The sequence below is a fragment of the Archocentrus centrarchus genome, chromosome 20, assembly GCF_007364275.1.
Source record: "Archocentrus centrarchus isolate MPI-CPG fArcCen1 chromosome 20, fArcCen1, whole genome shotgun sequence".
NCBI lineage: Eukaryota > Metazoa > Chordata > Actinopteri > Cichliformes > Cichlidae > Archocentrus > Archocentrus centrarchus.
Genome location: NC_044365.1, coordinates 1,991,136 through 2,061,293, shown reverse-complemented (window position 1 = coordinate 2,061,293; position 70,158 = coordinate 1,991,136). Strand labels below are relative to the sequence as shown.

Genomic DNA, 70,158 nt, shown 5'->3' with positions numbered 1-70,158 from the left:
TCACTGAATGCAATTAAGTTCAACTCCTCCTCACTGTTCTTCAAACTCAGTTCATAGTCACTTGTCCCTTTCAGATATCTCAGTGCATGTTTAGCAGCCACTCAGTTTTCTGCTTTTGGCTTTGCCAGTGTCTGTGAGAGCCTGCTCACAATCCAACTGATATCTGGTCTGGTGCAAGTCATGGCATAAATAAGGCTGCCTATTATCTCACGGTACTCTTTTGAGTTGACAACCTCCTCTGTGTCCTCCTGCTCATTTTTAAGGTCATCCAGTTTTTGCTCACATGGTGTAGACCTGGCTTTACACTCAGACATCTTAAATCTTTCAAGCATTTTTAGGATGTATTCTTTCTGACTCATTTTGATTTCTCCTTCTTTTTGTTCAAATTGTATGCCCAGAAAACATATTTTCCCATATCTTTCATGTTAAACTTGGTCTTCATGGCTCCCTTAAAACTGTCAAGTAGGTCATTATTGCTGGCTGCTATGATTAAATCATCCACCCAAATGAGTACAATAATGATATCATCTTTGACCTGCTTGCGATACACACAGTGGTCAGACAGGTTTCGCACGAAGTTGTCCTGTTCAAGGTGATCATTTAGAAGCTTGTACCAGTTTCTCCCAGACTGTTTTAAACCATAGAGGGATTTCTTTAATTTGTACACTAACTTCTCTCCTGTTTCTGACGTTTCTTCAAATCCTTCTGGTTGCTCCAAGAAAATTTCTTCATCTATTGGAGCATGTAGATATGCTGTCTTAACATCCATTTGATGAATGGTAAGATTGTTTTGTACTGCTACCTGCATCAGCACCCTTACAGATGTAATGTTTGCTGTTGGGGCAAAAGTCTCGTGATAGTCTATACCTTCTGTTTGGCTGTAGCCCTTTGCTACGTATCTGGCCTTAAAGATCTGCCCCTTTTCTGGGTTTTCTTTGAGTGCATACACCAGGCCTATTCAATTACTTTTTCTTCTGGGCCAGATTTGAAAATTTTGAGATGCCACTGGGCCGAAGACCCCTACTTACATTATTTCTTGAGACTTAACTCTAAATATGCTACCAATTGAACTAAATCATAAAAATAAATAAAGGAATTCACAATAAAGGCTTTATACTTCATCATTTATTGATGAGCAAAATAATTCAAGTGCATTGCAAATTTTAACATTTGGTCCAAACCTTGACTAGAATATTTTTAACAAGGCAAATTTCACCACACATATGTTTAATTAAAAAAACAAAACAATGTAACAATAACAACCTTTTGCAACAGTAAAGTCTTCTGTAACATTTTAGATGTATTTGCAAAAGTGCATTTGTTGAACTAGAACGGCCAACTGAGGCAGTGCATTAAATATTTCAACAAAAGAAACTGCACCAAGTGAACATTTAATAACTGTAAAATTAAAGCTTCTTCTGCATATTCAAAGTAATGCTGACTTAATGCGTTCAGTCTTTGGGGTAAAATAAACACATTTATCAGTCCAAGCAGGGTTAAAACAGCGATTTTCATTGTCAATTTTAAGTTTTTGACCTGTCAGTGACATATTTTGGCGGTTGTTGTACTTGGAGAGAGTATTCTGGGCTGGCGTTGCTATGATACCGGAAGCGGTGCGTTCAAGTACAAGAGAAAGGGCGGGAATTTTTAAAACTCTCACAGCAAATATGATTTAATTGCGTTTTTGCAGCTTACGTTGGGTCAGTCGGGGGGTGGGCCAGTCAAAGGGGGTCCGCGGGCCAGATGTGGCCCCCGGGCCGCTAATTGAATAGCCCTGGCATACACCCACTTTCCTCCTACTGTGTTTTTACCTTCTGGTAGAAGGTTCAGTTCAAAAGTGTCATTTTCTTTAAGCGAGCTGATCTCTTCTCTCATGGCCTGTTCCCATCTGTGTGCATCGGGTGACATCTTGGCTTCACTATAAGTTTGGGGGATTCCACACACTGCCTTGTAGCAACAGTCTACAGTGGTTTGAGTTACATCATTATTTTCAAAAGCTGGTAGATAGTCCTTCAAGTGTTTTGGAGGCTTCCTTTCTCTTCGTGGGTAATGATGATTCTGATTTTGTTCACTTTTTGCATCTGTACTTTGTCCATCTAGATAAGATATAAGATAAGATAGTGTTTATTTGTCACATGCACAGTTATACACAGTACAATGCACAGTGAAATGTATTTTGTACCTGCAACCATATATACACACACATATAAATAAGAAGAATAAAAAAAAAAAAAAAAGTAATTCACACTATACACTATACTCTATATACTATACACTATACACACTTTTTAAATTATAATATTTACATTGTGCAATAATGGTCCAGTTAGGGCTCAGAGTTGAGCAGACGGATGGCTTGTGGGTAAAAACTCTTCTTCAACCTTTCAGTCTTAGTCCTCAGGCAGCGGTAACGCCGGCCTGATGGAAGCAGGGAGAAGAGAGAGTGTCCGGGGTGGCTGGGCTGTTTTAGGATCTTCATGGCCCTCAGCCTGCACTGCTTGGTGTAAATGTCCTGCAGGTTGGGGAGGGTGGTTCTGATGGTCCGTTCAGCTGAACGAACCACCCTTTTTAGGGCCATGAAGTCCTGCTTGGTGCAGTTTCCCATCCAGGTGGTGATGCTCCCACGCATGATGCTCTCGATGGTGCAGGTGTAAAAGTTCCTGAGCACCTTGAGTGGGAGCTTGAAGTCTCTCAGCCGCCTGAGGAGGTAGAGACGCTGTCTGGCCTTCTTCACAGTGATGTTAATGTGATGAGTCCAGGACAGGTCCTGTGAGATGGTCACTCCCAGGTATTTGAAAGTGTCCACTCTTTCCACCTCAGCACCACTGATGACAAGTGGATGGTAGTCCCTCTGCTGCTTCCTGCTGAAGTCCACGATCAGTTCCTTTGTTTTGCTGACGTTGAGCAGGAGGTGGTTCTCCTCGCACCAGTTCTCCAGGCGGGAGACCTCTCTCCTGTAGGCTGTCTCCTCATTGTGAGAGATCAGTCCCACAACAGCAGTGTCGTCAGCAAACTTGATGATGACGTTGGACTCTGACGTGGCCTCGCAGTCATGGGTGTACAGTGAGTACAGCAGAGGGCTGAGTACACAGCCTTGGGGGGATCCAGTGTTGAGGGTGAGGGAGGATGAGGTGAGGTGACCCACTCGTACCACCTGTGGTCTGCTGGTCAGGAAGCTGTGAACCCACCTGCACAGGGATGGGCCCAGGCCCAGGTCCAGCAGCTTAGAGACCAGCCTGGAGGGAACTATGGTGTTGAATGCTGAGCTGTAATCTACAAACAGCACTCTCACATAGTTCCCCTTACCAGTGTCTATGTGTGAAAGGGTCTTGTGGAGGAGGAAGGATATGGCGTCATCTGTGGATCTGTCTGGCCGGTATGCAAACTGTAGTGGGTCGAGGGTGGTGGGCAGTGAGGAGGTGATGAATGTCTTGATGAGTCTCTCAAAACACTTCATCACCACAGAGGTGAGTGCTATGGGCCTGAAGTCATTGGGGCTGCTGGGGTGTGGTTTCTTTGGGACAGGGACTATGATGGACTTTTTAAAGCAGGTGGGAATCACACACAGTTTCAGTGAGAGGTTGAATATCAGTGTAAACACAGGTGCCAGCTGGTCAGCGCAGGTCTTAAGGACACGTCCACTAATACCCTCTGGTCCAGCCGCTTTCCTGGTGTTTACACGTCTAAACACCCTCCTCACGTCGCGCTCCGTCACAGTGAGTGTCTCCGCCCCTCCGGCCGGGAGCGCAGCGGGCTGTTGGCTTCCCGACTCAAAGCGCGCAAAGAAGATGTTGAGTTCATCAGCCAGAGAAGCGTCGGCACTCACCGGGTGTGTGTGTGGTGCTTCGTAGTCCGTGATGGTGCGTAGTCCCTGCCACAGTCCCCTGGGGTCAGACTGTTGTAGTTGCTGTTCCAGTCTGCGGCCGTAGCGATGTTTAGCCTCTTTCACCGCTCTGCGGACGTTGTATGATGCAACCTTGTAGTCCTCCATGTTCCCAGAGGCGAGGCCGGAGTTGTAGGCAACGGTGCGGGACCTCAGGGCGTCGCGGACAGATTTATCCACCCACGGCTTCTGGTTGGGAAAAGTCCTGATGGTCCTCCTAAGTGAAGTGTCTTCAACAACTTTCCCAATAAATCCCACAACAGTTTCCGTAAACTCCTCGATGTCTCCGCCCGCGCTGCTGCGAAACATGTCCCAGTCGGTTGAATCCAACGCACCCTGCAGAGCGGCCTCTGTTTGATCAGACCACCGTGTCACTTCTCTCACAGCAGGGGGTTCCTGCCTGAGCCGTTGTTTGTATTTCGGCATGAGAAGCACAGAGGTGTGGTCAGACTTCCCAAAAGGCGGAAGAGGCTTTGCTTTGTAGCCATCTTTGAATGGAGAGTAGCAGTGGTCTAGGGTCCTCTCTCCTCTGGTGGGGCAGTCGATGTGTTGAATCAATTCCGGTATCACCTTTTTCAAGTTTGCACTGTTAAAGTCCCCGGCTACGATGAGAGCCGCATCACGCTGGTTAGCCTGATAGGTGGAAATAGCCTCATGTAGCTCGGATAGTGCAGTGTTTGTGTCCGCCTGAGGTGGAATATAGACGGCGCTGAAGATGACCGAAGTGAACTCGCGGGGCAGGTAGTGGGGACGGCATTTCAGGGTTAGGAGCTCCAGGTTAGGTGAACATGATTGTTTCAGAAGGACAACATTCCTACTGTCACACCAGTTGTTATTAATCATTAGGCACACACCTCCTCCTCTTGATTTTCCAGACTCACTCGTTCTGTCCGTGCGATGAACACTGAAGAACTCCGACGGCTGTACGGCGTGGTCCGGTATGAGGGGAGTCAGCCATGTCTCCGTGAGACAGATGATGTTGCAGTCCCTTATGTCCCTCTGAAACTGTATCCTGGCCCTGAGTTCGTCCAGCTTGTTATCCAGTGACTGGACATTAGCCAACAGGATGCTCGGCAGTGGCGTTTGGTGCGCTCTGTGCCTCAGCCTCTGTCTTACGCCGGCTCTTTTCCCTCGGGGCCTTGTCCGTGACCTGGGTGCTCCGCGCCGTCCTTTGTTTGAGCTGGCCCACTGGAAACGCAGGATCTCCCGAGGCCAAGTCGGGTCGGGAGAAAAAGGTGTCAGAATACAGCCAGAGTGCTGTATTCTGATATTAAAAAGAGTCTGTCTGTCATACGTGATATGACACAGAGCAGGCGGAATTATAAAGTCCAAAATTAGAGCTAAACCTAATATATACAAACAAAGCGTAGGAGCAGGTACGACGGCTGCTGACCTCACCGGCGCCATCTTGAAGAATCTTGTGCTATAATTTCTATATTTTCCTCATCTTGTAGCTGTTCTGTAACACCTGTGTTCACACTTTCATCATTCTCGCACTGAGATTGGTTTCCTGCATCAGTCTGACTCTGCTGTACATCTATGCCATTTTTGTCACTGGGGTTTCTTCTGTTATATCCCTGGATTTCTGGGTCACACTCATCTGTCTGTGTCTGTTGTTCAACACTGTTCCTTTTAATGAACCTCACCAGTCTGTGTTTTGACACTTTTTCTGTCTGTGGATTATAGACCAGATATGCTGGGCTGTTCCTACTGTACCCTACAAATATTCCTTTCTCACATCTGGGGTCCAGTTTCTTTTGATCATGTTTGTATGCATAACACTCTGATCCAAACACCCACATTTTTGAGAGATCTGGCTTTCTTCCTATTAGCATGAAGTATGGTGTGTTTTTAGTTCTGTCGCTGTAACATCTGTTACGAATGTGAGCAGCATTTTGAACAGCATAAGGCCATAATACTTTTGGTAGCCTCTTTTCTAGTAATAGACACCTTCCCATCTCAAAAAGGGTTCTCCATTGCCGTTCAGCAGTGCCATTTTGGTGAGGAGAATAAGGGGATGATGTCTCGTGTCTTATCCCTTTGTCCCTTAGCAGTGACTGAAAAGCACCGCTCATGTATTCTGTGCCATTATCTGACCTGATACATTTTACCTCACCGTATGGTGCGCTGTCTGCTAGGAACTTCTCCGTCGCTAAAGTTGCCTCACCTTTATTTTTAAGGAAGTAAACTGACACGGCACCTGAGAAATCATCTGTGAATGAAATGGCATATTTATGTCCCTCTAACCCAGTAGGCTCAATAAGGCCTGCTAAATCAGTGTGAACCAACTCTAGGGGCATCTTAGCCTTTGCATCTGGTTTCTTGTTTCTACTGTTGGTAAACTTTCCCTCTGTGCAGACATTACACTCTATCATTGAGTTACCTGTGATTTTCATGCCCTCAACCACATCTGGCAGTTTTAGTACATCATCTACATTGCAGTGTCCCAATATTTCATGCCATGTCTTGACATCGTAGGCTGCATTCACTTTGTCACCTGACATGTCATTTACCTGACCTTCAGCTTGTAGTTGTTTGCCGTTTTTAGGTAGTAGAGTCTCTCATGTTCCCTGATGTGGAAGTGTGTCCCATCTTTTGTTATGAGTTTATTCTGTCTCTCTCTGAAGGTTACTGTGGCTCCATCAGCCGTGGCTGCCTTCACTGAGAATATACTCTGTGGGTAAGTTGGGATGAGCAGGGCTCCTCTCAGTGTGACCACGACGTCTCTCCCCTCTGAATCCTTTAAAAGCACCTCTGCATCTCCTCGCTTTAGTGCCACGTTGTTCATCCTGCTTCCATCTGCTAGCTCCATGTAGTGCTCATCTGGGTCAAAAGTATCATCAAATCTCACAAACTTGTTTTCCTCTCTGATGATGTGAGATGTGGCTCCACAGTCTACCATTATTCTATTTTCTTTAAAGTTGTCTGTGTGTGTGTGTTTGTGTGTGTGTGTATATGTAGGTGCATATGGGTGTGTGTATGGATGTGTGTGTGTGTGTGTGTGTGTGTGAGTATATCAACCCCTTTTATTTTTTTTATTTTTTTTCTATCTCCTTTCTTCCTTTTCTCCCCCCCCCCCCCCCTTTTCTCCCCCCCACCTCTTGTTCTTGCCCCTTCCTTGTTGCCTGTCAGAGTTGGCATGAATAACTAAATAAAAAGATAAATAAATAAAAATAAAATTGCAAACATTAACAAGAAGAGCCTATAGGAAACATATAGAGCTGTTCTTGTCAAAGCAAATATGTTTGGTACATCAGTGCATTCGGATCATCATTCCGATTGTGAAAGATGCCAGACATGACAGGCTAAAAAAAAAAAAAAAAAAAAAAAAAAAAGATGTCTGGTAGAAAACACTGACTGACTTTGAATACAAATGTCTGTTGTTTCTCTTTGTTTTCTCGTCTCTCTGCAGTTTGCTTTGCATCATCTTTGTGCTTGATTTTGCTCCTGCATGTCTCATCGCTGTGTGTCGCGCTCCTGTGGTAGCTGCACCACTTTGGTACTCCCTTCTGTCGGCAGTCTCTCGCAATGTGGCCGCGGTTACCACAGCTGTAACACGTCACCGATGTCATGTCCACTTTCATCACGTTGTCTGATCTTGGTTTAATGTCAAACTTTTCTGTTTCTTCATAGCTTCGGAGTTTGCTTTTGAACACTGTAAATGTTAACTCCTCGCTGCTCTGCGTCGTGTGAATGGCGAAAGGTTTGTACGACTCTACACATGAACCCTGAAATGGCCAGCTTCCACCCCTGAAGGAAAGCATTTGTTAACTGCTGGGCATAAGACCCTGCATTATCATAATTTTCAGGAATGGGCACTCCACTATGTTTATCAAACACCTTCTTCAGCCTACTGAAGTAACGGTCTTGTTGGGTGCAGCGGTTTACTGCTGACCAGTCTGCTTTAGCTTTGTATTTATCTGACACCCTTTGCAGCAGCGCTGTCACACGACCATCTAACTGGTCATCCTTGTGTGACAGTGGGTGTCCATCATTACTGTTGGGGTTCCAGTTCCCACTAATTAAGCACCAATCTGGCGCTAACACGCTCCTCGCTGCTCTCTTCACTTCTTGCCCATTGGAGTGGTAGCTCCTGATGAGATTCTGGATGTCACTAATAAACTGCTGAGGGTCAGTTTTAGGGTGTGAGATGTCAGCAGTAGCTTTAATCACATCCTCAGGCGTCCAGGGTTTATACATTAACATGGTAGGAGCCTGTTGTTGCCCCCCTTGCCCAGCCTGAGTGTTAGGCACCTCTCTCTCAGGGGCTAAAAGATCTAGATCTGTCCCTGCTTCTCCTGGGCTCCAACTTCTCTTATGGACATCCTCTATTCCCCTCCTAACACTATCAGTAATGTGTCTGAGATTATACCCCCCTTTGTAATCAGGTGGTGGGAGGGGGGTGGCAGGAGCCAGTGGTCCAGGGGCTGCATTAAAGCCCACTGCAACTCCCCCAGCTAATAAAGGTTCATGGGGATACAAGTCGGGTAGATATGGAGAAAGGTCCAGATGAGGCCTATTAGGGGGGTCCAGATAATCATCCTCTGGCTTCAAAAAAGCCTGCCCTAAAAATGGGTTGTGGTGTGGATTATAAGCGTGGGCACTGTGAGGATGCTGGCCTACAGAGGGATTGTCCCGTTTTGGAAGTAGTGGATACAACATCTCTGCTTGACAGGATGGAGTGGCAGAATGGGGAAATTAAGCTCCTGATGGGGAGATGGTGCTGGGGGGGGGGCATCTAACCAAGCTAGCTCCAAAACAGAAGCAGCATCAACATCAGGATTCAGCTGAATTTGACCTTTGACTCCTTCAAAGAGTTTGTTTCTGTCAAACTCCACAGCTGTTGTTAATCTGCTGCACTGATGCTGAACTTTATTGTAGAATTTATTGAGTTTTGGAGTTCGTTTTTCTTTGTTTCTCCCTGTTGATGTTCATGTGTGTCCTTAATGTTACACACATTTAGCACATAGTGCTGCTGTCTGTGAACAGTTAGTTGTTGAATATATTTCTTTAAACGGGATCTTTAGTTTCGTTAGTTTCAGTATTAGTTTGAGTTTTTCATACTTTGTCAGGTGCAAGATTCGAGGTACAAGAGTAACTATTGTGTAACAAAAACTCAACAAAAAACTAAAACTAAGCAATAAACCAAAATTAAAAATGAGCAAAACCACTCTGAAAACTAATTAAAACTAACTGAATGAAAGAAAAAAAAAGTAAAAAAGAACTAAAACTAAGCAATAATGTAAAATCCAAAACTATTATAACCCTGCTGGATCCCGTCACCGTCCGGCTGTTTTTCCTGAACCCCGCCAGCCTCACAATCATCCCGACGTGGTTCTTAAGAACACGCTCAGGTTAGAACAGTGCACACTTTCTTAAGGCAACCAATCCTAGAAAAAACAGCTGGACAGATCTTGGACCGGTTCTTGAAGGACCAAAAAATGTTGGATAAATTCAGAAACTTCTCAAAAACCAGAGGCCACACAATTAAACATCATGACTGCTTTAAAAGCCTTAACGGAAACACCACCCTGACAGCCTGGTGGGAATTGTAAAGATAACCGAGTCCTCACTTATCCCGTGTAAACTGACACCCATTTGGAACAATCTGGATATATGTCAAAGACAGTAATGACTTTTTCAGCATGGCAGGAGAAAGGAATAAAGAATTTAGAACATGTTATTCAAGATGGAAGGGTGAGCTGTAGTCTCATCTCACTGTGGGCCTGGCAGGTGGCTGGGGGTGGGCTGATGGCTTCTTGAACTGGAGACTGTGGCTGCCATTTTGTGGTGTCTGTGTGTGGGCCCTGCTTGTTGGTGGTGGGTGCTGACTCCGGGCTGGGTGGCTTACCTCCTCTGTAGGGGTCGGGGTGCGGGGCCTGGAGCCCTGGATTGCTTGTTTCCTGGTGGGGTACCTCCCTGTGCCAGAGGGATCTGCGCCCCCTCGGGGGCACCACCATGTACGGTGAGTCGGCCCATGTTGCGATGTCTGGTCTGCATTTCCAGGATCCTGGGTTCCCCACAGTATGAATTTATGTGTGTATGTGTGTGTGTGTGAGAGAGTGAGTGTGAGTGAGCGAGCGAGCGAGCGAGCGAGTGAGTGAGGGAGTGTGTGTGTGTGTGTGTGAGAGTGAGTGAGTGAGTGAGTGAGTGAGTGAGGTTTTTGGCTGGGAGATAATGAGAGTGTAGCTATGCTGCCTGGCGGGTTTGCTGGCAGTTCCACAGAAAGGCTTGTTTCTCAGGAAACAAAACAAACATCAGTCATAACATCCTGTCTTTGATCAGAGGTGCTCACAACCCGGAGAGCTGCAGCCCTGAAGCACGTCTGAAACGAGGTGAGTGAGCAGAAACACTTTATTTCATCAGACCCTAAAGTGATCCTGAAGATTCTGTGAGCTCCTCTCACTGTCAGTGATTTAAAGACCTGTCGCTGCAGGTTTCCAGGCTACTGTCTGTTTAACCTGAGAGGAAAAACAAGTCAAAGTGGGAACTTACTTTACTAAAATCCAGGCTGAAACTACAGGAAGTGCTCTTGCTGTGGCTTTGCTGCAGCACCGCGAGGGGTCGCCTCTGAGTGGCAGGAGCAGGAAACAGCCTCAAACAGTCATTTAGTCATGCAGGGTTCTGGGGGCAGTTTCAGGTTTTCATTGTGGAGCTTTTGTAATCAATAACTGAAATGAAGTTTGATGAGGCTCTTTTTATTTGAGTGTATGTTTCTTTATTTGGAGAATGAAGACCACATCGCTGCTCTGGGCCCTCACATTACAAAGGTGGGCTGCAGGTACAGGACCCGGATCTCGATGCTGCAGTCATTACCCATGGTGCATCAGGGTCTGAGTTTGATCAGTGTTTTCTGGTGTTAGCAGGAAGCCAAGATGGAGATGGACCTCATCAACATCCTGGATGATATAACAGATGAGGAATTCAAGAGCTTCAAGTGGTTCCTGAAGAATGAGCGGTGGAACGGCATCGAGCCCATCAGAGTGAACCAGCTGAGCAAGGCGGAGAGGTGCGACGCCGTGGACCTGATGGTGCAGAAGTATGAGATTGAGGGAACGCTGCAGGTGATGCAGAGTGTTTTTAAGAAGATCAACAGGAACGACCTGGTGAGGAAGTTACCGAAGGTCCCGGATGAAGCTGCAGGTCAGTGAAGCTGTGAGCAGCTGTTTCCTTTCTGCTGCTGCTCAGCCTGAAAAATGCTCTGCATCCTCTCTGCAGGGCAAACCTTCGGCTCATGGTGGCGCTGCAGAGCTTTCAGGGTGAACAAACAGGAAGTGTGTGGCTGCTGAGTTTGTTCACCCTGAATCCCTCCCTGTGGAGTGTGTTTAGAGCAGACAGCTGATCAGTGATGAGCTTTAAGAGTGTTTCTGTAGTCTGAGCTTTTTGGACCTCCTGCTGTGTGACCTGAGTGTAAAGTGGAGAAAGTGTGGGGGGTTCCTCCATCATCTGAAGCAGCTTCCTGTCCTGTCAGAGTCTGACTGCACTCAGAGCTCAGAGAGTCGCAGTTTGCTGGAATAAAAGCAGGAAGTAAACCCTCTCACACAGAGGGGCGGCGAGGAGCTCCAGTAGATCTTTGGCTTCACGCTGCTGCAGCCTGAAGAGCTGCAGTCTGAGCTCAGCACTAATCGGTCCTCTTCTGGTCTCGCAGGTCTTCCGGATCCTGGTCCAGCAAAGACCGCCAACATCTCAGCAGAGGAGAAGCTGATGTCTGTTCGCTCTCAGTTCATTGACAGGGTGTCTGAACCGGTCCTGAGGAAGCTGCTGGATAAACTCCTGGAGCGCCGCGTGATCATCGACGACGAAATGGATTTAAGCGGAGCGAAGAGCCGGGCCGATAAAGCCCGACAGGTGATCGATATCGTGAGGGGGAAAGGATCCAGCGCCAGCTCGGCTCTGATCGCCACTCTCTGCGACGTGGATCGGTGCCTCGCAGAGCAGCTGCAGCTGATGTGAAGCATCAGGCTGAAGGTTCAGACAGCTCAGCGCTGACATCTGCAAACACCCAGAACATCTCAGAGGGTTCAAGATCAGCCCTCGCTCTGAGTTACAGAAGAGAAACTTTGCTTCATTTGCTTTTAAAGTCACAGATTTTCTTTATCGCTTTATTAGAAGAACAAAATGCCCAAAATGTTTAATTTCACCACATTTCAGGACTCAGTGCTTCCATGAATGAGGCAAACGGCTCTGTGAAAGCCTTCAGGATGATGGAGGTGAAGGTTTCTGCCTTCCACTCTGAGATCAATCAATCAGGAAGATCAGGTTCATGTGCAGAGTTAGAGAATCGCTTTGATTGGACGCTGGTGTGCAGATTTGAACAGGAAGCTTCTGTCAGAGCTGATCTGAATAAAAGTCTAACACAGACGATGTCATCGCCCTGCTGTGTGTGTGTGTGTGTCCCTGTTTGTGTTTGTATTGTGGACCTTTGCTCCTGCCTTAAACAGCACTTGCAGTTACATTTTGTTGCCACGCGTCCTACATTTGGCTCCGCCCCCTCCTGCCGCACAGCAGACACACAACAAACAGGTCGGTGTGGGTTTGGGACGTTTTCCTGCTCTGCAGTGAGATGTCAGGAGCAGAGGATCGGCTCTCTGACGTCCTCCTGTGAGCGGCTCTGTGATCACAGGACTCGATCAAAGATCTGTTTCCTGTCACGTTGCTCTGGTGCTTTGGCTTTGTTACACATCTGTTTAAAGCTTCACATCTGGATTTGTAGAAATCCACTCCAGCATATTTAGTAACCGACAGTCATCAGTATTGATTAGTGCAAGTTTAGCAGATATTCAGAGAAGGTAAAAACCCTCCCCACCCGGAGCCCTCGCTTCAGCACCTGGTTTACTGTAACCACGGCAACAGTTCATATCCAGCTGTGTGCATCTGTCTGAATGGCGGCCTGTGGGATCCGCCCACTGGTCAGGTGCATCGTTGAGATCCACACCTGTCCATAAAGAGTCCTTCTGGCAGCAGATAAAAGCTGGAGAGGACTGAAGGTCTGACTGATTTACTGAGGTTATAAGAAACAGCATATTAAAATCCACTGATTGGGATTCTCTGTGCAGCTGTTTGATGATGTGAAGGATGGAGAGTATTCACAGCGATCAGCAGCGACTGAAGCTCGATTTTATTCTGTCCTGTCAGCACTGTGGGTGGCAGACAGGTCTTCCTTTAAGGCAGGGAGGAGGACAGGTGTGTGTCTGTGGTAAACACACAGGTGTGTGTCTGTCTGCAGCAATGATCTGTGTCTCTGGGTTTCAGGACCCTGTGAATGTGTTACACTTTCTGCATCCTGTGTTTTTTCCAACTTTATTGATACTGCACAGAGTCCGTCATTAACACATCTACACATTCAAAAGAGGACTCAAACAACCCAAAAATAAAGGAGGGAAACACTCAGGTGAGGAACTGCAGGACCTCAGTCTGAGCAAAAACATTTCTGCAGGTCAAACTGAACGTTGCATCAATATGTTCATTTTCCCGTCTGCAGTTTTTTATGAAGCAGGTTTTTAGAGCACCTCATGGAGGAGCATCGACCCCACATGTCATCGGTAACGAGAAACATCACAGTGACATCACAGTGACATCACAGTGACATCAGGATGTATTCAAAGGTTGCCGAAGAGAGGAAACCTCAGGTTCTGAGTAGGGATGTGCCGATCCGATATTCAATATTGGTCCGATCCTGACCTAAATTACTGGACCAGATATCAGAAAGGTATATAAAAAAAAAAAAAAAAAAAAAAAGCAATCCAATCCATTATATAGTGTTTCACCCACATTAGCTGCGTCACAGTGCTCTGTTCTTCTTCTTGTGGGTTTGCAGTTGACCAAACCAGCTTAGAGTTGCATTAGCACCACCTACTGGATTGGAGTGGATCAGGAGTTAAAAAAAAAACCTCAGATTTTATAGAGTTTTTCAACATGAACACTGATAACACAACAGTAGCAATCAGCTGTTTTACCTGCAGTCTGTCTGCACAAGCGCAAAGAGGCGGAGCCGTTAGAGATGGTGAGCTCAGGTGGAGCGGAAGGAAATGTTTTTCTAGTGTCCAAAAGAAGCTTTTCTCCCTGTAACCTCCATTAAACCTTTACTGGGAAACAGCTGGAGGTCCTTCATCAACCACCTGATCAGTAAGTGAAGAAAAGAGAACTTTGTAGCTGCTCCATCCACCCTGTTTGTTTCACACAGGGAAAAACTGCAGTACGGAAGTTAAAATATGTAGTTTCATTACAAAAAAAAAAAAAAAAAACAAAGTTCCCAAATGGCTTAAAGATCCCCACTAGTGGATGGAGCCTTTAAATCCAACCAAAATGACACCATCTGTGTTAAAACTGGTTCACAAATAAGGAAGTTCTGACATTTTAAGTGTAAAAAAAAAAAAAAAAAAAAATAGGCAATTTTCTCCTGAAAGTCTGTGATCTCTGGAGCTAAACATCCATAACTTCCATATTTCCCAAAAGAATCTAATCAAATTTGCAACACGCCATAAGCCAATGCATCACCTTCTCACAGAGGAGCAACAGGATTCAGGTGATGGAGCAATTGTTGTTAAGGAGACTGTTGACTTATGTAAAATGCATCCATGCATTTAAAAACAATTGTTTTTAAAAAGATCAGATTTGTATCGGCAGATATCCAAAAGTAAAATATTGGTATCGGCCATAAAAAAGTGGTATCGTGCCACCCCTAGTTCTGAGTTCAGCTCAGTGCAGCTTTTAGCTGCAGTTCACAGAAACAGCCTCCTCGAGGTGTTTCATTCTGTGAGGCAAAGACCTGTGTGTTGGACCTGTGTGTCCATGCTACCGGTGCCTGTTAGGGACATGTAACACGTGCACATTTGCAGTTTTAACACTCTGAAATACAGGTGGAACGTGCTTCTCTCATGTGCTCTCAAATTGGACCAATCAGAAGAGGTGGGTACTCTCAGGGAGGATCAATGGATCGTGGACACAGGTTTGGAAAAGGCCTCATTCAATGATATAAAATGAAAACGATTCAGAAAAGACTGAATTTCTTTCTGTATCAAAAAAAAAACAACAAATAGTAAGTCAATAACACAATATGGTCTACAGTAAAACAAATGAAGATTTTTGAAAAATCGGCCCAAAATAATAAATAAACTGATCAAAGGTCAAGTCAGTGTCAAATGTCTATCAAAGTTCAGTTGTCCATCTACCCGGGTAGTACGATGTTAGTGTTTTTGTCTTATCTGAATGTTGTGATGGTCCTTTTTCCAGACGAACAGCACAACAACCCGTTGACAGCACACCCTCCACGCCTGCGGTCGGCTCCACGTTTCTCCGATCCTCGCTCCGGCTCGCCATCTTTAGAATCCACTCAAGAAAAACACATCCTGCATAGAGCAGTAATTGATGGGTTCTGCTTTAAAGAAACATATCCCTTCTTTCTACGTTCTTAATCTATCAAATCATGAACTGTAAAGTGTAACTCCTCTTTTCCATCATAAATCAATGAACATGAATTATTCAGTGACAAAATGATATAGCTGCACATCAAAAGTATCATTTACTTACCACAGCATTGTGCACTTAATGTGATGACATTAATTAAATCAAACCAATGCGCATTAAACGAGTTTACCTTGTGTAAATGACAGCTGCACACACTTCACTTTTCTCATTAATACACATGTAATATGGTAGAAAACTTGATGTTGAGACGGCAGAATCACGCCCTTCTGCCGCTTTCGTCACGCGTTCGTGGTTCGATACCAGCGAGTTTGCGGGGCCGGAGTTGAACCCGTTTTTTGGCCGAGTACCGAGTGCTTCCGCGGTGGCTCCGGAACCCTGTTGGTGGGAAAGAGGCCATGGAGTCATTTTGTTTGGATTTAAAGGCTCCATGCAGTGGTGGGAATTTTTAAGTTATTTGGGAACTCTGATTTTTGTAACATACCTACTATGAGACAGCAGTAGCCAGGCTTACATAGTAAATTTCAACAACAAATAAATATTCAACGTAACACAATAAAATAAATCTGACTCTGATTGGCTTTGTTTTTTCCTACTATCACAGAAGCCTTATGACACATAACAAAAGATATGCTTAATGAATAAAGCAGGGGTGCCCAAACTCGGCCCGCGTGCCGCTTCCGGCACCGCCCCTTACTTCCGGTCCGTGAATTGATGTCAAAAATAAAAATACAATTTCACCCTTTAAGTTACTTTTTTTGACATTTCGCTTAACCCTCTTAATTGGAAGGGAAGGCGAAATGTCAAAAAAGTAGCTTAAAGGGCCAAATTGTATGTTATTTCTGACATCAATTCACAGACCGGAAGTAGGGAGCGGTGCCGGAAGCGGCCCGCGGGCCGAGTTTGGGCACCCCTGGAACAAAGTAACAGGTAGCCAAGGTGGTGCAAACTATCATGCTAGGCTAGCACTACTAGCATTTCACTCACCTGACAAAGTAGAAATCCGACAATACGACGTGCGTCAGTGCGGCTCACTCACGGTATGAGAACAACGCTCGGTACAGCGTGAACCGGTCCACTTCACCGTTAGTCATGAACTTAACAGAACAATGGCGCAAATGAACCCTCCCTTTCTCTGTGGTGCGCATGCTCTAATCAGCTTTAATTGCATGGGGCAAGGGGAGAAGATAGAAACAGAAGAACCCAACGTCGCTGTCAGCGGTGGGGTGTGTGCGCCCCCTGCTGGCAGAAATAAGAATTGCATGCGGGTTGTATTATAGCAGTGGTTCTCAAATCCAGGCCTCGAGGGCCGGTGTCCTGCAGGTTTTAGATGTGTCCCTGATCCAACACACCTGAATCAAATGGCTGAATTACCTCCTCAGTATGCAGTCAAGTTCTCCAGAGTCCTGCTAATGACTTCTATATTTGACTCAGGTGCTGAAGCAGAGACACATCTAAAACCTGCAGGACACCACGAGGCCCACTGCATTATATAAACACTGTTGAGCAGGAAAAATCTGGGAATTACATTTTAGTGTAACTAATGGGCGTTACAGGCACACGACACATTTAAATCATCACATTTCAGAAAATCAGCACCAGGATGAAATCTGTACCAGACCATTTTGGAGTCCGCTGGTTGCTCTTGAGTTCAGCATGTGCAAAAATAAAAGAATTTCACTGTTTATAATTACTAGAAATGCTGATTATGACCCCAGAGAGCACCATCTCCACAGTGGAGGTGGAACCATGATGCTCTGGGGCTGTTTTTCTGCTAAGGGTGCAGGATGACTGAGGGGTCAGTGGACGGGGTCAGGCTGTTCTCCAGTGTAACAAGGTGCAGTGGTATGCACCTTGTTGTAGACACTGTGTGTTTCATTCATGAAGGTGTAGTCAATGACGGTGATACGCCTGCCTCCTCAGTTTTCTCAGCTCAGTTCGATGCTGTGAAATTGTTTTCTTTAACCATGGAAATAAATCCATCATCGTGCACTTTAGTTGTCTTCTGTGGGCGTGCTGTGAGTTATTCAGAGCTCCAGAGTCTGATGGCGTGGAGCGTGAAACTACTGCAGAATCTGGCTGTCCTGGTCCTGATGATTGTGAGGTAGGAAGTACCGTCTGTGATGGGGGAGGGCGGAGTCTCTGATGGGCTGCATCGGCGTTTGTGCCCAATGTCCTGGATGGAAGAAAGAGAAGTCTCGATGATGTCCTCTGCAGTCCTCACCGCCCTCTGCAGCGCCCCTCTCTGAGGCTCCGGAGCTGCCAAACCATACCTGTCCAGTTTTGTATTTAAAAACACAGGAAATTTTCTGCCGCCAAAAATAGAATTTGCTTTATGACATCATCACCTAATTTGCATAATTGGTCATTTGCAGTAGTTGCAATTGAGGTTGTAGGAGAGAGGAAAAACATCTACACAAAAAGTGTAGAAAAAAACACCATAAATATGTTTAGAACTACAAATAAACTTCATGAAATAACTTAATAACTTTAATGCTTTGCCTAGAGAGCCAGAGATTAATAATAACTAATGATTAAATAAAGAGTGGAGTCCAGCCCTAACTAAGCTTGATCATAAAGGAAAGTTTTAAGCCTAATCTTAAAAATAGAGAGGGTGTCTGTCTCCCGAATCCAAGCTGGGAGCTGGTTCCACAGAAGAGGGGCCTGAAAGCTGAAGGCTCTGCCTCCCATTCTACTCTTAAGTATCCGAGGAACCACAAGTAAGCCAGCAGTCTGAGAGCGAAGTGCTCTATTGGGGTGATATGGTACTATGAGGTCTTTGAGATAAGATGGGGCCTGATTATTCAAGACCTTGTAGGTGAGGAGAAGAATTTTAAATTTTATTCTAGATTTAACAGGGAGCCAATGAAGAGAAGCCAATATGGGAGAAATCTGCTCTCTCTTTCTAGTCCCTGTCAGTACTCTAGCTGCAGCATTTTGGATCAGCTGAAGGCTTTTCAGGGAGCTTTTAGGACAGCCTGATAATAATGAATTACAATAGTCCACCCTAGAAGTAATAAATGCATGAATTAGCTTTTCAGCATCACTCTGAGAAAGGATGTTTCTAATTTTAGAAATATTGCACAAATGCAAAAAAGCGGTCCTACATATTTGTTTCCACAGGCTGTTATGATGCTGCAGCAGTACATGAAAGCTCGGTGCGTATGAATTCAGTCTGGCTTATATGCATCTGACCTGAATCATATCTCTGGACCACAAACGCTGCACAAATCAAATCCTCAGAGTTTCAAATCTCCAAAAATGATTTCAGCCTTCGACTGATGTTTGGATCTATGCTGAAACAAAGTCATGCTGCTAAAAAACAATGCACAAAATCAACAATGTGTACAATAAGTACAGAGGTTGGACCCTTCATGCTCTTCAAACACTGCTGGAAATGAGCGCGGCCTGAATCTGCAGACACGGCTCCATCTGAGGAATCTCCAGGTTCGACTGCAACCTGATACGGCTCACCGGGAGCTCTGCAGGATTTTCCTCTTCGGCGTGGCTGCTTTAAGGAAAACTAAGTGGTCCTCTGCTCCGTCTCTTTACTCTTTCTTGTCAGACACAGTTTGTATTATGCTCAAATTTTAATACATCTCCAGAAATCTAAACATTAACTTGAGCCAGGTTCGAACTTTAGAGGATTTTACAGAAGATATTTTTATCACTTGCAGTTTTTAATACCAACACAGGCAGAATGTTTCTGTTCAGCATCTTTTCAGACTGAATGACACGCGAACAGGCACGAATCAAACTGGAGGGGCTGCTGGATGTAAATGTTACTGAAGTGAAGATCTGAGGTGCAGCGAACGAGGAAAAAACAGCCTTCAGAGACACGATCTGCAGATTTTCATACATTTTTATTGGAAAGTAATATTTACAGGTAATCTGAACAGACAGGAATCACCTTGAACGCCCCCTGCTGATTACTGACACCAACTGCTTAAATGATTTTAAATATGCAAATGAGGCTTTATCTCTTTTAACAAGCAGTCATTTGCATAAATGTCCAATAAGAAAAATAAAGAGCTTGTTGGCTGTAAAAGAAAAATCAAATCTCCAAACTCCGCCTGCCTGTCGTCTCAACTTAAAACGACTTCTGGAAGACTGAACTTTGAAACTGATCCAGGTGCAGATCACATGACTGCACCTGAACACACCTGCCCGTGGTTTGGACCTGATCCTGGATCAGTCTGATGCTTCTGAGCTCTCTCTGCATATATAAATATATATTAATGTGTTTGTCTTTATAGAGGTTTATAATATTTCTGTACAAACAGAGCCTGACCGCAGCAGACGTGAATCACATGACCACATTAAAAACGAAATCTGTGAAGGGAGACGACAAAAACAAGAAAACACAAGCAATAGAATCAGCTGCTTTGTGACACACACTTCCATGATCCAGACTTCCTCGAGAAATGAAGTTCCCACAGACGGAGCTCACACAAAATGAGTGTCGCCTCAGTCACATCACAAAATACACTTTATGTACCAACATGAATCAATTTAGTCTCGGCTTTATTTATTCGGGGGAAAGTGAGCCTGATTTCACTCACACGTTATCACCCTGAAGGCAGCACCAGTGGGCTGCTGAGGCACTGATGTTCAGACAAATGTCGCTCTGAGACTGAAACTAACTCTCTGGTTTCTGAGTGGAAGTTTTATTCTGACAGACATCAGACATGATGATGTCCTGAGCAGGAAGACGAGGTCACCCTGCATCTACAAATTCAGATTCTAATGACTTCATTTAAATGTCTTAGAGTCTGTTCCCAGGTCAGTAGTTTTCTACTTTGATTCTTCTAGAGTGGCTTTGCATGATTCACAGATCAAAATAATCCTTATTTACCTTACACGCCATTAATAGAGCTTCACGCTCTGGGTAAAATGACCCATTACAGCTCCTCTAAGTCCCTAAAATCTCACATTCTTCTGATTGGGCAGTTTCAGGAAGCCAGTATAGTAACCAGTGCAACAGTGTTTGTAGCTCATGAAGCTTGTGAAGCATTCAGAGCTTTTCCACAATGTCTGAAACATGAGTCATGTTTCATCTGAACATCAGAGACTGTGACCTTACTTACATACCAGAAAACAAGCGAAAGCAGAATCGGTCCACTTTGAGTGATTGTGATGTCACAGTGTCACAACAAATATGCAGTGTCAGCGCCCCCTGCAGGCTGCAGTGGTCAAAAAGGTCAAAACATCAGCCCATCAGCAGTTTTATATCTGTGCACAAAAACGTTATCTGTGTTGTTCTGTCCGAAATAAGCTCAGCTGGACATCTACATCAGCAACACGTTGGACCGAGGAGCATCTGAAAGACAACAAGATGGATTCTGGTACAAAGTTCAGAGCTTTTTGTTAGTTTAGAGACAACAAAGTGAGACTCAGAGTGAGCCTGAAATATTTGTTGTGTGATCAGATCGTTACAGCAGGTCCACAAACATGCAGAGTGACCGAAAACCTCTGGGTGGCGCTGTCACTGATGTTTGGATGAGAACATTCAGACCAGTACGAGGACGAAAGGTGAGCAGACTCAGTCTTTATCTGCAATCGGGACACCAGCTTCAGGATCTCCATCAGCACTGCTACGAGCTGGAAGAAGGTTGGCTAGCTATACCGTCTTCTCCTCTCAGATAAAATAACTTTTCTCTGGAGTAAATTTATCAAAGTAAAACCACTGCAAACTTTATCTTCAGTGATCGCTAACTGCCGCTGTGCTTCACATTCTCCATGTGCTTGATGACATTGAGCTAGCCCGCTAACAGGCTAGTAGCGTTATAGGTGAAAACTGAAGAGGGCAAAAAAACTAGCAGGCTAACAGGCTAACGGGTTAATGGGCTCTGAGCTGCCATCAGGACATGATGCCAAACACGGGGTTGTGTCGACAGATGCTCGGCCCAATCTCATCGTAGTCCTTCTTCGAGTGACACACCTGGAAAAACTCCGGCTGCAAACACACAAACACACAGTGTAAACACAGGGAGTGTTAGATTAGAGTTTTGGAGATGGAAACACTTTGGTGCAAAGGTTTTTTTTTATAAAGTCCTCTCTCACAAAATTTGGTTTGAGTGTTTCGACGTCTCAGACTGAATGAGTCAGCTGTCACAGCTGCCACAGAGCAGCCCCTGCTTCCTGCTCCTTCCTGACTCTAACGGGACCATAATTTACAAAATGAACTTCATGTTTCATTCACCAAGACCTGAAACCAGCAACTGAGACCATAAACTCAATCGGAAAGAGTTCACTGAGTCAGAGATCAGGCGAGCAGGGGGCTCATTTACTCACAGACTTCTATCCAATCTGATGGACATTAGAAAGACCACTCAGTGCTCCACTCGGGTTTTGTTTAAGTGCTTTATGCTAAAAAGAGCCCTCAACAGAAGCAAACAAGAGTTTCAGTTACCGTGGACGCCAACATAGAGCCTCCAAACCAGACGGCGTATCGCTGCATGTGATGTGAGACGACCTGAACCTCCATCGGCTTTGGCTGCAAACACACATAAATCATTCAAATAGTGAACAAACCTGGTGGAGAGGTGTAGCTTGGGAACATAGTAAGCCAATAAAATGCAATCAGACGGTCATCCAGGTAAATGCTGCAATATAAAAGCTCTGTTCTCAGCTGCACCAGCTGTTAATGGCAACTGATTCCAGCTGGGACCATTAAGTGAAGTAACTGCTGGTCCAGTCTGTGGAGGAGCTCAGACCTCCAAACAAGGACAACGTTTATGTGAAGCTGACCCACGTTAAACATTTCTGCTTCCACTGCTCGCAGAAGTCAACAGCTGGATTGGTCTACAGATGTTTGGATGAAGGCCCACCTTTATCCGTCCTCCGCTCAGCTCTTCGCTCAGCTTCAGCCGGGCGTCCACCACCCTCTTCAGGTCCCTCTGCAGCCGCCGGCCAAAGTCTCTGAACATGGTGGATCCTCCAGAGAGCACGATGTTCTGACACACAAGATTCACACAGGTTCAGGTCAAAAGTAAGAGACGTTAAATTCAACGTAGATTTGCTTCTGCAGTTTTACCAAATCACACAGAGTTGTCCTCCACTTTAAAACACTCTTAGTTTTATGTGACGTTTTAATGTACAGTTTCTTTCCCTGCTGAAACTGAACCTTCTTCTAACAGAACCCTCTGAAGGTCTCGCAGTGTGCTCAGAAGTGATGTCTTCACTCCTGCTCAAGAGTTTTTGGAAGCACAGCTGGTCCAGGATATAGCTGGAATTGAGGTTCAGAACAGAAAGTCTGCCTCCTTGTTTGTTCTTTCTTTGGCTGAAGGTAAATCACGCAGCTCCATTTGCCACAATAAGCTCATCCTCCAGAGGTGGAGGACCACCATCTGAGAATTTCAACACAGATATTAGCTGCATGTTGCATAGATTTGGACCCTGTGATGGCCTGTCCTGGGTGTATTGTGTCTCTCATGCAGTGCCAACTGGAATAGGCTACAACCCCCACCCTGCACTGACAACCTCATACGAGTTTTTGTGTTGATTACATGGTCTTAGTTACCTTGTAGAGCGGTCTCCGCACATCGATTGGACAGCTCTGAATGACCTCATCCACGACATCAGAGATGGGCTGCATGAAGTCTGGATTAGCAAACTAGAAAACACACATTCACACGGACACACAACTATCATGTATTATTAATATCATTTAATTTTCAACATTTTCCATAAACTACAAACTACATTGTTCTAAAAAAAACACAAACTTTAACTCAGATTTTATAGTGTTTACCTTAACCATCAGCTTGACGTTGTTTTTATCTTCACCTTTACTTCTAGACCGGTTAGTGACCTTCATCACATTAAGATCTCATCTGTATGTGAGGTCATATTGAGTATTATCAGCTGCATTTTATTACCGTCTGGTGGCATTAGAACAGGCTGTAAAGCAGCCATGGGGTTCCTCAGGGTTCTATTCTTGATCCTCTACAGTTTCAGGTTGCATAAAGCTAAATTAATTTATTGCTTTTATTCATTTGTGTTCACTAGATGTAAATAGATTAAAGTGAAGAGAAAATCTAACTGGCAAAAAGTCTGCCTCGTCACCTCAGGGTGGAAGAAGATCTCAGGGCCCAGGAAGCGTTCATAACCCACATCGATGTGGAAGGCGGTCTTACTGATGGCATTGACTCCTCTGTACTGTTTGATCCACTTCCCCGGGTCAGAGTCGTACTTTGTGAACTCCTTCACGATGTCTGGACAGATGTAACAGTATCGCTCCTACACTCAGAAATACAGACAAATACACACTGAAGTACACAGAAATACCGACAGAAGTACAGAAAGAAATGGAGGACGACTTTGGTACCTTGACGGCCTTAGCGGTCTCCAGCGACTGCTCTGGGGGGATCCCCACTTCTCGGTCTCTAAGCAGCTGTTGGATGAAGAAGGTGATGTCCCGCCCTGCGATGGGGATGTGTTTTATACAGCTGCCAATCACGTAGCCCTCAGCCTGTGACAGATCAGCCAACCAATCAGTGAGCACAGAGGCTCCATTCCCTGCCCTGTCTTTTTTAGGAGTGTCTGGTTCTCACCACTGGGATGGCGTGGGTGACTCCATCTCCACTGTCAATCACAATGCCGGTCAGAGTCCTCTGTCCCACCTGCCGGGACGTCCAGGATGCCGCCAACGCCAGCACAGCCTGATGGAGAGACTCGCTTTATTTCATAGAGCAGGGGAACCTTGTACACGATGCTGGAATGTCCTGGAAGCTGTTTAAGGATATCAGTGTGTCTCACCTGTACTGCAATGTAGAGTCCAGGTATGTTGAAGGTTTCAAACATTATCTCTGCCAGGTACTCCCTGTTCTCTGGAGTGTTGAGAGGAGGCTCTGTCTGTACACACACACACACACACACACACACACACACACACACACACACACACACACACACACACACACACACACACACACACACACACACACACACACAGAGGACAGATCAGCCTGCTCTCTGATAAATGAAAGTGCTCACCTCAATAGTGGTGCAGGCCAACAGTTATGCAGGTATACAGTCATCTGTTGGTATATCGCGGTTCACTTATTGCACCGTCACTGTATCACAGATGTTTTTTTATATCTAATTATATATCTAATTCTATTTCGCTGAGTTTTCACTATATTGCGGGATTTTGCAGTATAAAGGTATTTCCAGAACACTCCATAACTATGTTCATCACTCGGACAAAGAGACAAGTCATGCCTACACCTTTAGTGGAAATAAAAGTTACAGCCGATGGCAAAGATACTCCACCACCTTCATTGCCATCAGTACTGCACAGCTATATATATATATATATATATATATATATATATATATATATATATATATATATATATATATATATATATATATATAAAATAAATACAACACCGCTACTTCATGGATTTTCACCTCTCGTGGGGGTCTCTGGAAAGTACCCCCACAATAGGTGAGGGATCACTGTAACACAAACACCGTGTGAGTGTACCATGAGGAAGCTGTGGTCTTCAGGTTCAGCTCGCAGGTACTTGAAGATAACCTGCTCCATAAACTTCTCCATCAGGTCCCAGTCTTCCACCATCCCATGACGGATCGGCCACTAAACAGCGAACCAACAGGACAGAACGGTAACAGCAGAAACCGGTCAGATTTCAGTTGTATCTCACACAGACAGAGGCCCTGCTCCGCCTCCTACCTTGGTTGCATAGTTGGGTTTGTCTATGGCTTCATCACCAATGTAGAAGTCCAGGTCATCGACTCCTCGCACAAGCCTCCTCTGGGCCTGCTCTCCCACGCTGGCCGACTCCTTGATGGCAATACCTGGAAGATGCCATTACAGAACCACAAACTGCATCACTCTGGTGTTTTCACCTGTTACACCCTAAGAAACAACTGAAGAGGTTAGGTAGAAAGTTTATTATGGCTTCTCAGGACTAACAAAATACAAATGAACGGGATTCAGAGCATCAGATTTTATAGAAGACCGATGAGGGTCAATCATTTTCATACATTTATTAACTCTCAAACTTCAAACCTCTGCAGCTGATGTCAGTGAACAAACATTGCTGTCTGGAGATTTACAGATGTGGGGACAGAGGAAATCAACCATCACAGCAGACCTGCTGTAGTGGGATATTTAAACTGACAGCATTTTATGCTGTTACAGTTTGAGACTGGATTAAACTAAAATCAGTTATTGAAGCTAAATGGCTCAGCTGGTCAAATAGCACCATCTGAAAGAGGATTTAAATCTGGTTTGTTAATCCTTTTGTATTATTAGATTTGACTGGATCACTAAAATATTGCACACAGTCAAAATTTTGAGTTATTTTCTCAAATTTTTGACTTATTAACTCAAAATTTGAGTTAGCTTTGCTCAACAGGACGCTCCATGAAGAACATCATTTCTTTGTTACCAGGAAACAGAGGGTGCAGATGCACGCACACTCAAAATCAGACAGTGACAGCATCAGAGAGCTACCAATGTGAACAAGTTGGCCTCAGGTTCTTCAGCGTTGACTGCGGTCCAGCTGAATGATCGCTGCATTCAGGTGAAATCGATGTGTTCATGTCAAACTGCTGATGCCCTCCACCTTCTGCTTCTGGATAACAAGGACATATCAAACCTTCACAGAACTTCTAAACAGGCTTCTTGCATTTGGAACCTGTTTCAAATGCAGGTTTAAATGTCTTTAGAGCCAACACAGAGCTTACACGGTGCTGTGTAAGGTAGTAAATTATGTAATCTTTGACTTGTCAAAGTGTAGTGCAAGGTGCTTGACCCAGTTGGCCATAAAATTCTCATTGATAGAGTTAAGCTGCCTCCACACTTGAAGCAATTTCCTCGACAGCCGGACGTTTGCAGACGTTCATGGCTCTGGTTGGCTAGATGACCCTCTAATACAGGGCTATTCAATTAGCGGCCCGGGGGCCACATCCGGCCCGCGAACGCCCTTTGACTGGCCCACCCCCTGACTGACCCAACATAAGCTGCAAAAACGCATTTAAATCATATTTGCTGTGACAGTTTTAAAAATTCCCGCCCTTCCTCTTGTACTTGAATGCACCACTAGCAACGCCAGCCCAGAATACTCTCCAAGTGCGACAACCGCCAAAATATATCAGTGACAGGTCAAAAACGTAAAATTGACAATGAAAATCGCCGTTTTAACCCTGCTTGGACTGATAAATGTGTTTATTTTACCCCAAAGACTGAACGCATTAAGTCAGCATTACTTTGAATATGCAGAAGAAGCTTTAATTTTATAGTTATTAAGTGTTCACTTGGTGCAGTTTCTTTTGTTGAAATATTTAATGCACTGCATCAGTTGGTCTTTCTAGTTCAACAAATGCACTTTTGCAAATACATATAAAATGTTATAGAAGACTTTACTGTTGCAAAAAGTTGTTATTATTACATTTTTTTTTTTATTAAACATATATGGTGAATAGATGCCTTGTTAAAAATATTCTGGTCAAGGTTTGGACCAAATGTTAAAATTTGCAATGCACTTGAATTATTTTGCTCATCAATAAATGATGCAGTATAAAGCCTTTATTGTGAATTCCTTTATTTATTTTTAGGACTTAGTTCAGGTGTTAGCATATTTAGAGTTAAATCTCAAGAAATAATATAAGTAGGGGTCTTCGGCCCAGTGGCATCTCAAAATTTTCAAATCTGGCCCAGAAGAAAAAGTCATTGAATAGGCCTGCTCTAATATATTTACTACAAGGTCCTATGTCAATCAGTGCTATTCTTCACTCTCATTGGGTAGTCTCTTCAGTCACTCACTTGGAAGTTGAGCCCACTTCACATCGCCAGCACTTTTTTGGCACTTGAAGTTGCCAAATATCGTTCACTTCCTTATCACCACGTCACTGCTAATTGTTTCCAGTGTGTATGTGGCTTTATATTTATTGGTTTTGACTTGAATGCTTGTAACTGGTCTCACAGTTATCTTACTGGTGGAACTGGGGCAATAATTGCAGATGGTCATTGGCCTAGTTTTCTTGAAATCACAAAAGGTGTTGCACAGGGGTCAATACTTGGTCCTTTGCTGTTCACCTTGTACATAAATAACTTGGTATCTCTGATAAGCACCAGCTCTGTTCATTACTGTGCTGATGATACAGTGGTACCCACTGTGTTTGGCGGGTACAAACCCGCCAAACACAAGATCAGCGATGTAGTGTATGCTGTTCAGTGCAGTGAAGAGTGCTCGGACCTCTACATTGGTGAAACCAAACAGCCTCTTCACAAACGAATGGCACAACATAGAAGAGCCACTTCGACAGGACAAGATTCAGCAGTACATCTGCATCTGAAGGAAAAAGGGCACTCTTTTGAGGATGCCAATGTTCACATTTTGGACAGGGAAAACAGATGGTTTGAAAGAGGAGTGAAAGAATCCATCTATGTCCACTGTGAACAACCATCATTGAACAGAGGAGGTGGATTACGTCACCAACTTTCCCCCGCTTACAGTGCTGTCCTGAGCTCCCTTCCCAGACGTCTCAACCCCCATTCACACCTTTGTTCCAGTGACCTCAATAGGCCACAGGAAACAATGGAGCGGAGTCCTAAGTTGGTTTCAACTAAAACCACTGATTAAATATGACCCACGCCCCCTTCACACCTGGGCACATGTGTTCAAGCACATGATCAATAGAGGGTCATAACCACCTCCAGGGGACTACGCCCACAGGGGTTTAAATACCTGGGTCTCTCCACCATTTGGTTGAGAACTGAAGAAGCCTTTCGGATGAGAGGTGAAACGTCTTCAAGAAACAAAAAGAAGTCCAGTCGCCTTTTTCAAGCTCCAGAGACTACTATGACCTGGATAACTGAGAATCTACACAGACATGGTACCCATTAGCACCCTTTATTGACAAATGCCTCAACTTCCATCCATTCATTTTTATTAAGCACTTTTTAAGGGGGCTGGAGGCTATCCCAGCTATCACAGAGGGAAAGTCGGAGGCTATCACAGAGCTGCCCTGAACTTAACTGACGTTTCTGGTCATTCAAAGGCACTGATTACATTTAAGCATTACTAAGACTTATTACATGCTCTTCACCAGATCCTGAACTGCCACTAGAACAGTAATAAAAAGGACCTCAATGTCTGGTTGAATGAAAAATTAAATTATAATATTCATGTCGAAGAACTGATGAAGAAGCTGAGAGCTAGGTTAGGTTTCTACTTTAGCTACAGACCCTGTCTATCAGTTGTTGCTGCGTGATGCTTACAGGACGGCATGATGAACTGCGGCTCGGTGTTTCCTGCATAGCCGATCTTTGTGTACCTGCAACCACACAGACAGAAACAACAGTGAGACATGGGGGTTCTCAACCTCTGGCTGTGGGCCCAAACGTGGGCTCTGTGGAACACAGTGGAGCCATTCCCAGCAAACAAGCTTTTCACATAAAACATTAATAAATGGTTTGTTTCAAATTAGTCACCCAACTGTGATTTTAACGTTAGTTATTTGAATTTCTTATATAATTGTTTAATGTAGAAAATGATCAGCTGATCGAGCAATAACAATAATCAATATCTACCTGTACTTTTATCTAATTATGAGTAAAAAAGTACTTCAAGTATTATTAGTATTTTTACTATAGTAAAATATCTCATACTTTCTGCACAACTGCCAGAAGCTACAATATTAGAAAACTGGTCCAAACTGGTCCTAAGCTAAAATCAAAAATTCCAAAATTAGGAATGCACAATCCAGTTTCTTCCCATTCCAATTCAGATACCATGATTTCAGGAATCTGAAAGAAATGTGGGTTTAAATATTGTGAGGAGGAGCCTGAGCAGCATCAGGCAAATATCCAAGAACCAAAAGTCAAAGAATATTAATGAACCAAAGCAGCATTTATTGCTGAACTGATCATCAACAAATATCAGATCGCTGCATCCCTCTCTAAAACCAGAGCTTACCACAGAGCTGATCTGGGACCTGCTCTGAGTGTGCAGGTCATGTTTTTGGCTGTGTGTGTGTGACGTCCGACACTAACACTAACCTTTATGTGTGTGTGTGTTTCAGATCACTGTAAAGTTTAAAATGGCCTGTAGCAGCATGCTATTTCTACACGGCCCCATGATGTCATGTTGGACCAGCGCACAGCTGAAGGAGACGGGGGGGGGGGTCTCTGCTATGAGAGCAAAGAGCCAGCAGGGCTCACGTGAAGCTGGACTTCATCGGGAGTGGGAGGTGGGGAGGGTCAGCGTGCAGCTGCTGCTCCACTTCCTGCAGCTGTCCTACATTCACACTGCAGACCAGAATAGATCACACACCGAGACTCCAGCTCCACCCCCCCCCACAGCCTGCTCCTTTACGTGAAGCTCCTGGACTTCACCTTAACCTCCGCCTAACCTGCAGCTCCAAAGGTGTCACAGCAGCTGGATGAGCAAACAGCTGGAACAACAAGCCCTGAAAATGAAGAAGCTGCTCTGACGTCCTCACAGGCACACAGAGCTCAGAGGACCGAACTCATCCCCTCACCTGTCTCTGATCACCTGTCTCTGATCACCTGTCTCTGATCACCTGTTCATTACTGCAGGTTTATCTCCATCTACCACTTGATTCCTTCACTGAGTCTCTGCCGCCTGTTTTTGATTTTGGTGAACTGTCCCTTTAAACACACACACACACACACACACACACACACACACACACACACACACACACACACACAGTGGCAGTACATGTGACGTCATGTGTTTTTGGGAGCAGCATCACGTATGTGGTGTGTGTGTGTGTGTGTGTGTGTGTGTGTGTGAGTTAGTGAGTGCGCGTGTGTCCTAACCCGGTCCCGCAGTCTATCACGCACGGGGGCAGCTGCAGGGACATGGTGCGGTCCTGCTCCGGCTCGGTCCGGCCCGCAGAGGTCGGTGGTCGGTGTTGGCTGTCGGGCGGTGGAGAGCGCAGCGCGAGGCGGAGTTTGGTGTGTGATGGAGGCAGAAATGCGGTGTGTGCGCAACGCAGCGTCCGCTCTGTGTGTGAGAGTGTGTGTGTCCGAGCAGTTCCGGGTCGGAGGGAAAGATGGAGAAAATAGAAACGCAGCTGACGCGGCCCCGGTAACCGGAGAGAGACCGGAGCCTGCGTGCTGCGTTCGCGTGTGTCAGCTGCGGCGGAAATCCCAGCTCACAGCAGCCACACGCGTAAAGATCTGCCAAATGAAACACAGAATGAGGGAACACTGGGTGGAGGAGGAGGAGGAGATTCTGATTGGGTGCCGTGGGTTTCATCCTGCTTCAAACATGTCAACAAATGCGCTCTTTGGAGTTTTAAATAAAGTTTATTGAGGATGCGCTCGGTGCGAGGAGGCAGGAGGTCCAGCAGGTGGCAGCAAACACTCACACAGCAACTTCTTCTCTCATTACTGCAGTACTACCACCAACAATACTTCAAGCTTTACTACTGATACTACAGCTACTGTGTATACTGGTATACTGGTAACATTAGAGATAGTGGCAGCACCAAAGGCACAGAGCAGCTGCAGAAACTGTGGCGCCTGTGAGGGTCCCTCTGTGGACCATGCAGAGCCTCCTGGATGGAGAACAGGTCGGGTCTTCTGGCATTAAACCTGCCAGCGATGGCGGACATGCTTCTCCCGGCAGAGGGACATGGCGCCTAGATTCTCTTGTGTCAGGGATGCACCTGTGGGGCACTTACCTGTAGTAAGGTCACCATCCAGGACCTGAAGGAGCACGTCCTGTGAATCATTTACCTCCTGATGGCGCTCCTGTGCCACAGCACAGCCCTGCAGTGGCCTCTCTGCCTTTCACTGCTCTGTTACATGTGGAGGACCAAATACCTCAGGTGTGTCTGACATCTTCTAAACTCTCACTGGTGAAGAGCCTCACCTGTGAACACCTTCAGGCTTTGATTCTGAACATCACTGACAGGTTTGTCAGTGATGTTGATGATGCTGATGATCATCACCATCATCATCAGCATCATCATCCTCATCATCACCTTCATCATCATCATCCTCATCACATCATCATCACAATCATCATTACCATCATCATCATCATCCTCATTATCGCTACAATCACATGTTAGAAAACCAACAAGCAGCAATAACGATGATGACGCTCCACGTACCAAACATTATATTAAACGTGTTTAAACGAGCACGCTCGCATGCGCGCACATCCAGCTGCAAATTGGAGTGACGTAGAAGGAGGAAGTGAGCGCTCACGCGGCGCGCCGGACCCGGGACTCAGCGGGACTACAGGAGCCTGAAAGCCTTCGTCCTCCTCCTCTTCAGCGCGCAGGACCTGTCGGGGAAACCCGGAGGGGCGTGTCCGCCGCTCTGTGCGCGTGTGTGCAGCACGTGCAGTCTGAGCAGAAACCCGGAGCACAGACCGGGACCCCGGGGCCGGACCTTCTCCTCCTCCTCCTCCGCTCCTCTCCGGCTGCTTCCCTCCTCTTATCGATTACTGCAGGAGCAGCGCGCGCCACTGCGTCGTCGTCATGCTGGATGTGTTAAGAGCGCGTCCTCGCGGCGCACCCTGGGGCTCCACGCGCTCCTCCGTCTGCCGGTAACGGATCGAAGTCAGGAGTTTGAGCCGGTTTGAACCAGAATCTCCGACTTTGAATCACTTTGGACGAAGTTTCAAACGCTGATGTCACAGCAGAGCTGATCAGCTATCTAGTGATCATCAGTACTTCAGTGATTGAGCTCAGCAGCGGGATTAAATTGCCAGATTATCACCTGTAACAGCTGACCTGCTGACGTCATCAGGTGTTCCACTGGACGGTGAGGAGGATGACGCCTTATCTGCAATAAGCGGCGTGTGGCGGTGACCGACGGTGGCCTGCAGGGGGCGATGGCCGCCGCCTACAGCAGTCGGGACATTGTGGAAGACTACCTGCATTACAAGCTGCTCTGCAGGGGCGTGGCCTGGCCTTCGGCGCCGCCTCCGCACAGACCGGGCCAGCGCAGGGCCAATGACGTGGGAGCGCCACGCCAAGGTGAGGAGGTGTCACTTAATTACCTGCTTCTACTCATATGTCCCAGAGTAATGACATCATCGTCTCCTCCTAGACCCCCGTGTGGCCCCGCCCCGACTGCAAAGTGTGCTGCGGAGCGCCGGCGATGAGTTGGAGCGACTTTACGGTGCCGAGCTGTCGGCCCAGGTGTCGGTGCTGCGGCTACGTGGGGATGGCGGCGATGCGGCAAGGCTGCGCAACATGACGGCTATCAGAGAGGAGCTGTTCAGGGACGGTGTCAACTGGGGACGCATCGTGACCATGATGGAGCTGGGCGGAGCTCTGAGCGCCGAGGTCGCCATGACTGGTGACACAGGTCACGTGGACGACATCGCCGGCTGGATGGAGGAGAGTCTGGACTCGCCGTTGCTCCAGCGATGGATCCAAGACAACGGAGGATGGGTAGGAGCACGATTCCTCTCCTAGTTAGTGTCCTCATCTCTTTCCTTCTGCTTCTTTGTTTCCTCATCCCCTTTGTTGTTTCCTTCTTTGTTTCCTTGTGTCCTCTCCTTTGACATTTCCCTATTTCCGTTTTTGTCTCCTTTTTTGTTTCCTTCTGTCCTCTGTTGTTGACTTGTCTCCTCCTTTGTTTCCTTCTGTCCCCTGTTGTTGACTTGTCTCCTCCTTTGTTTCCTTCTCTCCTCTGTTGTTGACTTCCCTCCTTCCTTTGTTTCCTTCTCTCCTCTGTTGTTGACTTGTCTCCTTCTTTGTTTCCTTCTCTCCTCTGTTGTTGACTTGTCTCCTCCTTTGTTTCCTTCTCTCCTCTGTTGTTGACTTGTCTTCTCCTTTGTGTCCTTCTCTCCTCTGTTGTTGACTTGTCTCCTCCTTTGTTTCCTTCTCTCCTCTGTTGCTGACTTGTCTCCTCCTTTGTTTCCTTCTCTCCTCTGTTGTTGACTTGTCTACTCCTTTGTTACCTTCTCTCCTCTGTTGTTGACTTGTCTCCTCCTTTGTTTCCTTCTCTCCTCTGTTGTTGACTTGTCTCCTCCTTTGTTTCCTTCTCTCCTCTGTTGTTGACTTGTCTCCTCCTTTGTTTCCTTCTCTCCTCTGTTGTTGACTTGTCTCCTCCTTTGTTTCCTTCTCTCTTCTGTTGTTTACTTGTCTCCTCCTTTGTTTCCTTCTCTCCTCTGTTGTTGACTTGTCTCCTCCTTTGTTTTCTTCTCTCCCTTGTTGACTTGTCTCCTCCTTTGTTTCTTTCTCTCCTCTGTTGTTGACTTGTCTCCTCCTTTGTTTCCTTCTCTCCTCTGTTGTTGACTTCTTTCCTTCCATTTGTTTCCTTCTCTCCTCTGTTGTTGACTTGTCTCCTCCTTTGTTTCCTTCTCTCCTCTGTTGTTGACTTGTCTCCTCCTTTGTTTCCTTCTCTCCTCTGTTGTTGATTTGTCTCCTCCTTTGTGTCCTTCTCTCCTCTGTTGTTGACTTGTCTCCTCCTTTGTTTCCTTCTCTCCTCTGTTGTTGACTTGTCTCCTCCTTTGTTTCCTTCTCTCCTCTGTTGTTGACTTGTCTCCTTCTTTGTTTCCTTCTCTCCTCTGTTGTTGATTTGTCTCCTCCTTTGTTTCCTTCTCTCCTCTGTTGTTGACTTGTCTTCTCCTTTGTGTCCTTCTCTCCTCTGTTGTTGACTTGTCTCCTCCTTTGTTTCCTTCTCTCCTCTGTTGTTGACTTGTCTACTCCTTTGTTTCCTTCTCTCCTCTGTTGCTGACTTGTCTCCTCCTTTGTTTCCTTCTCTCCTCTGTTGTTGACTTGTCTCCTCCTTTGTTTCCTTCTCTCCTCTGTTGTTGACTTGTCTCCTCCTTTGTTTCCTTCTCTCCTCTGTTGTTGACTTGTCTCCTCCTTTGTTTCCTTCTCTCCTCTGTTGTTGACTTGTCTCCTCCTTTGTTTTCTTCTCTCCCTTGTTGTTGACTTGTCTCCTCCTTTGTTTCCTTCTCTCCTCTGTTGTTGATTTGTCTCCTCCTTTGTTTCCTTCTCTCCTCTGTTGTTGACTTCTTTCCTTCCATTTGTTTCCTTCTCTCCTCTGTTGTTGACTTGTCTCCTCCTTTGTTTCCTTCTCTCCTCTGTTGTTGACTTGTCTCCTCCTTGTCTCCTTCTCTCCTCTGTTGTTGACTTGTCTCCTCCTTTGTTTCCTTCTCTCCTCTGTTGTTGACTTCTTTCCTTCCATTTGTTTCCTTCTCTCCTCTGTTGTTGACTTCTTTCCTTCCATTTGTTTCCTTCTCTCCTCTGTTGTTGACTTGTCTCCTCCTTTGTTTCCTTCTCTCCTCTGTTGTTGACTTGTCTCCTCCTTTGTTTTCTTCTCTCCCTTGTTGTTGACTTGTCTCCTCCTTTGTTTCCTTCTCTCCTCTGTTGTTGACTTGTCTCCTCCTTTGTTTCCTTCTCTCCTCTGTTGTTGACTTCTTTCCTTCCATTTGTTTCCTTCTCTCCTCTGTTGTTGACTTGTCTCCTCCTTTGTTTCCTTCTCTCCTCTGTTGTTGACTTGTCTCCTCCTTTGTTTCCTTCTCTCCTCTGTTGTTGACTTGTCTCCTCCTTTGTTTCCTTCTCTCCTCTGTTGTTGACTTCTTTCCTTCCATTTGTTTCCTTCTCTCCTCTGTTGTTGACTTCTTTCCTTCCATTTGTTTCCTTCTCTCCTCTGTTGTTGACTTGTCTCCTCCTTTGTTTCCTTCTCTCCTCTGTTGTTGACTTGTCTCCTCCTTTGTGTCCTTCTCTCCTCTGTTGTTGACTTGTCTCCTCCTTTGTTTCCTTCTCTCCTCTGTTGTTGACTTGTTTCCTCCTTTGTGTCCTTCTCTCCTCTGTTGTTGACTTGTCTCCTCCTTTGTTTCCTTCTCTCCTCTGTTGTTGACTTGTCTCCTCCTTTGTTTCCTTCTCTCCTCTGTTGTTGACTTGTCTCCTCCTTTGTTTCCTTCTCTCCTCTGTTGTTGACTTGTCTCCTCCTTTGTGTCCTTCTCTCCTCTGTTGTTGACTTGTCTCCTCCTTTGTGTCCTTCTCTCCTCTGATTTTCCTGGAATCCCAGGGCTCCTTGAAAGAGTTTCTTTCATCTAAACTGGTTCCTGCAGTTCAGGGTTCGTGGTTTTGGTCCCTCCTCCTCAGGGGTCCTGGAGTCTTTGGACACCTGAAGGTCTTTTAAAAGGCTTCTGGAGGCTGTTAAAAGCTTCCAGGAAGTCCAGCACAGAGTTCAGGGTTGACCCAGCAGGCTCTGATCAGGCTCCAGGGAGATGTTGATATCTTTGAGGGGTTCTTGAAAGAGTTCAGATGAATCTGCAGGGGTGAGAGAGCTGAGGAGGTCCCAGGAAACCCCCCAGGAGGGTCCCGCTCTGTTTGAATGACTGTCATGGTGAAAGAGTTCATCAGAAATCAATCAGGTAGTTTATCAATGATATGAGCAAGTGTGTTATCACTGAACGTGTCTCTGTGAGGACACAGTACGTTTCCAGGACCCTGGCCTGAGTTCCGAGACCTTCAAACAGCTCTCTCTCTCAAACACACACACACACACACACACACACACACACACACACACACACACACACACACACACACACACACACACACACAGAGTCCCTGCAGACAGAGAGAAGAGTATTTTGGTTTGAATGCAAATGATATGCAAAGTGTAGAAAATCCCTAAAACTCTGGAGGAGTGTGTGTGTGTGTGTGTGTGCGTGCGTGCGTGCGTGTGTGTGTGTGTGTGTGTGGGGATGAAACTCGTTAAACTGAAACTGAGACAGACGCCCTCAGCTCCGCTCTGCAGGCCAATGGTTTCCTGCATTTCTCTCGGTGTGAACCCTGAAGGCTCAGAGCGATGCTTCTCAGAGATGATTGGCAGATTCGTTACATGTTTATCAATTGATGGATCCAAAATCCACACGTCAACTGAAAAAGGTGTCCCTGGGGAGACCGCCAGACTTCCGTCGGAAGCCAACCAGCCTGTCTGATCCAATCCTGCTGGGTTTCCCCAAATCCTCAGCAAGCTGCTGCTGAATGTCGAGGGGGTTCGAGCATCTGACCAGGACGCCTCCTGGGTCAGGTGTTTCAGGCATGTCCTGCCAGGAGGAGGCCCCGAGGCAGACCCACAACACTGGAGAAGCTATACCTCTGGGCTGGCCTGGGAACACCTCCCTGGAGGAGCTGGAGGAGGTGTCCTGGAGAGGGAGGTCTCAGCTGAGCCTGCTACGCCCAGTACCTGGACCCTGATAAGGACTGGAACAAAGACCCTGTGTGACCTCATTAGGACTGAAGGTGTGTCAGTGTGGACACCAGCCTCAGGTGTGTGCTGTTAATAATGCGTCTCAGAGTAACAGGTGATTAAGGCGGAGCCTGGGCGGAGCCTGAGCAGAGCCTGCGGCGTGCTCTGCAGTTTCACTGCTGAGACACTAGTCGGTGGTGGAGGGTCTGGTCCATGCTCTCCCAGCAGCAGGAGAAGAGGAGCCTGGAGCTGAAGCTGCATTTGTAGGGAGGGAACGTTTGCAGTTACACACAGCGTGGCGAAAAAAGCAACACACAGTGTGTAACACATGCAGGAGGCGCAGGACCGCCCTGTTTGTCTGGTACACTGCAGGCAGGAGGCTGGATGAGTGTGTCTGTGTGTGTGGAGGTCCCACAGCAGCTTCTCCTGTGGGACCTCAGCTGTGAGCTCCTGGAAATCACTCTGAAAGAACACAGAGCGACACAGGCCCTCCCAACACTTCTAATTATACTCTCCTCTCACTGCGGTTTCCTTCAGTTATATCTACTGCCTGATAACACGACTGCGTGTGTGTGTCTGTGTGTGTGTGTGGTATTACCCAGAAATATCTTTCCAGGTAATCACTGTGGTTGAGTTTCCGCCTCAGGCTTCAGATCAGCTGACACACTGTTTCTTCAGAATCTGCTCAACCTAAATAACACACACACACACATAGATACAGACACACACACACACACACACAGATACAGACACACACACACATTTTTAGTGTTTGGTACTGATGGCAGCTGCTTTGACTTTTTTTGAGTGTAGAGAAGGTGTGTGTTTGTGTGTGTCTGTGTGTGTGTGTCTCTGTGTGTGTGTCTCTGTGTGTGTGTCTGTGTGTCTCTGTGTGTCTCTGTGTCTGTGTGTCTCTGTGTGTGTGTGTGTGTCTCTGTGTGTCTGTGTGTGTGTGTGTGTGTGTCTCTGTGTGTGTGTCTGTGTGTCTCTGTGTGTGTGTCTCTGTGTGTCTCTGTGTCTGTGTGTCTCTGTGTGTGTGTGTGTGTCTCTGTGTGTCTCTGTGTGTGTCTGTGTGTGTGTGTGCTGTTAGCTCTAAGAACACAGGCAGTGGTGAGCTGCGCTGCTTTCTCAGAATTCAGAAGTAAAATTTTCCATCGAGTCGCTCGGAGCGAAGCAGCGTGGGGTTTTCTCTCTCGACGATCGGCTGCTTGAGTTCGCCGACTGTTCTGACCCCTACGCGCACCTCTGAATGGAAAACACGCGTTCGTGCGGCGCGGTCGGCTGCCGGTTCTTCCTGCAGCTGTCGGTCCTCGGCGGTACCCTGGGCTCAGGAACCTGTGAGGGGACGAAGTATTTTACAGGGCAGAATAACTCACAGGTTCACTGATGAGCGTCTCTTCCAGTAAACTTGAGCTCAGTCCTGTCATGTGACTAATCGTTCACAGAAGCGTGACTCATTCTGACGCTCATTGCTTCACCACAGTCTCCCCGCTGTGGCCTGCCGTGACCCTGTGCCGGTCCCCTGTTGGCACTCATCAGCTTCCAGGCCTGAAAAAACAAGATAACGCTGCACAGTCTGCAGTTCCTCTGCCGTCCAGCAGAGGCAGCAGTGAGTCAGTCCCCACAGACTCCCATGTTAAACCTTTCCAGCAGACATAAACATGTTTACAGCTGATACAGAAACTGCTTCGGACTTTGTACGGGGGGAGGGGTTTCAGGGATTTCCAGGTGGGAGGAGGAGGCGGCCTGGGGCGGTCCCAGGACTCACTGGTCTGGAACCTGTTTGTGGCCTCTTGGATGAGGTGGTGAAGGTGGGAGAGTGAGGTATCTGTGTCTGTGTGATGCTCCCATACAGTCTGTGTCCAGCTTCCATTAGCTGAGAGCTTCTCATTCTGGCTCCAATAATCCAACACCTCTGCATAGCTCTGAGAAAGCACTGTCTAAAAATGACATTCAAATATTAACCTGCAGTCACATCCAAGATTCAAGACGATAAGACAGAGGAGTCTCCCTCAGTCCTTTGGACAGGACGAGTCTTTAGAAACGAGCTGTGTGTGTGTGTGTTTGGTGTTTGTCACACATGCATGTGGAGCTGCTGTGGACTGTGATGGTGGGCTCTGTGGGTCTGTCTGCAGCTGGACTCCTGCAGGAGACACAGGACTCAGTGTGCAGCTGCAGGAACCGTGTCACAGACGGGTTCTCCCCTAATCATCATATTACAGACACACACACACAGACAGCGTGCAGGGGAATAACCCAACACTCTCGGTAACACTCGACTGCTTGCACACAATATGAAGCAATGCACACGCACTTTGCATGTGTGTCTGCGTGTGTGCGCGTGTGTGTGCACGCGTCCAGGCCACAGGTCTGAGTCATGTGACCGCAGAGCCTCAAATAGGAGGTGTTGAAGTTTTCTTCCCTTTTCTTCTTGTCCACGTTGACAAGTTTGCTTACATTATTCATCGCTGACTGATCACATGATCGAACGTTGGCCCCATTTTATGACGAGGTCATCAGCTCCATCGCTGCTCACATCTGCCCTCGCCTCTCTCCGTCTGGGGGGAGGAAAAATGCCGTGAATGAGTCTATCATGCTGCACAGTTTCTCTCCAAATAAAGCCTGTTTGGGTTTTCCACTTGTTCCTGCAAAAGTTTCACAATAAAAGCCTTGTTAAGAGCGCAAATGGTTAAGCTGTCACGTGGTTTAGAGAACTTTTAATTTGAAATGGGTACAGGAAATGTTGAGTTTGTACAGAGTGTAAATCATTAAATTTAACAGAGCCATAAAGAATCAAAAGAAGTAAAATACATTATACATGTACACCTGTGCATGCACACATGTAGCTGCCCTCAGTGTGCTTCACAGACAGAACATGTCTGTGACTTATATGTGCAGAAATGCTGGATCAATAACTGCTTCCTGGTTATATACACAAGGACCTGACTGTATGTAGACAGCCTGAAAATAATGAATTACAATAGAAGTAATAAATGCATGAATCAGCTTTTCAGCATCACTCTGAGAAAGGATGTTTCTAATTTTAGAAATATTGCACAAATACAAAAAATTGGTCCTACATATTTGTTTAATACATATGCTGGTCAAAAATGATTTCTCGCAGTGTTACTGGAGGCCAAAGTAATGCCATCTACTCAGCTTTATCTATCCATGAAGCCAGATGACACACATCACTAAACTGCAGGAATGTCTTAAAGACATAAAGGCCTGGATGACCTCTAATTTCCTGCTTCTAAATTCGGATCAAACTTATTTTACTCAGCCTGTCTCAGAGTGATGCTGAAAAGCTAATTCATGCATTTATTACTTCTAGGCTGGACTATTGTAATTCATTATTATCAGGCTGTCCTAAAAGCTCCCTGAAAAGCCTTCAGCTGATCCAAAATGCTGCAGCTAGAGTACTGACAGGGACTAGAAAGAGAGAGCAGATTTCTCCCATATTGGCTTCTCTTCATTGGCTCCCTGTTAAATCTAGAATAGGATTTAAAATCCTTCTCCTCACCTACAAGGTCTGAATAATCAGGCCCCATCTTATCTCAAAGACCTCATAGTACCATATCACCCCAACAGAGCACTTCGCTCTCAGACTGCTGGCTTACTTGTGGTTCCTAGGATACTTAAGAGTAGAATGGGAGGCAGAGCCTTCAGCTTTCAGGCGCCTCTTCTGTGGAACCAGCTTCCAGCTTGGATTCAGGAGACAGACACCCTCTCTATTTTTAAGATTAGGCTTAAAACTTTCCTTTATGATCAAGCTTATAGTTAGGGCTGGATCAGGTGACCCTGAACCCTCCCTTAGTTATGCTGCTATAGGCCTAGGCTGCTGGGGGGTTCACATAATGCACTGAGTGTTTCTTTTTCATTCACCTCTTTGTCCTCTGTTTATACCCCACTCTGTATTTAATCATTAGTTATTATTAATCTCTGTCTCTCCCCCCTCAGCAGATGACCCCCCCCCCTCCCTGAGCCTGGTTCTGATGGAGGTTTCTTCCTGTTAAAGGGAGTTTTTCCTTCCCACTGTCACCAAGTGCTGCTCATAGGGGGTTGTTTTGACTGTTGGGCTTTCTCTGTATTATTGTAGGGTCTTTACCCACAGTATACTAAAGTGCTTTGCAGTGACGTTTGTTGTGAATTGGATTGGCTGTGGCTCAGGAGGTAGAGCCGGTCACCTACTAATTGGAAGGTTGGTGGTTCGGTCCTTGTTGCCAAAATATTCTTGGGCAAGATATTGAACCCCAGGTTGCTGACCGATGCGTTCATTAAAGCGTGAATGTTAGAAAGCACTTGGATGAAGTTCTTTGGTTCTTATGCTGCTGTATAAGCACCAGTCTATTTACCAGATTACACTGAACTGAAACACAAGTAGAGACAGTCACAGGGTTCTGGCTGGTAGACATGTTGTTTGCTGCCATCAAGTGGACAAACAAAGGTCCTGCAGCTTTAATCAAATAGAAAACATACAGGACCCAGACAGGAACCCTGAGGAACCCCATTTGTAATTATTGACAGGAAGTAGTTCAGCTGGTGGCCATAAGTGGGATATATGATGATATGTTGAGTTTGCACTTGAGTCCAAAAGAACTCGATGCTCTGTGACCCGTAATAAAGCACAAACTGGTCAGTAAATGTGTTTTCTGCTTCTCTCGTTTCCCAGGATGCTTTTATGGATCTGTATGAGTCCAGACCTGCAGATAGCTTCTGGGCCCTGAGCACAATGTTTGGACTGGTTGTACTGGGAGCAGCTGTGGTCATACTGGGATTCCTGTTCAGCCAGAAATAAAACTGATCCAGGTGGAAGTCTGATCCGGTCCAGCTGTGAAGCTGCAGTTCCTCCAGCGATCAGATGCTTTTGTGCTTCTGTTACACTGAAGGATGCTGACTTTGTGTGGGTGGATTTTTTTTAAAGAAGTACATTTCACCACCTCATCTGTTTTTTCAAGTTTTATATGATCTTTTTTTTTTACCCGATTAAACTTTGAGTTGAAATTTATAGTATCTTAATTATATAGTCTTGTGGCTTTCTTACACAGATCAGTATTTTTTAACTAGTTTAATGGGACTACATGGATAAAGTCTTATCTCCTTGGAAAAACACAACACAGCTGCAAAACCTGCATCATAATAAACATTTACAGAGGACCAAGGACCTTCAGCTGACCTCGACTCCTTAGTGTAAATAAGAAAGTAGGAGTTACCCCAGAGGTTTTCTTCCAGTCTTTATGCTGAGCTGGCTAAAGACACCCTGGACCTGTATCACATTCACCAAGTAAACTGTCAAAGGAGGCTCACAGGAGCCAGGAACAGCTCAGCCATAAGACAGGAACTAAGCACCGGTCACAGGACCAGAACAGAACCAGAAGGTTCAGCAGGAGAGTCAACCAACACCAGCATCTGATTGGTTCCTGATTTTGCTTCACATCAGGTGATGATCGAGGTCCAGGCCGACCAGCATTCCTACCATCAAGGACAAAGTTCTAATAGGAAGCTTGATGCTGATCATTGAAGTCTGATTTGTGTAGCAGCTTCTTTGCTGGGACCAGTGATGATGATGATGATGATGAGTTTGATCACTTGAAGCTAAGAATTGACAATAACACAAGAAACCTGTTTGGTTACGGCTCCTGCAGTCTTTAAGAAGATGATTTAAATGTAGCATTCATGGTGAAAATGGTTGTAAAGATCAGATAAACTGAACTGAAACACAAGTAGAGACAGTCACAGGGTTCTGAGGCTGCTGGCTGGTAGACATGTCATTTGCTTCCATCAAGTGGACAAACAAAGGTCCTGCAGCTTTAATCAAATAGAAAACATACAGGACCCAGACAGGAACCCTGAGGAACACCATTATTCACTGGGATGAAGATAGTTGGACCTCAGGAGGAGGCGTCCTTCACTGCTCTGTGAACGTTGATGTGGGAGTCTGGATTTCTTTTGGTCCATGGCTCTCCCTGAATAAACCTTCACAGGGCTGTGAGGGCATCTCTGTGGTTGATGGTGTTAAATTGCTGTAAGAATGTAAATGTTTGAGTTTTTATCCAGATCATATAATAAAAGTTGGATAAATGGATTTAATGACACTCTTCAGCTCTTTTGTTCTGATTCTGGACAAACTGAAGACTTTTGGAAGTGACGTCTGCTGTATGAAAACCTGAATTTCCTTTTCTGGAGCCTCATGTTTTCCAGGAGGGTTTGTGAGATCTTCAGGGTTATCCTCCAAATGTGTCCTCCAAGATGTTTCAGGTAAAATCCAGGGTGTGCTGGCAGGAGGAGAACGTGATCTGGGCCTCCTGGCCTGCAGGAGGAGGCTGCTCCAGAGGTTTGGTGCTTGGAACAGCTTCTGATCAGCTGAGCATTCGACAGCAGGTATGGAGCCCATGCAGCGGTCGCCATGGTAATGAATGGCATATGTTCATGTCTGCTTACAGGTCAGGAGGCCAGCAGCAGCATTTTGGAGCAGCTGCAGTCCTGGTGAGAGTGCACTGGCCTGTGTGGAGTCTGAAGAAGTGCAGAGGTCAGTGTGGAGGTGGCAAAAGCATGAGTGGTGCCTCTGAGTGTAGCACTGCATCTTTGGGGCAGCACTGCCACCATCAGGCCAGACTGGGAATTACAACACTGACACTGCTGCTGAGGCAGAGCAGCATTTTAACACAGTCCTGTTGAAGATCACCATAATATGCTGTTTCTTATAACCTCAGTAAATCAGTCAGACCTTCAGTCCTCTCCAGCTTTTATCTGCTGCCAGAAGGACTCTTTATGGACAGGTGTGGATCTCAACGATGCACCTGACTAGTGGGCGGATCCCACAGGTTTTATGACTCGTTGGGTGCAGCACGGGCTGGGCAGGTGTGTAGAAGAAGGACCAGCACTCACCTCGTTCTCCTCCTCCTCCTCTGTCTGGAGCTGGAGGCGGAGTCTGAACTCCCTGCAGCCTGTACCTGGATCACCTGCACAGCTGCTCCTCCCCTGTCCATTTACAAGAAGTCACATGACTGCATCACAGGACGTGGCACAGCTCAGAGCCTCAGAGACATGAGCTCCTCTGTTTGAGAGCAGATTCGAGCTGATCTTCTGAATTTGAAGCAGAAAGTTTCCACCATCACTCACTGTCCTCACCTTATTCCCACACTCAGTCCTCGGACCTCCAGCCGCCATTCAGACAGATGCACACAGCTGGATATGAACTGTTGCCGTGGTTACAGTAAACCAGGTGCTGAAGCGAGGGCTCCGGGTGGGGAGGGTTTTTACCTTCTCTGAATATCTGCTAAACTTGCACTAATCAATACTGATGACTGTCGGTTACTAAATATGCTGGAGTGGATTTCTACAAATCCAGATGTGAAGCTTTAAACAGATGTGTAACAAAGCCAAAGCACCAGAGCAACGTGACAGGAAACAGATCTTTGATCGAGTCCTGTGATCACAGAGCCGCTCACAGGAGGACGTCAGAGAGCCGATCCTCTGCTCCTGACATCTCACTGCAGAGCAGGAAAACGTCCCAAACCCACACCGACCTGTTTGTTGTGTGTCTGCTGTGCGGCAGGAGGGGGCGGAGCCAAATGTAGGACGCGTGGCAACAAAACGTAACTGCAAGTGCTGTTTAAGGCAGGAGCAAAGGTCCACAATACAAACACAAACAGGGACACACACACACACACAGCAGGGCGATGACATCGTCTGTGTTAGACTTTTATTCAGATCAGCTCTGACAGAAGCTTCCTGTTCAAATCTGCACACCAGCGTCCAATCAAAGCGATTCTCTAACTCTGCACATGAACCTGATCTTCCTGATTGATTGATCTCAGAGTGGAAGGCAGAAACCTTCACCTCCATCATCCTGAAGGCTTTCACAGAGCCGTTTGCCTCATTCATGGAAGCACTGAGTCCTGAAATGTGGTGAAATTAAACATTTTGGGCATTTTGTTCTTCTAATAAAGCGATAAAGAAAATCTGTGACTTTAAAAGCAAATGAAGCAAAGTTTCTCTTCTGTAACTCAGAGCGAGGGCTGATCTTGAACCCTCTGAGCTGTTCTGGGTGTTTGCAGATGTCAGCGCTGAGCTGTCTGAACCTTCAGCCTGATGCTTCACATCAGCTGCAGCTGCTCTGCGAGGCACCGATCCACGTCACAGAGAGTGGCGATCAGAGCCGAGCTGGCGCTGGATCCTTTCCCCCTCACGATATCGATCACCTGTCGGGCTTTATCGGCCCGGCTCTTCGCTCCGCTTAAATCCATTTCGTCGTCGATGATCACGCGGCGCTCCAGGAGTTTATCCAGCAGCTTCCTCAGGACCGGTTCAGACACCCTGTCAATGAACTGAGAGCGAACAGACATCAGCTTCTCCTCTGCTGAGATGTTGGCGGTCTTTGCTGGACCAGGATCCGGAAGACCTGCGAGACCAGAAGAGGACCGATTAGTGCTGAGCTCAGACTGCAGCTCTTCAGGCTGCAGCAGCGTGAAGCCAAAGATCTACTGGAGCTCCTCGCCGCCCCTCTGTGTGAGAGGGTTTACTTCCTGCTTTTATTCCAGCAAACTGCGACTCTCTGAGCTCTGAGTGCAGTCAGGCTCTGACAGGACAGGAAGCTGCTTCAGATGATGGAGGAACCCCCCACACTTTCTCCACTTTACACTCAGGTCACACAGCAGGAGGTCCAAAAAGCTCAGACTACAGAAACACTCTTAAAGCTCATCACTGATCAGCTGTCTGCTCTAAACACACTCCACAGGGAGGGATTCAGGGTGAACAAACTCAGCAGCCACACACTTCCTGTTTGTTCACCCTGAAAGCTCTGCAGCGCCACCATGAGCCGAAGGTTTGCCCTGCAGAGAGGATGCAGAGCATTTTTCAGGCTGAGCAGCAGCAGAAAGGAAACAGCTGCTCACAGCTTCACTGACCTGCAGCTTCATCCGGGACCTTCGGTAACTTCCTCACCAGGTCGTTCCTGTTGATCTTCTTAAAAACACTCTGCATCACCTGCAGCGTTCCCTCAATCTCATACTTCTGCACCATCAGGTCCACGGCGTCGCACCTCTCCGCCTTGCTCAGCTGGTTCACTCTGATGGGCTCGATGCCGTTCCACCGCTCATTCTTCAGGACCCACTTGAAGCTCTTGAATTCCTCATCTGTTATATCATCCAGGATGTTGATGAGGTCCATCTCCATCTTGGCTTCCTGCTAACACCAGAAAACACTGATCAAACTCAGACCCTGATGCACCATGGGTAATGACTGCAGCAGGAGAAGCATCCCAAATCCAAAATGACTACAAAAGAGCAACGAGACAGAAAATGCAAATAGCAAGTTTAAAGTTTTCAGAGCACAGGTGTGTGTGGATGTAACGGTGGATTTTCCCTCTGAAAGGTGTTAAAGACAGACAGTAACCTGTAGCGACAGCTTTAAATCACCGACAGTGAAACTCAGAGGAGCTCACAGCGTCTTCATCCACACTCAGAGGAGGATTTGATGAAATAAAAGCAGAGGAAGCGTTTCTGCTCACTCACTGCGTTTCTGTCAGGCGTGTCTCAGGGCTGCAGCTCTGATGCTGGTGGTTTGACCTGCTACTTTAATGCTTCCTGTGTGAGTGTGACTGCCGTCAGGCTGAACCTCCCACAGCTGCAGACCCTCCATCATCTGCACAGGAGGAGAACTGTTTCAGACTCACGTGGACTTCTTTCCACAGAAATGAACCTGAAGTCTGATTTCTGTGGAAGAGCTTCATAAACGAGCTGCACAGACCTGCAGAAAAGAAACATTTTACTGTGTGAAGTGAGTCAAAGGTTTTCTCAGGTCTCCATTCTGTGCCTGCTCACCTTCTGCAGCCTCAGACCTCAGGAGGTCTCAGGTCCTCACCTGCGACAGCAGGAGTACCACAGGTGTGTGACTCCACAGACCTCCGAGATCCTGAAACCCTGCAGGAGGCTGTGATCATGGGCAGATGTTCCAGCTGTGCCACGTCACATTTGAAATGAGGCACGAAACATGGAGGTGTTAAACTCAAGGTGAGGACAACACACGAGCAGAAGACCATGCTTTTGTTTTTTTATGTCACTTCCTGTGTATATATATGGCCTGTGGTATTCGGGGGGGGGGGGGGGGGGGGGGGTACATGTGTGGCCAACATGGTTATTTTTTAGGCAGGAGTGTGCACACAGACATTATTACAGGTCACTGAACCTGGGCGTGAAGAAAAAACTGGGGGGTTTTTTCCTGGCAGAAAAATAAAAAACAGACTGAAAATAATAAAGAACTGAAACAAAATAAAACCTATAAACATATTTTCAATATCACAGTGAAACAAATTAAATTTTTAAAAAAACCTAAAGGATAAAAACTGCTCCGGCCTCCACGCTGCTGCTGTCATGGGTTTGATGTGGAAGCAGAGCTTCAGGAAGCTTCATGAGCTCAGCGGGAGAAAAGCATAAATACAAAATAAACAAAGACCTTCAGTGTTCATAAATCATACTTGATAGTGACTGAAGGTCACAGAGAGCAGGTTAGTGCTGCAAAGGTCACCCATGCTCTCTGCTCCATCTCCAACAGGAGCTCAGTGAAGGAAGAGAAACCTTAGGAGGGCTCGAAGCTGGAAGAGGATGCATAGATGGATGGATGCAAGGATGGATGCATGGATGGATGGATGGATGGATGCATGGATGGATGGATGGATGGATGGATGGATGGATGCATGGATGGATGGATGCATGGATGGATGGATGGATGGATGCATGGATGGATGGATGCATGGATGGATGGATGCATGGATGGATGCATGGATGGATGGATGCATGGATGGATGGATGATGGATGGATGCATGGATGGATGCATGGATGGATGGATGGATGCATGAATGGATGGATGGATGGATGCATGGATGCATGGATGCATGAATGGATGGATGGATGCATGGATGCATGAATGGATGGATGGATGCATGGATGCATGAATGGATGGATGGATGCATGGATGCATGAATGGATGGATGGATGGATGGATGCATGAATGGATGGATGGATGGATGGATGCATGGATGGATGGATGGATGCATGAATGGATGGATGGATGCAAGGATGGATGGATGGATGCAGTCTGAACTCTTTTACAGTCAAACCTTATCCAGATTCAGAGAGCTGGTTGTTCTGTTTCAGCGCTCCCTCAGAGCTGCTCATAGCGCCCCTCTGTGGACCTTCACGGCCCACCCACGTTCAGATTTCATTACTTTGATGGTCTCGGTTACATCACTGCTGTGTCTCAGTTCCTCTCCACAGATGAAGGCTTAAACAGCTCTGCTCACACATCTGTCTCAAAGAGAAAATGTTTAAAGTCAAAGTTGGAGGTGGACCGTCTCCCTCTGCTGGACGTCCTCATGAAGAACTGTTTAATACAATTAGAACAGAATTAAAGAAATAAAACTACGCATGCTTAGACTAACAGCATGTCAGTGAGACAGGAATATGAGACAAATACAGGGGTGAAAGTAAGCCGGTACGGTCCGGTACTGCGTACCACTAAAAGATTCTGTGCCATATATATATATGTATATAACTACTTTCACCCCAGGACAAATATGAGGCATCAGAGGCTGTCTGGGACATCAGGGAGCGGTGTGCAGACATGAATAAACTGTGTAGTGTGTTTGGGCTCAAAGGCACAAAGTGCAGTGGCGGAGGCAGCTGAACCCTGCCTCTGTTTCGGAGAAAACCAAGATAAAGGGTTATGGTTGTGTTTCCGTGGCCGCAGAGACTTTGAAGAGACGAAATCTCAGGCTCTGCTCTCTACATGGAGACAGCGGTTCCTCCTTCGGCCGCCGGGGGCAGCAGAGCGGCCGTGTCCCTGAGCGCAGCGAAGAAGAAGCAGCTCTAACAATAACCTGCGTGGATCAACAGGTGGTAGCATTAATCTTTTTTTTTCTCTCCTTCCTCCGCTTTAAGTCGCTTTAAAGGCGGACCCCGCAGCATAAGCCCCGAGCCTCCACCGTGATCGGACCCGCGGAGCTCTCAGTGCCGGCAGATGGCCTCCCGTTAGCGGGTCCGATCCGCTCGGACTAACGGCTAACGGCTGCTCCATCCCGGAGAACCCCGAAAAGCTGTCCGTGAGGAGGAAACGCATCAAAGACTACCTGCGCAGGTGAGCTTCGTGCTGTAATCAGCTGCATGGATTCGTGCACGAACCTGCAGGTAACCCTCACAGGTTAATGCAGCGCTTCAGTTCAGTCAATCAGATCAAGCTGAGGGTGCGAGGCAGCTTTGAAGGGCGCAGCATCACCTCTAAAGGTGATGCTGAAGGCTCCGAGTGACCTCAATGCTCCCCTCACTGCGTCCACTGAACCCTAAACCTGATGACAGAAAAGGTGTGTGTGTGTGTGTGTGTGTGTGTGTGTGTGTGTGTGTGTGTGTGTGTGTGTGTGTGTGTGTGTTGATGACTCTCGTTAACCTGAGGCAGAGACAGACGTCCTCAGCTCCGCTCCTGCATTTCTCTCGGTGTGAACCCTGAAGGTTCAGCTTCGGCCGGCTCAGAGCGAAGCTTCTCAGAGATGATTGGCAGATTTGTTACACGTTTATCAACTGATGGATATACAAAATCCACACGTGACCTGAAAAAGGTGAAATTAGCTCCAAACTGCCACTGGGAAGATCTTAGTGTAGGTTCTCAGTCATCCAGGTGACGGTATCTCTGAGCTTGAAAAAAGCCGACTGGACTTCTTTTTGGTTCTTGAAGATGTTTCACCTCATCATCAAAGGCTTCTTCAGGTCTCAGCCAAAGGTGGAGAGACACAGGTATTTAAACCCCTGTGGGCGTGGTCCCCTGGAGGTGGTTATGGTTACGTTCACACTGCAGCCTCAAGTGACCCAATTACAAATTTTTTTCTTCCTTTTTTTTTTATTTGCTTGGTCGTTCACATTTCCAAATAGGGCTGCAACGATTAGTCGACAATAATCGGCAATAAAAATAGTTGATGACGAATATAATAGTCGTTTATTATTGCTGGTGATTTATTTATTTATTTTTTTTTTTTTTTAACGTAGTGAGACATCTTCCTGTCCGTCCATCTCTGGCGAGCTTCACACATGCGCAATTGGGTTGTTAAGTGATGTAGAATTCCATTTCCGGGTAAATTAAACATAAATGATCTATTTCTGAAGACGTCAGTCAAATCAATAAAGAAATACATCGTTTTACTGCAACCAGATAAATCGAACTATTCAGAAACAGACTGCTCCAAATTTTTAAATGATATAAGGGAATTTAATAGAATAATTGATATAGACTTTAAACAATTCATGGAAAAACAAAGTACACTTGAGGAGACAGACAAGGCTATTTTGAAGATGTCCACAGGAAGGTCGCCTGGTTTGGATGGGTTAATAACTGAATTTTACAGTTTTTTTTGGAAGGATATTAGAGAGATGCTATTCAAAGCCTTTTTAGAATGTATCCAAACAGGTAATCTCTCTAATACAATGAAGCAAAGCTTTATTACCTTAATTCCAAAACCAAATAAAGATCTAACATCTTTGGACAACTGCAGACCCATCACTCTGCTCTGTACTGATTATAAAATATTAGCTCATGTTTTTGCTGAGTGTCTGAGTAGTGGACCAAAAGACATAATTGATGAATGTTAAAGGAAGAAGCATACAAAATCATACAAGATTGATTCTTGACAGGACTTAGCTCTAGATTTAAGATCAAATGAGGCATTTGCCAGGGTTGCCCTATTTCCCCAAAATTGTTCATCCTCACTACTCAATTGTTAGCCCTAAAAATGTATAATAGTCCAGAGTTACAAGGAATGAACATTTTTGATAGAGAATTTAAGATTAGCCAGTTTGTGGATGATATCACCTCAAAATATGAGAAAAGCTAACTCCATTATTTTTCAGTTTTTGTGGAAAAATAAAACACATTATATTAAAAGATCCCAGTCAGTTTAAAAAATATGAGAAGGGTGGCATTAATGCATTAGACTTTGAGGCCATGGTTGGTGCATCTAGGATCAAATGGCTTAAAACATTTATTCTGCAGCAAAATTCAATGTGGTTTCATATTCCAAATTCTCTTTTTAAGCAACTTGGAGGAACTGAATTTATTTTAAAATGTGATTTTGAGTAAAATCCCAGTCAAGCTATCTATCATAAACAAACTCTCCACTTGTGGAAAATGATATTTCAGCATAACTTTTCACCCCATGGATCCATTTTATGGAATAATAGGACAATTACTGTTGGCAGGAAATCATTGTTTAGGAAAGACTGGCATGAAAAAGGAGTGATCTTTGTAAACGATATGTTGTGGAGAGCCAATAGACTACTTATCTTTTGTTAGGAAATTGAATCTTGATTGCCATTACAAAGATTTTGAAAAGGTGTGTAAAACGATTCCTTGATTCAGTTAATCCAAAATGTTATTAGGTATTCAAAAGTGACTTTTTCGATGCCCACATTAAAAATGAAGGAATGTGCCCTAGTTGACTTTAAATGTAATAAGAAGGTTATTAATGATGGTATCAGACAAAAGATTTATTTTGACTATAATAGAGGTTCCTTTAACATGGATCCTAAGGCAAATGACAAAACCAGGATTTTTGCTCATTCCAAGTTTGTTAAATGGCCTATAGCCCCGAACATGAAAGAAACCCATTTTAAAACCATTAATAAAATATATCCTGTATCTCTGTTTCTTGAAAGAAGATTTAAATTTGATATTGATTTATGCGTTTTTTTGTAAATCAGCACATGAATTTCTTGAACATTTGTTTTTTTTTTATGTGAATATTCAAGGAGTTTTTGGACTGACATTGGGAACTGGATTAATCTCAAACTTAATGTTCATTCGATGTTGATTCCATTTTATTTTATGTGGAAAACTTAAATCCAGCCTTCTCTGATGCTATAAATATAATTGTTCTTTTAGCCAAATACCACATTCACTGTAATAAGTGGAAAGGTAATAAGCCCTCCTTTTCCTGTTTCATGAACAAATTTAAATTATATTATTCATCGTTATGTAGGATTAAAAAATGGAAAACTGCTAGAATCATCTCACAACAGCTGAAAATTTTCTGTTCTAAGTCTGTATTTGTATGGTTTTATTATTCATTTCATTATTATTGCATACCCCTAGCTTGTTATCCTCCCTGAGAGTTTGTATTTTAAAGTTGTTTTCATACTGAATTCTGTTTAATAAAAAAAAAAAAATTCCATTTCCGGGTCCAAACTGTCACGTGATCAATTTTCCGCAATCCTGTGTCCCTGGTTGTTTTAACTAAAAAAAAAACATACTCAGCTGTGATTTTACCGATGAGAAAGAAGCAGAAATGGCTGCAGCTGATCAGGTTTGTTACAATCATCTTTAATAGTGAACAGTCATTGGTTATACCATTGCTGTTTATTTAGGAGCATTTGGACCCGGAAATGAGGTCAGACTTAAAGACCGGATAGCATTCAGTGGCTCGTTTAGTGATGGGGGGGGTACTGGTGGAACTGTGCCTACTTTGTTTTTTTTTTTGTTTTTTATGGTTGAAATATGGACCGTTAAAGTTATATCAGCAGCAAACATGATTCAAAGTTTTGAATGAAGTATGTGTTTACTACCACATTTTAAATAACCTTATGCTAAATGTAAAAGCTAAATAAGTGCCATTTCATAATTATGTGATTCATAATCCGATTAGTCGACTAATCGTTTCAATAGTCAATGACTAATCGACTATCAAAATAGTCGTTAGTTGCAGCTCTATTTCCAAATATATGCGACCTGGATGTGATCTGTGTGTGACCTGCAGACGAACCTAAAAGTGTCCCACACGCGATAACGTCACACGTAGCGAGCGTGCTCAGAGTTTATGGAAGTAATTTTATTTTCCTTCCCGTGTCCGCGTAACGGGACGCAGCGTAGTGACGTTTGTCGAGTATCAATGAGGTGCAGGTCGGATAAATGCGACCTGGTGTACACACACAGGTCACATTTGAAAAGATCGGATACGTATCGGATTTAGGACCACAAATCCAAGTGGCCTGGGAGCATTTGGAAAAATCTGATCTGTGTTGTTCAGACTGTCATGAAAAGATCGGATACAGGTCGCACGAGGGCGAACAAATCAGAACTGGGTCACTTCAGGCTGCAGTGTGAACGTAGCCTATGACCCTCTAATGTTCATGTGCATAATCACACGTGCCAAGGTGTGAAAGGACGCGTGGGTCATTTCAGTCATTTAGGACTCTGCTCCATTGTTCAAGTGACTTATTGAGGTCACAGGAACAAAGGTGTGAGTGAGGGTTGAGACGTCTGGGAAGGGAGCTCAGGATCACACTGTAAATGGGGGCAAGTTGGTGACGTAATCCACCTCCTCTGTTCAGTGATGGTCGTTCACAGTGGACACAGATGCTTCTTTTACGCCTCTTTCTAACCATCTGTCTTCCCAGGCCAAAATGTGAACATTGGCATCCTCAAAAAAGCGACCTTTGACCTTCAGATGTAGATGTACAGCTGAGTCCTGTCGAGGTGGCTCTTCTATGTTGTTCCATTCGTTTGTGAAGAGGCTGTTTGGTTTCTCCAATGTAGAGGTCCGAGTACCCTTCACTGCTCTGGACAGCAGACACTACAATAATAATAATAAATAATAATAATAATAGTTACTACATTACATGTATTATTACTAACACGGGAGCCTTACTATTGAGGAAACAGCCCACAGAGTCTCCACAGAGCGCTTCAGGTCTGACTCGTGGAGTCTCCTGCAGGAGCTCTCGGACCTGCTTTTTGTGGGTACGCTGCTCCTCGTGGAGACTGCAGGCTTGATTGGCGGAGCGCTCTGGACATCCTGGAAATGTCCATCCTCATAGCTCAGCCCTGCAGCAGGACTTTCAGTGCCTGTAGGGTGTATTCCACCTTACATGGCTGTAGCTCAGGAGGTAGAGCAGGTCACCTACTGTGAATGTTAGACAATAAGCACTTAGTTAATCATGGAAGTGCTTGTGTGAATGGGTGTGAATGTAAACATGTTGTATAAGCACTTTGAGTGCTCACAGTAGAAAAGCGCTGTATAAGAACTAGTCCATTTACCATTTAAAGTAGCTGCTGGCAGCACGGCCCTGAAACAGGAAGTGTGTCAGAAACAGAGTGCAGACTCCAGATGTGTCTCCAGGTGTTTGATTATCAAACCTGTGACCGTGTTAAGGTTAGGTCATCACAGGAGGCCTGCAGCCGCTGAACGATGGTACAGAAACCAGTCACGGGCATCGTCCTCATCAGGATCTGTGCAGAGGCCGCACTGCGAGCCTTACAGGAACTTCCTGTTTCCCTGCTGCAGTGCTTCCTCTGCAGCTCCTCTGGTTTCCGCACGGAGCTTTAAAAGGAAACTTTTATTGGAATAAATACTGAAATTCAAATTAAAGGCTTGTTTGAGGCTAGTTTTTATCGTCCATAAGTTTGTGGACAGCAGCAGGTACAGCAGCTCCCTTCATCACAATAATAAAGCTTGTGACGGTCACGATTGGATTCACCAGCTGTGTGCCGCCCCTGAACACAACACGATGTCTCAGGAAGTGTCAGATGTGATTATGAAGCTGGTCCTCTGTGGCGCCCTCTCCAGGTGTTCCAGATGATCTGCACTTACCGCAGGAGGGAGGAGAGGAGGAAGGAGGTGGGCTGTCAGTGGGAGAGCCCCGAGGAGCACACGAAGGAGGTGGGCTGTCAGAGCGACGCCGCGGAGAGGAGGGACGCCGCCGTGCAGGTGGACCTGCAGACTCAGCAGCTCAGCTGGAGACACTCAGGTGAGACTCAGGTGAACACAGCCTCTCTGGCTGACGTCTCTGATATTCAGGTAGAAACAGGTGAATCACACTCGAAGGGGCAAAAGGACCAATGAAGCAGGTCTGTAACAGCCACAGCCTGGCCTGAGATCAGATATCTTCTCATGCAGAGTGTAGAATGGGGGCTGACGTTTGCTTTATTTCAGTGTTTCATTTGTTCCTGAGCAAATCTGAGATTAAAGTTCAGCTTCATCACAGGATACTTTCATTCAACGTCTCATCGCGTCTCTGCTCCGTCAGGTGTTCCCTGGCAGTGTGGCGCTGTCAGAGCAGGTGAACCAGGAGGGGGCGCTCTGCTGCAGCTCTGCGGCACCCATACATCATGCGGCAAGCAGCACGTCAGCCACCCGCTGCTACACGCCACCAACAGCCCCGCCCTCTACCTCCTGTGCCCCGCCTTGCTGCCCACGGTGGTCTCAGAGCACGTGGAAACCAGCCTCCACCCTTGGTCCTCCCCGTCACCCAGCGCGCCTGTCCTGACGCCTGCAGGCGGCTCAGCTGCTCCTCCCGGACTCATCGCTCCGCTGAGCCCCCGGCTGGCTGAGGAAGAGGAGGAGGACTTACCAAAAGATGATAACGGTAACTGCTGGATGCAGCCCGGCTAAATTTGATGTTTCATGAAGCTGCACAAATTTTGAGTATGTGTCACTTTCACTGTGGTATTGCATCACTTCCTGTTACAGCACACAGTGCAGCATTGTGTAGCTCGATTGATCTACTTAATGACGTTTCACAGTGCAGTCGTCACACGCTTCATCCAAAGCTCACTCTGTCCTGAGTCACCTGTAAATTCATTAGCTTAGTGTAGCTATTAGCTTAGCTCTCTGCTGACTCACCAACAGCATTTCTTCTTCTCCTGTTTAGTTACCCCTCGGCCTCCTTTAGCAGGAAATGTAGCATCCCGGCGGTGCACCCTGGTCGTGGCAGATGCCTGCCCCTCCCTGCGCCTGGTTCTGCTGCTGTCTTCCTGTTAAAAGGAAGTTTTTCTTTCCCACACTCACCAAGTGCTGCTCATAGCTATCAGACAACCACTTGCTAGCACTCATAGCCACATTTGCTTGCTATTTGTGCCAGTAGAAAACCAGTGAGGTTCTGAGACCGGCCGGGCGGTCAACCGCTGGCTAAAACTCTGGCTCACCTGGGGTCGTCTGACTGTTACCTGAGAATATTAACGCCCTGAGGGGACTGTGTTTGTGATTTGGTGCTATAATTAAAACTTAATTGAATATCATCAGATGTGAAGAAACAAGTAAGCAAACTTTTCATTTGATGAACTGTTCACCTGTGATCCGCACGTACAGTCATTCAGACTTCAGGTCAAAGTGATGCGCTCAAACAGGAAAATCAGCTTTTCATCATTTATTGATCAACAATATCAGCGTATGTCTTTCATATTTAAGAAGCTTTGTCATTCCACAGTGGGGTTTGAGTCTGGTTTAGCGAGCCGCTCCATAAACCTTCCAGTTCTCGTTGGAGCTCCACATCCTCACACACGCTCAGCACGCAGCTTCATGAAAACAAAGGTCTGAAGAAGATGACGTTCTGAGAGACGGTGGTGCCAGTGTGCATCCTGCTCCCGCACTGAACTCAGAACAGAGCTGAGCCTTGTTCAGGCTGAACCCAGCTGGAGCCCAAGTGCTGAGGCTGACTCTGCTCCTTAAGTCAGGCAAGACTGCTGGATTTCCTCATCCCAGAGACCAGTCAGCCCAGGGCAACTCCACCCTGATTGGATTTCCCCAAACAGGAGATCCTACTAGGTCTTCACCACAATGAGGTGGAGATTGGTTGGATTTATTGGGTGATCTGCCCTCAGCTGTGGTAACAAACTGTGGGTAGACCACAGGAGAATAAGACAGAGGATACAAGCAGCAGAAATAAGCTTCTTCTGAAGGATCTATGGGATCATCCTTAGATGCAGGGTGAGGAGCTCAGAGTAGGTGGTTCAGAATCTGATCAGGATGGTATCTCTGACCAGGAGACCCGGGATGCTCTGGAGAGATTCTCTCCACTGGCTTAGGGGCTCCTCAGTGTTCCCCCAGAAGGAGGAGGTGACTGGGAAGCTTCTTAACAGAGGAATGATCATCAGCTGATCTCTGTGGGACCAGCTGATGGTCATTCCTCTGTTAGGAAGCTTCCCAGTCCTGATGAATGAAGTAAAGGGTTTTCTCACACACTGCTCTTTTAAACTTGGTGTTTTCAGACTCGGGGGGGGGGGTCTCTGTGTTAATATTCAAACATTAACTTCCTGTTTTCGTCCACAGAGGAGTGCTTCTGCTCCAACCAGGCAGCATTAAAAGAAAGGAAGATGGAAAAGGAAGAAGAGCAGAGGAGGAGGAGACCTAATGGTAGTAAAAGAGAAACGTTGTCAGCAGAACTGACCAATCACATTGCAGGAAAAGTTGAGCCCAGTAGGAGGAGGAAACAAAAGATGAAGCTTCTGAAGGAGGATGAGGAGTTCCAGGCCAGCAAACAAGGAGAGAAGCAACAGCAACCTGCAGCACAGACCCAGGAGGAGCAGCAGGAGAGGGAGAGGATGCTCATGGAGAAGAAGAGTGAGGAGGAGACGGGAGGGAAGGTGGAGCTGATGAAGGATGAGGTGTTGATGAAAGAGGGGGGAGGAATCAAATCTGTAACGATGAAGAATGAGGAGGTGGAGGCTCAGAGACCGAGGAGGAGGATGGTCGGGCCAACAGTCAGATACCTGCTAGAGTCTGAGCAGGTAGAGTCACATGGGCCGACAGCAGCCAATCACAGCAGAGCAAGGGAAGACAAAGTGAAGAGGAAGGTGGGGAGGCCGAGGAAAGAGCAGAAAGAGGTGGAGGAGGCAGTGGAGGAGCAGACAGAGAGCAGTGGGGTGGAGTCCCCAGGAGACACAGGAGCAAAGGGATGGTGGCAGCTCTGCCAGGTGAGTTCTTTACCTGAACTTCACCTGAAGATCACCTTCATTTCGCTTACCTTTATCTTTACCTGTCTCCAGGTGTGTGGCGTGAACCTCACCAGCCAGGCGTCTCTGGACCTCCACATGTCCACGCATGGACCAAAGCAAATGTTCGGCTGCCACCTCTGCAGCAGGAAGTTCAGCTGCGCCAGCAAACTGCGCCTGCACCATCGTTGCCATCTCCATGGCAGCGGAGATGATGGTCTGCACTGCAGCGGAGATGGGGTGGGCCCAAGCAGCACCCAAGCTTCTGGTGACAAACAGGAAGGACAGGACAATGACACCCAGAGTGATGAAGACGAGGAGGAGGGTCCTGGTTGTTCGGTTGAGTCCTGGACCCTGAAAATCAGGAGGGAGGAAGTCCAGGGGAAAGATGGAGGGAGGCAGATGAAAAAGTGCAGAGAGGAGGTGAAACAAGTCAGTGCAGAGGAGGAGGAGCTTGCTCAGAGGCCGAGGAGAATGACGATTGGCCCACCGATCAGATATCTTGTAGAGTCAGAGGAGACATCACGTGGTCCCGGAACAGACAATCAGACCAATCAGGAGGACGCTAACAAACCCACACCAAGGAGAAGAAGACCAAAAATGGTCGCTAGCCTCAGTGAGGCTGGGGGCGGGAGTTCAGAGAGGACTGACAGGCCTGAGGCTGAAGAAAACAGTCACATGGTCACAATGGGAGGAAGAGAGGAGGAGGAGGAGCCTCAGAGGAGGCCAATCTGTCCACCAATCAGATACCTGCTGGAGTCAGAGGAGATGTCACATGGTTCACAAACAGCCAATCAGGGCAAAGAAAACAAACCCACAGGAAGGAGAAGAAGACCAAAAAAGGTTTCTGACCTCAGTGAGGTTGGGGGCAGGGATTCAGAGGTGATTGACGGGTGTCAGGCTGAAGCTAAAGAGAAACGTCACATGGTTCAAAAGGCCAGAAGAGAGGAAGAAAAAGACGAGGAGCCTCAGAGGGAGAGGAGGACGGTCTGTCCACCAATCAGATACCTTCTTGACTCAAAGGAGACATCACATAGTTCGCAAGCCAATCAGGATGCAGAAAGCAAGCCCACAGGAAAGAGCAGCAGACCAAAGAAGGTTTTTGGCCTCACTGACACTGGGGGCAGGGCTTCAGAGATGACTGACAGGCCTGAGGCTGACGCTAAAAAAAGTCACATGGTTCAAAAGGCTAGAAGAGAGGATGAGAAAGAGGAGGAGCATCAGAGGCCGAGGATGACGGTGGGTCCACCAATCAGATACGTTCTCGACTCAGAGGAGACATCACATGGTTTGCAAACAGCCAATCAGGATGCAGAAAATCCCACACGGAGGACAGGGAGCCCACAAAAGGTTGGTAGCTACATTTAACCTGTTCTTCTACACCTTAGGTGTAGTTGTAATTTACCTGATGTTAACCTGAATCTTACCTGACCTCTGACCTTCTGCAGGTGTCCGTCCACACATCAAAACGAATGTTCGGCTGCCATCTCTGCAACAGGAAGTTCACCCGCGCCGGCAAACTGCTCCTGCACCATCGCCACCATCACCACAGCAACAGAGATGGGGCGGGCCCAAGCAGCACCCGAACTACTGATGACAAACGGGAGGAACAGGACACTGGCACCCCGTGTGATGAAGAACAGGAGAAGACAAAGCCCCTCCTCACAGGGCCCACCAAGGCTCCTTATTGTTCGGGAGACATAAAGCGGGTGAGTAAAAATCCCCGCTGGTTGTTTGACTACTGGACCCTGAAAGTGAGGAGGAAGGGAGCGCGGGAGAAAGATGAAGGGAGGGGGACGAAGAGGTGCAGAGAAGAGGATGAGGAGGAAAGACGAGCGATGAAACAAGTCTGTGTGGAGAAGGAGCCTCAGAGGCCAAGGAGGACAATGGTCGGCCCACCAATCAGATACCTGCTGGAGTCAGAGGAGACGTCAGATAGTAAACAAGCAGCCAATAAGCAGGCAGAAAGAAGACAAACGTCAGAAAAGGATGATGACCTCAGTGAGGCTGGGGGCGGGGCTTCTGAGGCTGAAGATAAAGAGACAGGTCACATGGTTGCAATAGCAGAAAAAGAGAAAGAGGAGGAGGAGCCACGTCAGAGGCCGAGGAGGACAGTTGGCCCACCAATCAGATACCTGCTGGAGGCAGAGGAGACATCACGTGGTCTAGGAACAGTTAATGAGACCAATCAGGAGGCAGCTAACAAATACACAGGAAGAGGAGGAAGAACAGAAACGGCCATTAGCCTCAGTGAGGCTGGGGGTGGGGCTTCAAAGATGATTGACAGGTCTGAGGCTGGAGATAAAGAAATGGGTCCCATGGTTCAAAAGGCCAGAAGAGAGGACGAGCAGGAGGAGGAGCCTCAGAGGCCGAGGAGGACCGTTGGCCCACCAATGAGATACCTGCTGGACTCAGAGGAGATGTCACCCAATCAGGATGCAGAAAACAAGCCCACATGGAGAACAGGGAGACCACAAACGGTTGGTGGCTACAGTTAACCTGAACATTACCTGTTCTGCATCTTAGGTGTAGTTGTAATTTACCTGCCGTTCACCTGAATCTTACCTGACCTCTGACCTTCTGCAGGTATCCGTCCACAGACCAAAGCGAATGTTCGGCTGCCGCCTCTGCAACAGGAAGTTCACCCGCGCTGGCAAACTGCTCCTGCATCATCGCCGCCATCACAGCAACAGAGATGGTCTCCAGGGCAACGGAGATTGGGCGGGCCCAAGCAGCACCCGGGCTACTGATGACAAACAGGAAGAACAGGACCGTGACGCCCAGAGTGATGAAGAGCAGGAGGAGCAGCCTCAGAGGCCGAGGAGGACGACAGTCGGCCCACCAATCAGATACCTGTTAGAGTCAGAGGAGATGTCAGGAACAGCCAATCAGAGCACAGCAGTCAAACTCATACAGAGGAGAGGAAGACCAAAGAAGGTTGTTGGTGGCAGTGAGGCTGGGGGCGGGGCTTCAGGGATGATCGACAGGCCTGAGGCCGCAGTGGCCACAGAGAGACAGACAGGTGTGCACACAGAAACTCATCTGGTCTACAGAGATCTGCAGGACAATCAGGTGACCATCACCCCCTGCTGCATCAGGATGCAGCGCCTCCTCTGATTGGCTGTGAGAGCCTGTCAGTCTGGACTCAGGGCCGGTTCAGCACATGAACAAACCCAAACACTTTTTTTATTGTTAAAATATCAAATCCATGATTTTAATGAGATTTTCCACTGCCGGCAGCTGTAAATATGTCTGTACACCTCTGACCTTTACGCTAAAAGGGCACACTTCAGGAGTTTTATTGTGAAAACATTGTTTTTAAGGAGACAGGTTTATTTGTTCAGCAGTTATAGTAAACAATAAAATCAAATAGAAACCTTGTGCAGCTTCTCATTTCCTGTCATATATCTGCTGTTCCAGTGGAGGTCAAAGGTCAGGCTGCTCAACACTAAGTCCATGACAGTTTTTTCCACCTGTTGATCACTGTGATGTCACAGAGAGGGAATGTCCTTGTATGGTCATGTCAGGCAGCAGCTCTGATTAATCTCAGGAAGTCTTTAAATCAGTGACCCTGAGACGACCTCAGAGGCTCACCGAGGTGAAAATGAGTCCCACAGGTACCCTCAAGTTTATCTATTATGACGGTACCTTGGTATAAACATCATCATCATCATCACTTTGATATAAATGCAGTGCCTCGTGTGATGGATGAAGGAGGAGTTGGTTTCCTGTCAGGCTGCAGTGATATTTAATGAAATATTAATCAGCTGACTTTGATTGTCCAATCATCCTACAGCTTAAGGCAATGCCATAACAACCAGCAGGTAAACAAGTGCAGAAAGGTCCGAGCTGGGATCATCCCAGTTTTTACCAGCCGCAGCCCTGAGGTTCAGCTCATCAGGCCGCCACAGTTTAACTAAATGTTCACACATTTAGGGACTTTGGGTTCCACATTTTCTGATTGGAGAACGTAAAGAATCTAAGGAATAAACTCGAGTGTTTTTCTCGAAGCCACTGCAGGTCTGAGACGGGTCGTGGAGGAACCCTCAGTTGTTGGACTGCCCGTGGCTTCGGTGCAGTGCGAGGAGCTCAGATTATGAAATGTTTCAGTGTAAATTCACCTTTAAAATTAGAAACTGAGCTTCTAATGAAGGTCTGCTCGAGCTCCATCCAGCAGGGAAAGCTTCACTGCTGTCTGTGTGTCTCCTCATCCTTGCACTCTTCTGAGGAACAAAGGGGGGAATTTTTCTGAACTTTCTCAGCCTCCAGAAGACCGAGTATTACTGCAGGACTCACCTGAACAGGTTGGAGGCTCTGACGCCCTCTAGCAGCCAAACTTGGAATTCAGATGGAGAATCCCAAAGAGCCGGAGGTCAGCTTCTAATCCTGACACAAAGACAGGGTTCAGGCAGAGCCTCTTTGTTGGGGTCTTTCTGCTCTCGCTATCACCACACCTGGATTTATTTTGGAGCTGAAGGTGGTGCTGGAGGAAAGCCAGCATCCTGCTGATGGCATCAGCAGCTGCTGCTGGGCTGTACCTGTGCTGCTCCTGCTGAGGTTCCCATTTGGGATCAGTCTGTCCTGAATCACAAATGGACCAATCAGCACGCATTAGCAGGACGCTGGTGTCTTCTGGGTAAATCAGCTGGAGGACAGAAGTTTACTACATCTGAAACACGCTGTTAGCCAATCAGCAGCCACCTTGGTAACACCTGTGAGCAGCTTCTGTGTTAACGAGCTGAACTGATGCATAAAAAAGGTTTTCTTTTCCTGTAGATTCTATTATGCGTCTCTACTGAACTCTACCAGCTTTCACTCAGCAGTCTTTATCTCAGCATTTCTGTGTGTTAAGAAATAAATGACATATAAATGATGACCTTTAACAGGAAGTCTGAGCCCACCTCGGCATTCACGGATTCCACCTTTGATTAAACCACCTGCAATGACAGATAAGCTGACCTCTGACCTGTGATTTAGGTCCTTTGTGATGTCACTACAGAAGGAAATTCATCAGATTGTCATGTTGTTGCTGTCGTTGATTTAACTACACCCCCCCCCCCCTGTTGTGTTGTTTCCTTTCTTCTGGGGACTGATTGTACCGGCGGTGCCAGCGGCTGCAGACACCCATCTAACCCGTGTTAGTCTTGTCTGTTCTCCTCTGGATGGTTGTTCTGAACACACTTTCATTATATAATGACAGAATGATGTTATATAATTCTTTGTATAATGATTAATTTCATTGTATGTATAATGACAATAAAGTTCTATTCTATTCTATTCACATTAACAAGCAGGCATCATTAGCTGGCAGTAAAATGGCGCCTCTAACGGAAGCTTCTGTTTGTGGCGGACAGCCAATCAAATGGAAGCTGTGTTTCAGTCAGGATGAGCTGAGGGCTGAGTCAGTGGAGGCCTGCTTTTTTATTTCTTATGGAGGAATCATACACATATAAGGAAAAGTGTTGTAATGAATAGCTATGAATCTGGAGGATTTAATTTTTTGGACTTTACCATTATGAATAACACATTTAAAATTAATTGGGCTAGAAGCTTCATAAAAAACCCTACATCAATTTGGAACTTTATCCCCACTACATTTTTCCTGTTTTGGTGGCCTGCACTTCCTTCTACACTCTAAAATTTGACAAGTTGACCTTACTTAAAAAAATGTAGGAAACCGATTGCCCTGAAAAATGTAAGTAAGTATAACTATTAAGTCTTATGTTTGTTTACTCAACATATACTTGTTCAGTGTACTTAAGACCTTGTGTCAACTTAATCTTGTTAAGTTCAGTTAACTTAGTTTAGTGAAGTTGTTTCAACTCAGAAATAATTGACCTGTTCTTAACTTAGCTACATCAAGTTAGTCCAACTTACTATGAACAGTACAGTTTACTCAGCAGACTCTAGGAAACCGATTGCCTTAAATGAATGAAGTAACTACAACAAAACATGATGAGTTCACAAGGTTCAGTGTTTTATTTTTAACAAAATACTATCCTTAGCTTCTTAACAAAAGGCCAATGTGGCCACACATGAACAAATACAAAACTAATCACGTTTTTACCTTCCACAGGGCTCAATAACAGTAATACCAGAAAGATGCTTAAGTAAGCTTACAGGCTGAATGAGCAGCAACTGAAACAGTTTATTTTGAACTGTAACAAGTAGGCACTCTAGCACTGTAACATTTACCTGAAAAAAGTGATTTAAGTAGTTATATATGGAGGACAGATTCTGACATACTTGGCAATAAACACAGAAATAAATAAATAGCTTGATGAAGTAATTCATGTGCCAAATATTGCATCCAACAAATACAAAATAAGAACTTTACCAACTTATTTGATAATACAGTGCAACAGTGCAAAAAAAAATATATGACAGTAAGTTAAAAAAATCATATTAAATAAATACACAGTGTGAAAAAACATAGAAATACAAATAATGGCATTAAAAAAAGAAACCAGACTGAGCATCAGCCTGTGAATGAAGTCAAAGGTGTTTTTTAGGCATTTTGGACAGTCAGGATGGAGGGCACAGGTCAGCCCAAATATGAGGCAAACAGCTTGATCAGTGTCAACCATGACAACTGTACCTTCCAGAATGATAACATGCTGGATGGTTCAAGGTGAAGAGCATTCGGACCTGGTTGCTGACTGACTTCAGGAAAAACAGGCAATAATCCCACAGGAACCTGGGTGAAGTCTGCCACGGCATCTGAATCCTGTGGATATTAAGAAGAAAAAAAAGAATGGGGTGAAAATCTTGATTTCCAAGTGCAGAACCTCTAACAAACCAAACTGCAATACGTACAAAAGAAACATTGTAGAAGTCTCTTCAATCATCCCCGAGGAAATCCGAGAGACATCGCAGGACAGCAGTCCTCATGGCAACAACATCACTGGTCTACAGATGCAGCCACCTAAAGTTGCCGCATCCAGCCAGACGTCGGCCAGCTGAAGTCCAGCCCACTGTGGGCTGGACTTCAGCACGTTGGGCCCAGTGTCACTGATTGGCAAACGAGCCGCTGCAGCCCTCCAATGATTGCAGAAGACCTGCCACACAAACAGGCCGACGCAGGGCAGAGCGGGTCGTCACTACAACATGTTATGTATCTGTGGCAGGCTCATACCGGCTGATAGCATCAGCCAAAGAATATATCAGTGTAAAGAATTTATTTGATTATTATATTGTGATAGTTCCTCATATGTTTTTTTCCTTACAAAATGAACAGTGGTTCTACACTTTTCTACTGTAATAAGGAGTTAAAATGGGACTTGGCAGGTACAAGGAACCCTATTATGTTTCTTAGCAGCGCCGGGCGGGGGAATAACTGACATATAGCCCACATTATTTGTACTGTGAGCTGGAGGAGATGTTTCTTTGTGGACCGGCTGTGATCAGCAGACCTGCTGCTGGCTCTGAGGTTTTCTGCTCTTTCTGGATTTACTTCACTGGATTCTACTTAATAAGCAGGTGTGACACTAATATGGCTGCTTTCCAGTATGAAGCTAGTTTAAAGCTGGAATTTGAGAATTGATGACTTCTACTTTTGACCTAACATAACAGTGACCACAGACACCACAACCTTCTCTGCACCAGTCCAACACAATCCATTACTGTAAACTGTACCACAATGCTGCAATTCGCCCAGTTTAACATGCACTTACTGTCGGCTGTGCTCACACAACCTGATTATCTTTCAATATGTTGTATGAGACGTGTCACAGTAAATAACCAGATCATTTTAGCAACACATTTGCTGAGCAAAGTTTGCTCTCCAATAAAAGTAACTCTGTTAATCACGACTCCTCTTCTGTAGCTCTAACTCCATTGCTAGATACTGAATTCAAGTAAATGGTAAATGGACTAGTTCTTATATAGCGCTTTTCTACTCAGTATGAGCACTCAAAGCGCTATTACAACATGTTTACATTCACCCATGCACTCCCATTCATACAAGCACTTCCATGTTTGCTAAGCTAAGTGCTTTTTAATTAACTATCATTCACACACATTCATACTCCGACGGGACGGTCGGAGAGCAACTTGGGGTTAAGTATCTTGCCCAAGGATACATTGGCATGTAGCCTGGAGTAGCCAGGAATCGAACCGCTCTACCTACTGAGCTACAGCCACCCCATCAAGTAGGCGACTGCAACTAGGATTTTACTGATATCTGCAGCCTATGAATGCATAACAGGGATGAAGAGTGTACCATCAGCTGTTCTGAACTGTAGCACATGAAAAACTTGATATTATTATGTATTAAACGTTCATCAGATTTAATGACTTATTAAATTAAAGTGCCAGAAAACTGCTCAGGATAATTCTGTCCCACTTTAACCCATGACTGTAACTCCTTCTTCCTCTCTCTGGCTCAGTTTACGGTTTCTCTCGTTTTCCTCCATTCATGTCATTCCAGAGTTAACGAGGTCAGCGGTGAAGTTTGTAGCTCCTGCTGAGGAGTGCTGATGGACCAGATGAGAATTAGAGATCGTTTCTGTGTGAACAAATGGCATTAAAAACCTCCCTCCAGCTACAGAGGGTTTGTCTGCTGTCTGCACCAATTACCATTGAGATTTTGTGGATGAACTCCTCTAAGGAGCAGTTAGTCTTAAGCCACTTTCTGTGTTTGCATTTCTCTGTCTGCAGTCAACGGTTTCAGGTACTGCAGGTTCAGCTTTACTCACGGGTTTCATAGGTACCGATACAACAATGCAAAAATACTCCTACATAAATTCATTAAAAGTTATTCATCTCAAGTCCGACTGGTTTTCTGGCCACGTGGCAGAAACGACAGCAGACTGTTAAAGAGTTACATGATTACCAGTTCAAACTTGTGTTTTTGGCCATTTTTATACATAAACTCTGAGAAGGGTTCATGAGAGGTTACACTCCAAAGCTCCACGAAGCAGACGCCAACTGCATCTATACTCTAATCTTAATTACCTTTTTTCTGTATATATTTTCTATATATAGTATACTTGGAATAAACAAAAGTATTATTTCCTAAAGTTATATGACACATTACAATATATTATGATACATTGGATTGTTTGTACTATTAGACCAGTGCGATTTGAAGATTATTTCATGTTATGGCTCAGTCATACTGTACTAAAAATAAGACAACAACCTCTTTGCAACTTGGAATAAAAATAAATAAATACATTTGGTGGTTGCCTGGTGATTGTATTGCAGTGATTGTACTGATTTTTTTGATTGCAAATAGTTGCGTCGCCAAACTTTCAATCACAAGGTGAGTGCACATGCTGCCTCGGGGGGCAGTTCAGCTCCGACCGACAGCAATCACTCTCATACAGATGGGAAAAGGGTTGCAAATAACTGCCATCTAATTTATAAATGAACTGCAATGAATCTGAGTGAGTCGGCGCCAATGAGAGCAACCCGCCAAACATCTCTCTGGGATACGGGACTCAACTCAATTGGCTGCCAACTGGTTGTGTTCTTGTTGTACTCCTAACAAGCAGCCGTGTCATTTTTCTGTTAAATCACCGTCCTGCAGCAACTATGTAACTACTTGTGGAGGAATTCTGAATTTTTGCTTCAGATGAGGTTCTGGCTGGACTCTGCATTTCTGTGCATGTAAATGTAACAGATTAGCAACAGGTTTGCAGTTTTCACTGATTTATTACAGTCAGTCGCTGTATTATTACAAACAGATTGCATGAAATTGCCAACGTGACCCAATCAATCACAAACCGATAACAGACTGACTCCAACCACTGTTTGGTGGAACTTTTTTTATCTTACATTTTTAGGGGAAATATTAGACACATTTACTTCTTTAAAATATGACACTTTATGGTCCCAGGGTTTTTGTGCTGCCCCTGAGTTTTAAATATGAATCGAGTTTCTGTTGAGGTTTTTCTGTATTCTAGTCTTTGAAGGTTTGATTCTTGTGTTTTGTCGGCTGAACTTTGGTTCCTGTTTTGATATCCTTTCTTTCTAGTGATACTGACGCTCAGTTTTATTGCACTATGTGAGTTCTAGTTACTGTTTAGAATTTATGGAGATTCTAGTCTTAGTTTTGAGTCCTTAGATTGAGCGTTTATTTTGAGTTGGTCATTTCCTGTTTGTTTTTCTGTGTTTATGCCTTCATCGTCCAGTACTCCTCCGTCTCTGCCATGTCCTGTCTCTGTGTTTAGTCTTTAGAGTATTTCCTGTTTTAAAGGCTGGTTTCATTCATGCCTTTGCGTCAGTTTTATTTCTTTCTTTGTGACTGTGCTGATCGTTTTCACCTGTCTCACATTCCCAACCACCCCTCAGTGTATAAACAGTCTTATCTCTGCTTGGATGTGATTCTGTTTCAGGTTTGTCACCAGCTTTAATAAAACATCTCAGTCTACTCGTGTCCTGTATTTGGGTCCTCTTTACAAACTCTGAGAAACCACAGGACACTAAATCATATTTTTATACCTGTTATAGTCCCATAGAAACATGCAACATGAAATGCAGCTCTGCCCCTAAAAATGTTGGCTTACGTTTTACTGATGTTATAATCTGATTGTATGCTGTTTAAAGAAAAATGCTCAGAATTAAATGTAATGAAGCAAAAAAAAAAAAAAATCTAACTTCCCATCTGTTATACTGTAAAGAGGAAATTTTCGAGTAAATTTCAAGAAGCAAATCAATCTAAAGTGCTCGAACACATATACTGTACTTTGCCCCCCCAACTGCACATTAAAGAGGAAAGAATGTCCTCTCATGCTCCCTCATCACATGATGATGATGATGATAATGATGAACTTCCTGAACTCACCACGTTGCTTGTGTTTGGCGAAGCCCCGTGGTTGATGAGCTGGTGGACGATGTTTTCATGTCCCATAAATGCTGCGACGTGGATCGGCGTCAGACCGGACTGGAGATGGAGACGCAAAGAAGAGAGGAGAGGAGAAAAGGAAATGAACCAAAGAAACACTAAGAAAGTGTAAGCATGGAAATGTTTCTGTAGGTCATTAAATGGAAATGTACAAATGATACTGTCTGTAAAATCTTAAAAACTGCAGCATAACAACTGTTAGATATATGTGATGGAATAAAGAATATTCCCTCTGAAACACAGTGGATTATAAAGTATACGACAGCAGGAAATTAAAATACATATAGTCAAACAACTGTACATGACCCTGTAACATCACCTTATCCCACTGCAGCAGCTAAATCCACAAAAAGTAAATGATGCCTTAGTGCGTGCATGACACACACACACACACACACACCCACACACACACACACACACACACACACACACACACACACACACACACACACACACACACACACACCTCTGTGACTGCCTGTATAGACGCTGCACGCTGCAGAAGCAGCTCCATCACCTTGAGTCTGTTTTTCTTGCAGGCAATGTGCAGGAGAGTGAAACCATTCTAGGAAACAGGCAACAAATACATAAAGGTCTAAAAATAGTCCAAACAGTCTTTGTGTGTGGCTTTGTGGGCCTTGCAGACAAATCTGGAACAACGAGTGGAAACTACAGCACAAAGGGGGACTGTTCTTTTATCCCCCCCTCTCTTCCTCACCCTCTCACTCTTAAAAGTCTCTGTTTGCAAACCAGACGAGCATGTGTGGAAATAATCGAGTGGACTGTGAGCTATAAAAAACTAAAAACTCCTCTCCAGTGAGACAGATACTTTTCTTTACAGCTCACTTTTTCTCTCACCACCTCGTTTCTAACTGTATGTCACAGCACAAATAAACATGTTTACAGTCTGGTACAGTCTACTTTTGGTCTCTATAGCTGACAGCTGTACTGGGAGTAATTTTTTTTACACTCACCCATTTAAATTGTATCGATACTTATGTGTATTTTGGGGTGTGGCCAAAACAGGCAGCTGTGGCTGTCTGCTCTTTGTCCCTCTCTGCTGGACCTCTCAGCTGACTTTGCTGGTGCTCAGTGCTGTTGGTGCATCTAAGATGTTTGTGCTCCAGTTTCAGGGAGTGTAAATCTGCTAATTACTAACAAAGTGCACTAATTAGCGGGTATCTGTGCCTGTGCAATGCACCAATAGAAAGTGACGCCGTAGTTGATTAGCTTGTTATCACATTGCTAACCAAGTTAGCTAGTGTTAGCTGAACAGGACTTCTGTTTCTCTTGATAATTATCAGATGAGAGCCCTTCGACCTTCCTCTTAATTATTTTTGCACTTTTCATCACCTTTTACTTATTATCACAGCAAATGATTGGAGAATCTATTTCTGGTCAGCTCTCCCTCTTTGCTTCCACCCCCCTCGGTCCTTTCTCATTTTTATCTCCTCACCAGCGCCTTGGCGTTGGGATTGGCTTTCTTGTCCACGATGACCTTTGCCACCTTGTAGTGGCCACAGTGGGCGGCCACGTGCAGCGCCGTCAGGTAGTCATTGGGCACGTCGTCCACGGGCACGTCGTGGTGCAGCAGCAGCTGGACACAGTTGAGGTGATCGCCTTGTGTCGCCATGTGGAGAGGAGACAGACCATTCTGGAAGGAGAAGAAAGACGTTCGCGGATGTGAAGTTAATATGGCTGCAGTTTGTTAAAGTGTCTTTGTTGGCTTGTTCTTAAATACCTTGGTCTTTGACAGTATTGGAGCTCCTCTGTTCAGCAGCATCTCAACTACCTGCTCGTGACCACTCCTGGCTCCACAGTGTAGAGGAGTCAGACCGTCCTGTGGAAACAAACACCTGCTGCTCAGCTGTGAACTTCATACCATCATCAACAGGCTCGAGACAACAGACATGACAACAGACTGCAGGTGGCTAATGCTCACACAGCTGTGGGAGGGAGTGGATAATATATATTTTTAGAGGTTGTGGAAATGATGTGGACAAATGTAAAGCAGGCCACACCCACTAATTATGAGTTTGATCCTGTGAGTTTTAATTTATGGTTTTTAACCG

The 70,158-nt window shown here is 45.7% G+C and overlaps 4 protein-coding genes across 7 annotated transcripts in view; 2 read left to right on the top strand and 2 right to left on the bottom strand.

Moving 5' to 3' along the window:
- Nucleotides 1-19,218: 19,218 nt before the first annotated feature.
- On the bottom strand, nucleotides 19,219-37,181 carry actr3b (actin related protein 3B). 3 transcript variants are annotated; one of them, XM_030756134.1, is made up of 12 exons: nucleotides 37,090-37,181; nucleotides 28,563-28,618; nucleotides 25,008-25,132; nucleotides 24,801-24,911; nucleotides 24,068-24,163; nucleotides 23,863-23,970; nucleotides 23,637-23,780; nucleotides 23,375-23,548; nucleotides 22,830-22,922; nucleotides 22,138-22,263; nucleotides 21,720-21,803; nucleotides 19,219-21,263 (listed from the first exon to the last, which is right to left on the bottom strand). In XM_030756134.1, exons 2-12 carry the CDS (start codon nucleotides 28,570-28,572, stop codon nucleotides 21,168-21,170), a joined length of 1,167 nt encoding a protein of 388 aa, XP_030611994.1. In that variant the 5' UTR covers nucleotides 28,573-28,618; nucleotides 37,090-37,181; the 3' UTR covers nucleotides 19,219-21,167. The 3 variants fall into 3 exon arrangements, with proteins under 3 accessions (XP_030611994.1, XP_030611993.1, XP_030611995.1); XM_030756133.1 differs by lacking the exon at nucleotides 37,090-37,181 and adding an exon at nucleotides 30,129-30,405; XM_030756135.1 differs by lacking the exons at nucleotides 21,720-21,803; nucleotides 22,138-22,263; nucleotides 37,090-37,181 and adding an exon at nucleotides 30,129-30,405.
- Nucleotides 31,566-42,520, top strand: LOC115799144 (apoptosis regulator Bcl-2-like). The gene is made up of 3 exons (XM_030756157.1): nucleotides 31,566-32,305; nucleotides 32,379-32,725; nucleotides 41,164-42,520. The coding sequence occupies exons 1-3, from the start codon at nucleotides 32,161-32,163 to the stop codon at nucleotides 41,287-41,289; spliced, it is 618 nt and encodes a 205-aa protein (XP_030612017.1). The 5' UTR covers nucleotides 31,566-32,160; the 3' UTR covers nucleotides 41,290-42,520.
- A 5,802-nt stretch (nucleotides 42,521-48,322) lies between these two features.
- Nucleotides 48,323-60,608, top strand: LOC115799116 (trichohyalin-like). The gene is made up of 7 exons (XM_030756101.1): nucleotides 48,323-48,627; nucleotides 54,095-54,275; nucleotides 54,555-54,893; nucleotides 56,576-57,219; nucleotides 57,292-58,587; nucleotides 58,686-59,717; nucleotides 59,824-60,608. Exons 2-7 carry the CDS (start codon nucleotides 54,104-54,106, stop codon nucleotides 60,352-60,354), a joined length of 4,014 nt encoding a protein of 1,337 aa, XP_030611961.1. The 5' UTR covers nucleotides 48,323-48,627; nucleotides 54,095-54,103; the 3' UTR covers nucleotides 60,355-60,608.
- Nucleotides 60,609-63,709: 3,101 nt separating this feature from the next.
- Nucleotides 63,710-70,158, bottom strand: part of LOC115799142 (ankyrin-3-like) — a 6,804-nt gene continuing 355 nt past the window's right edge. The window contains exons 2-6 of one of the 2 annotated variants that reach the window (XM_030756153.1): nucleotides 69,828-69,926; nucleotides 69,543-69,740; nucleotides 68,553-68,651; nucleotides 68,027-68,125; nucleotides 63,710-63,964 (exon numbers count right to left, since the gene is read on the bottom strand). In XM_030756153.1, coding sequence (XP_030612013.1) covers nucleotides 63,782-63,964; nucleotides 68,027-68,125; nucleotides 68,553-68,651; nucleotides 69,543-69,740; nucleotides 69,828-69,926 — 678 coding nt within the window. In that variant the 3' untranslated portion in view covers nucleotides 63,710-63,781. The remainder of the gene's footprint in view (nucleotides 63,965-68,026; nucleotides 68,126-68,552; nucleotides 68,652-69,542; nucleotides 69,741-69,827; nucleotides 69,927-70,158) is intronic. The other variant, XM_030756154.1, reaches the window with a different exon arrangement.

Bases quoted from the DNA above. Each gene is read 5' to 3' on its own strand.
- actr3b (XM_030756133.1), bottom strand. From the start codon at position 30,172: ATGTCCCTGCAGCTGCCCCCGTGCGTGATAGACTGCGGGACCGG. The intron at 23,971-24,067 runs GTGAGACACACT...TCTCTCCATCAG, and splicing joins GACTCTACATTGCAGTACAG to GCTGTGCTGGCGTTGGCGGC. The intron at 22,923-23,374 runs GTGACGAGGCAG...TGTGTTTTCTAG, and splicing joins AGATCTTCTTCCACCCTGAG to TTTGCTAATCCAGACTTCAT.
- LOC115799144 (XM_030756157.1), top strand. From the start codon at position 32,161: ATGGCCGCCGCCTACAGCAGTCGGGACATTGTGGAAGACTACCTGCAT. The intron at 32,306-32,378 runs GTGAGGAGGTGT...GTCTCCTCCTAG, and splicing joins CGTGGGAGCGCCACGCCAAG to ACCCCCGTGTGGCCCCGCCC. The intron at 32,726-41,163 runs GTAGGAGCACGA...CTCGTTTCCCAG, and splicing joins TCCAAGACAACGGAGGATGG to GATGCTTTTATGGATCTGTA.
- LOC115799116 (XM_030756101.1), top strand. From the start codon at position 54,104: ATGATCTGCACTTACCGCAGGAGGGAGGAGAGGAGGAAGGAGGTGGGC. The intron at 57,220-57,291 runs GTGAGTTCTTTA...ACCTGTCTCCAG, and splicing joins GATGGTGGCAGCTCTGCCAG to GTGTGTGGCGTGAACCTCAC. The intron at 58,588-58,685 runs GTTGGTAGCTAC...GACCTTCTGCAG, and splicing joins GGACAGGGAGCCCACAAAAG to GTGTCCGTCCACACATCAAA.